Raw genomic sequence first — 66721 nt, forward strand, 5'->3', positions numbered from 1 at the left:
GCTGGCCAGTGTTGCCTCATCCTAATCCTTGTCCCCTCTCAGGGGCACGTGGCCATCTCCCCCTTGCAGGGAGAAATTATTACCTCCAAAGGCATCCAAAGGTTTCCCCAGAAAAATCTCAGCAAAAATGACTTCTCTGCTATGTAAACTTTCATTCAGTGATAATTGGACCCATCCCAAACCAGAACTCTGTGTTGGAAAATGTTTTGTTGGTCACTTCTCCCAGTTACGCAAAGATGGAGGAAGTTAGCTCAGGAAATAGCAGGGATTTGGCTGCATAACGAAGGATTGTTTCACTCTGCACAACATCTGAGACATGAGAAACTTGGCACTAAATGGTGCTATTTAAATGATTATTAATAACATTATCAGCTTAAATTAATCAGAGTCCATGGCTGAAAGAGTTACATGTGTAAATAAATATGTATTTTGGCTGGACCAGATTTTGGGCACCTGTAGCCCACCCTCCTGCTCAAAGCAAGACTGGCACTGGCACAAGATCAGTTTGGTCATGGCTTTCCCTGACCACATCCTGACATCTCCCCAGGGAAGGGTTTTGGACACCTCTCTGAGGGCCTGTTCCTGAACTCTATTACCCTCTGAGTGAAAAAGGTTATCCTAAACTCCATCATCAAGTTCCTAAAGGCAGTTGATGGCTGCGAATCATCCCAGGTGCATTATCTGGCACTGCCAGGACTTTTTGGCTCCCCTTTGCCAAAAAACCCAGCCCAGCATCCTCAACATCTCCCAGGTAGTGCTGGGCAGGACCCTGAGCACCTCTGTAGGAAGTGGAGAGGCAGGTGCTGATCTCTGCTCTCTGGGATGGATGGGACGTGTGGGAATGGCTCAAAGCTGCATCAGGGCAGGTTTAGACTCCACACAGGGAATCATTTCTTTACAGAGAGTGTGGTCAAACACTGGACCAGAATTCCTGGAGAGGAATGGCCTGGCCATGTTTAAGAGGCTTTTGGACAATGCCCTTAAGAATTTGCTTTAACATTTAGTCAGCCCTAAAGGGGTCTGGCAGTTGGACAAGATGATCCTTGTAGGTTTTTCCCAACTGAGATTATTCTATTCCATTCTATTCCATTCTATTCTATTCCATTCTTCTATTCCATCCCATTCCATTCCATTCCATTCCATCCCAGTCTCCTGATCCAAAAATGGACATTACATTCCCAACACAGTCTCACTCTCACCAAGTGCAGAGGTCTAACCATACCCCTTGGTTTTCTGGCCTCTCTTCTCCTGACTTTTAACAAGATAAAAAGAAACCACCTGGTTTTGTCATCAATTTGGTCCAATGAGGCCTGAGTCAAATCATTACCAAAAGCTGTACAACTCCTTCCACTGATTTCCTTGGATTTGGAACAAGCAGTCCCAATTTTACCAGCACTGCCAGCTGCTCACAGAGCACAAGTTGGAATTCCTCTTCCCCGGATTTCAGTGTTTCCCCCTCCCTGGGCGAGATGAGCAGTGTCACCCCGCTACAGTTCTGGTGCCTCTCACTGCATTCCTTTTGAGCACAAGTACTTGGGGAAAAAAAAAAAAGTTTATTTTCAATCCCTTTTTTTCCTCTGGCAGCTCCAGGTTTCCCCGGAGCTCTCCCACCCACATCATTCCTCGGTGCCTCGCTCGTCAAGGAGCTGCAGAGCAGTTTCTCTGCGTGGGGGTGGCCTTCTCAGCCAGCTCCAGAAGCAGTGGAGGAGAGGAAACACTTTGCAGAGGGTGTGTCGAGGCAAGCAGTGGATTTTTCAGCCCATGTGGTCACATGCGTGGGATTCCAGGATTTTACTTCTTTTTTTTTTTTTTCCATCTGCATCTTTATGTAAATCACATCCAGAGATGGAAGCAGGTACTTTTCACTGGAAATGTGAATAATAGTGCAAGAATATCAAGCTTTGTCCTATTTCTGGAACTCTCCTCTCACCCTTGGGAGTTTTTCCATCATGTCTGAAGACCTTCCTGAATTAAACAGGGCTGCTCTGCTCCACCAGCAAAGTAAGAAGAGTGAATCTTGCCTTTCAACCAAAACAAAAACTAAAATTGAAGTTTTTCCTAAACATTTTCCAACTTCATCAATCCTCTGATCTGCATTAATCATGGACCACACCCTCACCAGGGGCCGAGTCCTTGCACACTGTGCTCATCAGCCGTGTCCCCAGAACATTCCCCTCAGGAAATGTGCATGAATGGGTGGCTGTCACAAAGTGTCCTTCCTGTATCGTGTTCAAAGTGACCACAGGAAAGTTTGTGATGCACGAAAATTTCTGATTCACAATCACCCACCTCTCACATGGTGGTGGATGGTGGGGGAGGACAGTTGGTGGGAACTCGTGTGGAGGAGATGTGATGCTGCCATGAAGCACCACAACAAAGCCTCAAATGGTCTCCACGCTGGAGTAACCAGATGGGTCTTGTTTCAATACAAGACTGTGACCAAGTGATCTTGAAAATCCTGGGCTCCCTCAGGAGCTGCCAGCTGGGAAAGGAGGGAGACAACACCCCACAGGAGCAGAAAAGGACAGTTTGTTCTCTTAGTCAGAGTTATAGAATGGCTTGGATTGGAAAGGACCTTAAAGATCATCAAGTTCCACTGTCCCAGGTTGCTCCAAGCCCCCATCCAGCCTGGCCTTGGACACTGCCAGGGATCCAGGGGCAGCCCCAGCTGCTCTGGGCACCCTGTGCCAGGGCCTGCCCACCCTCCCAGGGAACAATTTCTTCCTAATCACCCATCTAAACCCACTCTATGGCAGTTTGAAGCCATTCTCGCTTGTCCTGTCACTCCAGGCCCTTGGAAATTGTCTCTCTCCATCTTTCCTGTCAGCTCCCTTCAGGCCCTGCAAGGGCACACTGAGGTCACCCCAAAGCTTCTCCTCTCCAGGCTGAACAATCCCAGCTCTCCCAGCCTTTCCTCCCAGCAGAGCTGCTCCATCCCTCTGATCCCCCTGGAGCCTCCTCTGGCCTCTCTCCAGCAGCTCCAGGTCCTTCCTGTGCTGGGCCCCGGGGCTGGGGCAGCTCTGCAGGTGGGGTCTCACTTGATGGAGCACTGGAGGACCAGTGACCAAACACCACCAGTTGGTCCCAGCAGACACGGGGACAGCTTTGTGTGGCTCTGAGGGCAGAGCTGGGCTCAGGAGCTTGTCCCAGCTCCTCTGGCTGCAGCTCGTGCTGGAGGAGCCTTCAAGCTCTTGTAGCTTGCCAAGGAGAGCTCGATGTGGTACAGGGGGAAGTATCCAAAGCTAAAACAATCCATCAACCCAGCTGTGGGAAATCCAATGTGTGTCAGGCCTAAGCCTGACCCCACACCTAAGCCTGACCTCCAATCCAAATTTTGATATTTCTGCATTTAGATACTCCCAGGCTTTTCCAAAAAAAAGTAAGGAAGGCCAGCTGAGAAGTGATGGAGGTCAGAGGTTTGGGTGTTTACTGGGGTGTAGTCCAGCTCCCTCTGGGAACTCCAAACAACATTTGAACAGGAGCTAAAAGTAGCAACTATGACAAACCCAGACTAAGACCCTTGGACTCGCATCACAGCAACGTACACATGACAGTGCCATCAGGTTCATCTCACAAACACTCTGCTGATTGCACCATTTTATCCTGAAACAGCTCAAAACTCTGCTTCTATTTTTTAGCACATCCTTTTTCTAAACGAATAAAGACTCTGCAGAAGGAAATATTGCAACAGTTGTTTCTGACCAGGGAAACCAGGACACAGGAGACAACTCTGGAAATGTGCTTGTGCACATTCTGTGAAAATACTGTTTGTATTTCTTAAAAATGGCTCTTTTCTCACTGGAGCTGTCTCACGGTGTGGCAGCCACAGGTTTTATCTTGCCTCTGCTAAGCAGAGATGATGCTTGAAATTTCCTTTCTGTGGGCCATGTTCAGAGGTTTCGCTTTGTTTTCTTCCAGCACGGAATGAAAAGCTGAAAATTATGCCCTGAATATAATTCCTTAATTTGTCTAATATTTAACTTCAGTAGAGTCAAAATGGGTTTTTTAATTTATTTTTACCAAAACAGAGAAAAACTGGATTATTTTGACATTAAGTCAAACTAAGTTGAAACAGGACAATCAAATATCATTGAAGTGAAAACTGTGGATGTTTATTCTTGGCAAAAACAGCATCATTCCTCCAAGTTTTCAGTTCACTCAAGCAAAATTTCTGTCCAGAGGGAAAATATTTTGATCAGAAAGATTCTGTTTAGATCTGACATGGCTCAATGTGAAGTGCCAAGGGTTGGATGCACCTCGGGATTGAGGTTTGGCATCTCACCCTCCTTGCACAGTAAGTTCTGCTGGTTCTCTTCTTCCCAGCCATAATTTTAAACAGCAGAACTTTTGTGTTATGCAGCCTGGGAAGATTTTAAAACTATTTTTGTACTAGATCTGCAATCCTAAACAGCAGAGATTAATCTAAACAACACTGATATTACACCTGAAAATATTATTAGCATTTAAAATGTTTGCCATTGAAGAAATTTACTTCATAACAAAACCAGTAGTAATATTCAGAGTAGTAATATTAGTAATAACAATTTCTGATTAAATCATCAAGTGCTTCACAAAGGTTGGGCTGAATGATCTCGGAGGTCTATTCCAACCTTAATGATTATGGGAAATAAGAAGCCCAGAATCCCAGCCTGTATTTTTCTATTATAAATTCAAAGCCCAGAGAAGAAGAGCAACTGGCCAGTTCAGAATACACAATTCTAAGCTTTTTTTTAGGCTTGTTTTTAAGCTGGGGATCAGATCTCTGTTCTTTTCCTCCTCTCAAGGACATTTTATGTAGTAGGTCTCAAAAAAGCCTTGTAATCATCTTTTAGCCACACACTCCAAGTGTTTGTGCCTTATGCTGCCTGCATTCTCCACACCTCAAGTAATCCTCTCTGGATTTTCCTGGATCTCCTTCAATTGGACATGCTGCTACAGAGGTAACCAGAGACAAACACGCTTTCAAACTGAAAAAGGGGAAAATTTAGGTTCAATATGTGGAAGGAATCCTTCCCTGTGAGGGTGGGCAGGCCCTGGCACAGGGTGCCCAGAGAAGCTGTGGCTGCCCCTGGATCCCTGGCAGTGCCCAAGGCCAGGTTTGGAGCAGCCTGGGATAGTGGGAGGTGTCCCTGCCCATGGCAGGGGTGGGATGGGGTGAGATTTAATGTCCCTTCCAACCCAAACCATTCTGTGATTCTGTGACAGCTCTTTATGTTATTCCTGTCTCTTCCATGGAATGACAATAAAAATCCTTGGACACCAAGCACTCCAAAGCCCTGGAACACACAGAGCTGTTCAGCCATGTGTGAAAGCCTTTCCCAAAGACGATGATCCTCTAAATGACCATGGCCCAGCGTGGAGGTGGACTGGACACCCTGAGAGCACAAGCTAGCGCTGGTCTGGCTGGGGACCCGGGGTCACCCCTGGGTGGGAGGGCTGTGCTGGGCTCCCAGAGTGGCTGCACAGCCTTCTCCTGACACCTGAGCCAGAGGTGGCTCGTCACTGCAGGCCATGCGTGCCAGGGATTGTGCAAGGGGTGCTGGTGATTTCCAGGAGCCAGGTGACTTCCCTGCCAGGAGAACAGCCCCACAATGAGAACTATTCACCTGGTTCGTGCTTGCTGCCTGCTGGCAGCAGGCAGGAACAGCTGAATCCGTGACTGAGGGGTGGCGTGGATTGCTTGGCACCCACAGGAAGGGTTCTGAAGAGTGGGGACGTTGCAGTGAGTGGAGGCAGAGCAGAGGTGCTGCAAGCCCAATTTGAGAAAGGCGTGGAGGAAAATAAAAAAAGAATCCAGATCTAGATAAAAGAGAAGCCTTTCTACCCGACTCCCTAGTTTTTCTTTTCCAAGGTCCATAATTTCCATTAAACACAATATTACTCTCCTTGCACTGATACCACAGGACCCCAAATGCCCTTCCATTACTCATTCCAAACACCAGTCCCAGATAATTCAGCGAGGGAGATTTTACCCTTGAATGCCCAAGACTTTAGGTAGCACATTCAAAATCCGGAGGGCTCAGTGTTGAGACATCCCACTGAGAATTTGGGATTGAAGGCTGGAAGAACATTCATCATTGTAAAAATGTTACTGGAATGACCCAGAGAACAAGGAGGGAGAGGAACTTGTGAAGATGAGGGAAATTGTGTCTCAACAAATCGATGGAAAAACAAAACAGAGGAGCCTCTGAATTAGGTAAGGAGGCAGGAACATCTTCAAGATTTGAGCTCCTTCTTTTCCTCCCATCAGGTGGGTAAGGCTGCTCTGCTCAGTGGAACAGGATAAAGGAAGCACAGGGCCATCTTAGATCCAGCATCTGCTCCAAACAAACACACACAGATGATTCATTCGTCTTTATTTATCAAGACTGTTCTGCCAAAAGCCGTAGAAGTCACTGTTGTGATCCTCCTGTGGTTTTCTACGGCTTCATTTTCTCAAGACCATTGCTTATTCAAGGAAAGGAGATTATTTAAGATGTTTTCCCCACTTGCTATTCTTCCCAATTTCAGATAATAGGCAAAATTTCTGGGAATGGCATGGCAGCCTGCATGACATTTCTGCAAATGGAAGAGTTTTATTATGCACTACAGACAGATGTTAAAGCTTTCCACAAAAACTCATCTTCCAGCAACAGGAGAGTTTAATCAATAATAATTACAAAGAAACAGGCATTAGTCCTTCAGCTACAGCTGATATCACCTTGTACCTGACAAAGAGATAAGAACACAGGGCAAAATTATTCTGCAGATTTAGAAATCATGTTATTCTTGCTTGATCCACCTATGACAGCAGAAAGGAGGGAGGCAGGGTGCAATTTGTGTCCCTTCCCTCGCTGTTTAGTGAGCCTTACACCACAGAGCTTTTCCCAGTACTCCAAATTGACCCCCTAATCTATGTTGCTCATATTCCCCAGGTATTTCTGAATGTCCTGGTCCTGATTCTTCACCTTAGCAGTAGTGAGACTGAAAGATATAAAAGAAGTGGATGAGGAAAAGAGGCTAAAACCCTTCTGCATTTTGTTTCGTTCACCATGGCAGCATTCCAGCACTGCCCTCCAACCTCCCCTGTCCCCGTTCCCTTCCCACCTGTGGAGCTGGGTGTAAGTGGGAATTGATTGTCATTGGGAAGTCACTCTGCTGTGAGGAGTGGGACAGGTTTGGGGCTGGAGTGGCTCTGTAAGGCCACACCACTGCTCTAATATGGCCAGAATTGAAAGTATTGGGGTGTGTTGAGCTTTTGACGGGATACCCTTCCTTCTCGGACCAGAGAAGAGAGCAGAGGAGGCTGCTGTTCTGCTAAGTTCTTTATTGCATAGTCTCACAGCTTTCTTGAAGGCAGAGTTCCAAGGGGGTTACATGATAAAGGCAAGCAGCAGCAGAAAACAGCTGCTTCTTCTTCTTCTATATGCTCTGTATGCTCCATATATTTTTTCTTACAGAAATGTAGATTATATATTTGTTAACTGACCAGTAAGATTAACACAGAATTCTAGTTTCCTTTTCTTAACCTATCCAGGTCTAATTCTAACAGTTGTAAGTCCTACACAAGTGTTACATAGGTATTACACAGATTTGTGTATACAGTTTCTATCAGCTCTTATTGTTTGTGTGAACACTCCATCTAAAAACTGTGAACAGTGTAATTCTATCTCTATTTTGTCTAAAGTAAAGAATTCTGTGAAAAGGTACCACTGCTGCAGTAAGAACTGTGTTTAAGGTCTCTGCTACAGCTTTTTAATGTTTAAGGCACTTAGCATATATTTCTACTAAAAGTTAAAAACTCTGTATTTCTATTTCACTTTGGTGTGGCTTCATGGATCTCAGCTTGTCCAAAGGTTTTAATTCATCCCCTGTGCTTTGGCTTCCCTCTGGGCCTGAGTCCAGAGGAGCTTTCACTCCAACAGGGGTTTGAGCTACAGGACAGTTTACAGGGGAAATTAGATAAGGAACATCAAGTATTTCTGTCGTGTTATTCTCCCAGGATATCCCCAGGATATTTGGTTTAACAGAATTATTATCTCCCCCAGCCTACATTCTCACCTTCCTTCCATTTTTAGATTACCAAGACCAGATTTTTACTGATCAGTGTAAAAGCAGTAAGTGATTTGCCTTAAATAATTGAATGCAGGAGAGTACCAGGGAACAACCTTTCTTCACAAGAGACCTGCAGTTATCCACGACATTCCTGCATTCTCTACACTAAAAGATTCAAAACCAAAAATTCTTCCAACTGTCAATGGCAGTGTGTTAATTTATAGGGTTCAAATCCCACCAGATCAGCTGATAGAACATTCCAGAGGCAGAACATTTTGCCAAGCGTTATGTCTTGACAGCTGTGTGTAAGTAACAATTAGTTCAGGTGGCAGCACAAAAACAAGCTGATGTTTGACCTGGGAAATGACAAGCACTTGCAGATAAAACCCGTAGGTATAATCAGGTATAGGATTCAGAATAATTCTGTGATAAAGCACAGATTGTGCCATTAAGGTGAGCATCTGTTTCTCATCATTTTCCCCATATAACACCTTTCACATCAAGCACTGTCCTTTTCTTTTGCCACACCAGAGAGGCTGCAAATGGGAAAAAATACGAAGCTTTTAGAGAATTCTGGTTTTCAAATAATTCTTTGATCCCAGTTTAAAAAAAAAAAAGAAGAAGAAGAAGAAAATAAGTTTTACTGCTTGATTTCTGTATAGGCTAACCTATAACTTCTCCTGCCTATTACAGCCCGGAGTTCGGCTCCACAAAAGTCATGAATTTTAATTAGCTGCAATCAGCCTTATCAGGTAGTTAAAAACTCATTTGGATGGAGGCAGAGTCACATCCTGTGTCAAGAGATCCTTCCACGAGCCACTGCTGTGCTCCAGCAAGTCCATTAGTTCACCCACCGGAAATCTCGGCTTTGATGCTTGGTGCAAAACACTTCTGCTCTTCCCCAGAGGTCCCTGACTCACTGGTTTTGCCCAAACAACAGGGCTGGGAGGTGAGGGCCATTACACCACTTTTCCAGGCTCATGGACACTGGAGAAGATGATGTCTCTGTTTCCTCCTTTGCATATCCACACCAGCACATCCCAGAGTGCTCAGGATGCAGCGATCCCTGCTCCTGCTCCTGTCGTGTCCTGCAGTGTGGTCATGGATTGAGTGAGGCTCACCCACAAAGCCACTGCCTAATGCACAGGGCTGGCTCCTCATCCCACAGGTGAGACTGTGCCAGGAGATCCCACGGAAGAGATGAGGGAGCTGGGAGCTGTAGAAAAGTTTCAGGAATTGACTAATTAACTTCCTCGGCATGCGAGAAAGGCCCAGTTAAGAAGCAGCAAACTCCTGACCTCAGAAGGCAGCCAGGAGGATAAGCCTGCACAGACTCCTACACAGATCCTGCATCCCAGGCTGGGCTGTCCCAACAAGTCTCCATCCTCCCCCACTCAGGATGTCAGTGCCCCGATGGAGCTGACAGAGCAGTAGTGCCTGTCAGCATTGCCTCACGAGCCACACCCACAGCACCCGCTCAGCACCTGCCAGCTCCTCTCTGCACCATCCCCAGGTGCCTTCAGAGCTGCAACTCCATCCTAATCCCACCACGACTTTTACCAAAACACGGTGGTCTCAGAGCAGGCTTCATCCAGGTGCATTTTAGCTGCTGCAAGCACCTTTTTTGGTGTCTCATTTTCCCACCTCAGCCCCTCCAAGTGTAAAACCAGTCACAAACCTCCACCAGGTCCTTCTGCACAGGCTGACCATGACATTTGCCATCGTTTCTTCCCCAGGTCTGCTCTTCCCACACTGCTCTCTCACCCACCCACAAAGCCAAATGTGTTCCTACTTCAAGCCTGTCTCCTGCCCACCTTGGCCACGTTCCCCCAGGGATGGGAGCCTCACTGAGCACCTCATGGCAGCAGCTGGATCATGCAGCCCCTCTACACAACGACCTGGGGGTCAGGCACTTCCCTGGAGAGATCCCATCTTATTGCTGCTTATTTTTGTGGTCTGCACTGATGTTTGATGCAGTTATTTTCTCCCTGGACAGTATCTGGGGGTTAAACCCTCTGCAAGTGCAGCTCTCTGTTGTCCCAGGTCAGTATCAGGCAGTGTAAGACGAAGGCACATTCTCATATATTCACTTAATTAACTCTTCCAACCAATCCCAGTTCTTCAAACAGTTCCAATTATGAGTCCCAAATCAAAATCTTACACCAAATGATGAATTTCAAAGCAATTCCTCTGGAAGACATGAATGCATACACATTTTGTCCTGCTAGGAGACAAAACTGTCCTTGTAGGAGACTTCCCTCCTCACAAATGTCACCTCAAATAACCAACAGGAGCTTCCCAGCTTTCCTCCTGTCCAAGTGGTGCATCTCAGGAATGTACTGCTTCTTCCTTTGGGGAAGCTACAGTTTTCTTCAACTTTTTTTGGGCATCAGCTGAAGAAAAGTAGGCCTGATCTGCCCAAGAAAAGCAGCTCTCAGGAACTGTTCCTATCATAGCTGCATTTCATAGAATCATAGACTGGTTTGGGTTGGAAGGGACCTTGAAAAGAATCCTGTTCCATTCCCCTGCCATGGGCAGTGACACCTTCCACTATCCCAGGGTGCTCCAAGTCCATCCAACCTGGCCTTGGCCACTTCAAGGGGCAGTCACAGCTCCTCGGGACAATAATTTCCCAGGTGTTGAGAGGCCTGGGGAGATAATTTTGACCCAGCACTTCACAGGGAGAAGCCACACAAACAAGATAAATGCTTCCTGGAGCTAACGTGATTCTTCTGTGCTTCTATAAAACTCAGAGGATTCTGCACTTCTGTGCAGTTTCCACAGGTGTTTTTATCACCCCTGAATCTGTTCAGCATTAAAAACCACAAAGCTTGAGGGAAGTGAAGGCTGGAGCCCGTCCCTCCGAGTTCACACTTGTGTCACTTCTGCATTCAAAGCCATGACAACACATTTTGTACAAGATGACAATAATTTCCTCTGCCCCTTTGTAATTTCTGTGCCCTCACCTCTCATCCCAGCAGGCTGTGGTTTTCACAACCCAGGAGGCTGTGGTTTTCTTTGCTCACCATGAGTAGAATTTGTCCACTCCCTGTGGAGACTCATGAAACCTCACAGAATGTACACAGTATCCCTTTTTTATTGCATGGGCTGTGCTCTGGCTGAATCACCCTCCCAAATCCCATAATCACACATTAACTGACACATGCACTGCAACTTCCAGGGACAAAAATCAACGGCAGCACTTTGTGGATGGATGGATGGATGGATGGATGGATGGATGGATGGATGGATGGATAGATGGATGGATGATGGATGGATAGATGGATGGATGATGGATGGATGGATGATGGGTGGATGGGATGGATGGATGGATGGATGGATGGATGATGGATGGGATGGATGGATGGATGATGGATGGATGGATGGATGGATGGGTGGATGATGGATGGATGGATGATGGATGGATGAGGGATGGATGGATGGATGGATGGATGGATGATGGATGGATGGATGGATGGATGGATGGATGGAGGGATGGATGGATGGATGGATGATGAGGGATGGATGGATGGATGGATGATGGATGGATGGATGATGAGGGACGGATGGATGATGGATGGATGGATGGATGGATGGATGGATGGATGGATGATGGATGGATGATGGATGGATAGATGGATGGATGATGGATGGATAGATGGATGGATGGATGGATGGATGGATGGATGGATGGATGGATGGATGATGGGTGGATGGGATGGATGGATGGATGGATGGATGGATGGATGGATGATGGATGGGATGGATGGATGGATGATGGATGGATGGATGGATGGGTGGATGATGGATGGATGGATGATGGATGGATGAGGGATGGATGGATGGATGGATGGATGGATGATGGATGGATGGATGGATGGATGGATGGATGGATGGAGGGATGGATGGATGGATGGATGATGAGGGATGGATGGATGGATGGATGGATGGATGGATGGATGGATGATGAGGGACGGATGGATGATGGATGGATGGATGGATGGATGGATGGATGGATGGATGATGGATGGATGATGGATGGATGGATGGATGGATGGATGAGGGATGGATGGATGATGGATGGATGGATGGATGGATGGATGGATGGATGGATGGATGGATGATGGATGGATGGATGATGAGGGATGGATGGATGATGGATGGATGGATGGATGGATGGATGGATGGATGGATGATGGATGGATGGAGGGATGGAGGGATGATGAGGGATGGATGGATGATGGATGGATGATGGATGGATGGATGGATGGATGGATGAGGCATGGATGGATGGATGAGGCATGGATGGATGGATGATGGACGGATGGATGGATGGATGGATGGATGGATGATGGAGGGATGGAGGGATGGATGGAGGGATGGATGGATGGATGGATGGATGGATGGATGGATGGATGATGAGGGATGGATGGATGGATGGATGGATGATGGATGGATGGATGGATGATGGATGGATGGATGGATGGATGATGGATGGATGGATGGATGGATTCATGGATGATGATGGATGGATGATGGATGGATGGATGAATGGATAGATGGAAAGAGCCTGACAACTGCTCTCAAGTCACACACCAGGTCATAGAGGCTCAGTTTAAAGCTGGTTTGGCTAAAGAGAAACATAATCCTTCCTAATCTTAATATATATTGACAACCCTGCAGATACATATGGACATACCTGGCAAGAGACTGACCCTGAGAGGTCACTGTCCCCCCAGAGCTGAGCATCTCCTGCAAGCCTGGTAACATTCCCAGTGGTTATCAACTGTTCTCCAGGAAAAAGAGGGAGAGAAAAAAAAGTCTTGAAGTACAAAGAAATTTATTGTGCTTCGTTGTCCGCCCAACAATCTGGTGTTTCTCATCGCTGCAAAGCAGTATTTGGGCTCCACTGCCATGAAAGATTTGCTTTCATTAAGAAATGAGGATATTTTTTACAGGAGGAGGATCAATAAACAATAAGCATTATCCCACTGCAAGGTAAACTGTGGGAGCTCTGCCCTGGCTGGGATTAGTGCCTGCTTCTTCTCAGGGTCAGAATAACAAAGTGCAGTTGTTTGTCTGTACTTCACATTCCACAAAAAAGTACCTATGGTGGGTTTGTAATCTCAGTGTCAATAGAAGTAAAATCCCCTTGAAATAATGACAAGACCTAAAATGACACAGTTTCATCCAGATACTCTGAGAGAGGGAGGCTGAAACAATAAGATCATCCTGCAAAAAATTTCATAGACAAACCATGTGCCTTTCCCAGCCTGCTTTGCTTCCGATACATAGATTTGTTTCAGAGATTAAGAAATTCCAAACTAGTCTTGGAGTACTTTCCCTTGGTATTTCCACCTGGAACACTGAAATTCTCGTGATACATCACATTTCTGAGAATGCCGGTTTGAAGCTCAGCTCCCAAAGAACAGCACATTCAGCCGGCTGACTCTCTGGCCTCTGCTAAGTGCATTTATTTCTTAATCCCTCATTTCAGTAAGAGTTTTGTGTGGGCAAGCAGCTTCTTCAGAACTGCAGCCAACAGAAAGGGTGTGTTGGAGGGAGGGGAAGGGCGATACAAGCGAGGAGTCTCCCACGCCGGGCGCACGAGACGACAGCCCGGGATACTCTGCCCCAGCCCACCAGGGAAACTCAAAAGATCAGGTTTCTGGAAAGGACATGAAGTGGGCTGAAAGGCTGCGAGCAGGAAATGTGTAATTATTACACAGGGAAGGGCCTGGAGGAGAAGCTTGTTCAGGCTGGAGAAGAGACTGAGGTCAGAGCTCCCCGGGGGCTGCAGCTCCTCCCGAGGGGCAGCTCCGATCTCTGCTCCTGGGCCAGGGACAGCACCCAGGGAGCGGCTGGAGCTGGGCCAGGGCAGGCTCAGGCTGAGAGCAGGGAAAGGTTCTTCCCCCAGAGGGTGCTGGGCACTGCCCAGGCTCCCCAGGGAATGGGCACGGCCCCGAGGCTGCCAGAGCTCCAGGAGCGTTTGGACAGCGCTGCCAGGGATGCCCAGGGTGGGGCTGTTGGGGGGGTCTGTGCAGGGCTGGGGCTGCACTGGATGATCCTTGGGGATCCCTTCCAGCTCAGGAAATTCCATGGCTGTGACCTAAAATACTGATCAAAAGGGCAGCAGGCTGAGCGTGGCCATCCCATCCTCAGCTGGGTACAGGCTGCCCCCACACCACTCTGCAGCTCCAGCCTTGACACCTGGCACAGAGATTCCATCTGTTTCCTCCCACTGGAGTCAGGACAAGCTGCCAATATCAGGGAGTCACAGTGGAGTCATTTCCAGAAATGTCCCAGCACTGCCTGTTGTCTGCTACCCACAGCTGACACCTCCAACAGGGGCTTTTCCACAGGTCCCAAATCTTCCCAGCCCCAGGGCAGATGTGGATACACTGAGAAAGCCTATACAATGCCTTCCCAAAACATTCCCTCAGCTTCCAGCAATCCCATGCACAGGAACTTTCCTGAGACACACAAATCCTGAGTATTTCGTCCCCACCACCAACTCCTTTTCTATAAACGTATCCAGTATGTGCCTGAAGTTGTGAAATCTTTCAGCATCCACAAAATCTTACAGAAAGAAGTTCTACAGTTTTAATGGGGAGGGGGAATATTGGGGGGTCTACCCTCTCTCTGGCTGGTTTAAATTTTTACTGAGTGCTAGAACCCATCCAAGCATTAATTTAATTAATCCTAGCTTTAATTCAATTTATTTAATTCATTATTTTAAGGAAGAAATTCTTCACTGTGAGGGTGATGAGGCACTGGAATGGGTTGCATAAAGAAGCTGTGGGTGTCTCATCTGTGGAAGTGTTGGATGGGGCTTGAAGCAATCTGGGATGGTTGAAAATCTCCCTGCCCATGGCAGGAGGTTGGAACTGGAGAATTTTTAAGGTCCCTTCCAACCCAAACCAGTCTGGGATTCTGGGATTATGTGAATTTAATTGGTTCAGGTGAAAGTGACCATAAAGACCTGCTCATAACATTTACGTGTGGGTTCCTCTGATGTTCACTCAGTGCAAACCAAGCTGTGGATGTTCCCAGCTGTAAAATCAGCTGTAAAATCCTGGTATGCTCAGCTCTGGGCATCCTGCAGGAGAGAGCAGGAGAGCACTGGCTTTCTTGCTGTACAGTTAATAATTACATTCAATTAATTGCAATTAACTGAATTATTAATTGCATTCTCCCCAGTCTTTCAAGGGCTTTCTTGGTATCACCATGCTCACGAACAACTTTTATAGACAAATGAGCACATCACAAGACTCACAAAAGGTCAGGTGCTTCTCCTGGGGAGCTGCTGGGAAGGAGAGCTCTGAAATAAAGCCAGTGGAGGCCGCTGGCCCTGTCTTTGTTTATTTACCTGATGGGAAATGATCCATGAACCTCTGCCAAAGAGAGCCATAAAGCCATTAGAAAATGGCACAAAAGGGAAAATTTTGTGATAACACAAATGTGGCAGGAGGTGGCTAAACAAGGAATAAATCAATGGCATTGTTCATTTCAAGGGAAAAACAGGGTCAGATCAGTGCCAGGAAATTGCTGGCACATGGGAAGTCATTAATTACTCCCAGATGTGAAAGCTAAAGTTTGCTTTCTTTGCACATGCAGAGAAGGACAGCAAGGTCCTGAGGAAAATTTGTGCTGATTTCTCTTTTCTGACTCTGCCCTCAGCCAGGGCCTGGCACCTGGAATGAGGCCAAGTGTGATCAGAGGGACTGGTGAGGTGTGAGCCCTCCTGTTCACCACAGACAATTATGTGCTCCCCAGAGCACCAGGATTAAGAGCCTGGATTTCACAGTCCGTGTTAGTCAGAGGGCTCTGCTTTAGCAGAGTCATTCCCTCTGTGCCTCCACAGCCATCTCTCTGCTTCCTGTGCCACTGAGCCAAGCCTGACATTTGAACCTTTTCCTTTCTCAGTGGGTTTTTCAGCACACTGGACAAAGGCTGCAGCTAAATCAGAAATAGAGTGGAAAAGGTTCGAATTTGACACAAACCTTCCATGATGAACTTAAGAAAATCCGTAAATCCCCGTTTCGTCATGCAAACAATCCTTTCTCGCTGAGCTTTCAGGAATCATCTGGGGTTTGCTTCTGAAATTTTCCCTCCTGTGAAAGGATTCCTACATGATTTGGTGATGCCCTGTGGGAGGGGGCTCCTGAGGGAGCAGGAGCACAGGGATGGCACCCTGGTTTGATGCCCTTTGGTTTGGGGGAGCAGGAACTCATGAATGGCACCCTGGCTGTGCTCAGCTCTGGCTCCTTTGCCCAGCTGGCACAAGGCTGTGCCACTTGGTACTCCAGCCATGCCTGGGGGTGTTTTGGCAGAGTCGGTGCCTGCGGGAGCAGCCGGCTTTGTCTGGGGAATCACGGGGCATCCCTTCAGGAAAACAACACAGTTCCCATACCCTGGGTTTGTACAGCTTTCACCTCACGTGGCAGCAGCAGCCTAGAACTTGAAGGCCTGTGTTAAAAGGGAAACAGAGACCACTCACAATCCTTCCTTGGCAGACTGAGCTCAAGAGTTTATTAGAGCCCTGCAGGCCGTGACCATGAGCTCAGACTACATCACCACTGCCCTGCTCAGGAAATTCGGGAGTCTGGAGCCAGAGAGCTGCAAGATCCCATGATCCCCTTGCTCATACTGGACAGCTCTGGGCTGCATCGCTCCCAAAAAAGGCGAAGGGAAAGGGAAGGTCCAACTGTGCACAGCTGTGACGTGCGAAAGGAAGGCAGTGACCAAGTCATTCTTCCATGCCATATAATCCTTTCTACGGAATCAGCAGGAACTGCTTTGTGTAACCAGATTTTCTCCCTCTGCTTGCATTCGTCACATAGAACCACGTCTCCCTGATGCTGTTCCATGTATCCTCAGCAACCCCTCGACCTCCACACAACAGCAGCCAGCTGTGGTTTGCTGCTGATGGACACCCTGGCACGCAGAGCAGGGAGGCTGGGGCAGAGTCAAGGCTCCGCCTCGCTGGAGCGTTTGCTGGGGACTGCCAACAGCACCGAGGGGAACAAAGCCCTGGACCACAGAGGGAGCACGTTACAGACCCAGCTTCCTGGTATGAGCCGCAATGGATGGGAAAATGTCCAGGTAAGCGGTGCCTGACAGTACAAAACTTCCTGGCGAAGCTCCAGCAAATGTGGTGTCCTGTGCAGCCACTCTAAATACAGGAATTCCAGGCTGTCCATGTCATTTTCCCTTCCCACAGGAAACAAACCAGTGTTTACCCTGCAAGGCTCTCCTGGAGTCCCTGGAATGGCTCAGCTGCCGTGCCACAGCCCCTGCCTCCTCCGCAGTCACGGCTGGAGCCAGGGACACGCGGGAGCAGCATCCCTTTGGGCCATGACATTCCTCCCAGCTCCCGACACCTCGGCAGCACCGCCCAGCCCAACATCTCACTCGTGTGCGTGGGAGGGAAGAGTGGTGGCAGGAGGAGCATTGCAGCAGCTCGGAGGTGGGAGGTCACATGAGGGACACGGCGGCTGAGGTGGGAACCATCCCGCACCCTCCCACTCCTTCCCGTCATGTGTCATCCCATGGCAAGGGGTGTTTGAGGGGCTGGTCCCCATCTCCTGCCTGCTGACAAACCCAGTCTAACTGAGTAATGTTTCCACGTAGCAGCTGGGTTTGCCCTACTTCTGCCTATTGGGGGTCGGGAGTTGCACAAGGGCAAGGAGTGACCTGAAAGCCCCTCTGGACACACCCCCTCGCCTGCCCAGGCCCATGAGAAACCCTTCCAGAGCATGGGTGACATCACTGCTCTTCCAGGAGCTGATCGTGCCAAGAGGAGCCCTCTCATCCCTCTGCCTTCCCTCCAGCCCTGCTGCTCCTCTGACACATGAAGCCTCTGGTGGGAGACTCCAGATGATCCAACCAAATGCCAAGCAGGAAGGAAATGATGAGACCAAGAGGAGGAAATTCCCACCAGATTCCCGCTCTCCTCCCAGCTGAGGGATGCTCTGTGCCTTGTCTCTCTGTGGGGAGTCTCTCAGGGTTCAGCAGATAAAACATTAAGAATTCCCCAGACAGTGGACAAAAAATCACTCTGAAAACCCTTAGAAAACCTGTGAGATGGGCTTTGAATGCTCAATTACTTTTTCTCCATGTCCACTGCAAGCTTCAAAACTTAAAACACAGACACAAAATCATTGAACTACATAATTGTTTAGCTTGGAGAAGACCTCCAAGATCATTGAGTCCAACCATTCCCCCAGCACTGCCAAGGCCACCACTGACCCATGTCCCCAGGTGCCACATCCACAGGGCTTTTAAATCCCTCCAGAGACGGTGACACCACCACTGCCCTGGGAAGTCTGCACCAGGGCTGGACAATCCTTTCAGTGAAGAAATTTTCCTCATATCCAGCCTGACCCTCCCCTGGCACAGCTTAGAGCCATTTCCTCCTCTCCTATCATTTATTACTGAGGGGCTGGAGCCCGACCCCCCCGGCTGCCCCCTCCTGTCAGGGACTTGTGCAGAGCCACAGGGTCCCCCCTGAGCCTCCTTTGCTCCAGCCTGAGCCCCTTTCCCAGCTCCCTCAGCCTCTCCTGGTGCTTCAGCCCCTTCCCAGCTCCGTTCCCTGCCCTGGACATGCTCCAGCCCCTCAATGTCTTTGTTGTCATGACGAGCCTAAAACCTGAGCACAACCAGGGCCAGATGTGCACAAGGAATGAGTAAAGATTCAATCCACTGAGCGTTTTCCGTGCTAAAGACCAGAACAGCTGCCAGACCACTCCTGTGCACTTCTCTCTCCTCGCTCTAGATGTGATCCAGCTTGTCCTGAGACAAAATGCCCCCAGACACATCAGGCACAAACACGCAGGGAGCACAAAAAGCACCTCAGACAGCAGAGAAAACTCAGCAGCACAGCAGTGACATGCCCCAGTGCCACGCTGTTTTCTTTGGATCCCTAATTCCTTTCATACTTTTTCAGCTCTTCAAAAACATCTCTGAGCCGCACAGCTGCTCCCCAGCAGAACATCTGCCCACTTTAAAGCTCGTGAAGCTGCGGCAGTGATTAGGAACTCCTGCAGATTTCTCTCATCAGTAGAAACTACTCAAGGATCACAGGCTGGGACATGTCTGACAAGAGCAGGAGAATTTGCACAACAGGCTGGGCTGAGAGCAGAGCTGGGGACAAATGGGGAGCAGCAGGAGACATGTGAGGGGTGGCATGATGTGACATGATGTGACATGACCGAGAGCCAAGAGGGACCATCTCTGCCCGTGCCCTGACTGCCATGATCCAGCTCTCTTCACAGGAAAGAAGAGACCACAGTGGTTCCCCAAGGTCCCCATTCCCTGTCCTGCAGCCAGGGATGGCTGGCGAACATCCCAGTGCATCCCAGTGCATCCCAGTGCTGGGTTTCTTCTGGCAGCTCCAGAGCTGCCTCACTGAGAGAGTCCCCTCCTGGCAAGTCCCGGGCTCCTGTGTGCCAGGCACGCTTGTCTGCACAGGAAAAAGGAAATTTCTCCTCCCTCTCTTGGGATCCTTAAGAGCAAATTCTCAGCTCGGCCTCAAAGCCAGGGGCAGAGCATGAGCCTGTTCCCACCTCATCTCAAGAGCTCAGGCCCTGCTCTCCAAGGCTCTGGCTGCTCATCCTCTTCAAGCCAAAGGTTTGTGGGTCACCACTGCCAATAAAAGCTCTTACAAGCTGTTGTCACTCAGAGCTGGCTCCCCCGGAAATCCCTGGCAAATGAAATAAAAATAAACTCCTGGGTGTTCCCTGGAGATAACTTTGTCCATCTGCTGGCAAGGCCCATGCCGTGAATATATTTTAAGCTTTTTGTAGCACTCACAGTGAAGAGAAAATTAACTTTGACACTCGTGGTCAAAATATTAGTATCAGGTTTTTTAGTATTTTGTCCTAGAGTATGCAACTGCGACACCAGAAATAAGAAAAAGTTTAAAAATCACATCTCTACACAGCACTTTGCAGAAATACGAGCTCTTTTATTCGAGGATAAATGGAGCCACATCTACCCTGAAATGAGATCTGGGCACTGTGAAAGCAGATAGCAGTCCTTGTTCCCAAGGTGTTACAGTCTAAATGCAAACAAACAGTGAATTAAGGAAGGAAACACAGTCACTTGTCAAAGGCCCCACAGGAGCGATGTGGTTTGGCTGGGATTGGAGCACGTGGCCTTTGGTGCTTTACAAAGATGTGCTGGGTGAGGGGCTGGGTAGGAGCCACCCCTGAACACCCTGCCCTGGGCTGAGCCCCAGTGTGGGCAGCAGGGGAGGGGGATTGTGCCCCTGTGCCCCTGTGCTCAGGTGAGACCCCACCTGCAGAGCTGCCCCAGCCCCGGGGCCCAGCACAGGAAGGACCTGGAGCTGCTGGAGAGAGGCCAGAGGAGGCTCCAGGGGGATCAGAGGGATGGAGCAGCTCTGCTGGGAGGAAAGGCTGGGAGAGCTGGGATTGTTCAGCCTGGAGAGGAGAAGCTTTGGGGTGACCTCACTGTGGCCTTGCAGGGCCTGAAGGAGCTGGCAGGAAAGATGGAGAGAGACAATTTCCAAGAGTTTGGAGTGACAGGACAAGGGGGAATGGTTTCAAACTGCCAGAGGGCAGGGATAGATGGGATATTGGGAAGGAATTGTTCCCTGGGAGGGTGGGCAGGCCCTGGCACAGGGTGCCCAGAGCAGCTGTGGCTGCCCCTGGATCCCTGGCAGTGCCCAAGGCCAGGCTGGACACTGGGGCTTGGAGCAGCCTGGGACAGTGGGAGGTGTCCCTGCCCATGGCAGGGGTGGCACTGGGGGACCTTTAAGGTCCCTTCCCACCCAACCATTCTGTGATTTACCATCTCTCTTTTCTCCCTAAATGGGAAATAAGAGAGATGGTAAATCACAGAATGGCTTTCACTATTTCTTGCTTACACTCTCATACTTTCTCTTTCCCTGGTCTATTCCCTCTCTGCCCTGCTGGCAGGAATCCCATCCTTGCTGCTGGCAGCCTCAGTCAGCCTCGCTGACCAAATCATGTGCTCTGCTCAGAGCATGACTTGTAGCTCTCCAGAGTACCAAGAGCTGCACTAAATTATCACAACAGGAAGATTTTTAGCAGTGTCATTGAAATAATAAGAGCTGGCTGTATTTTTGGGGGAAAAGGATGTTACAGATTACCTGGGGCCTGAGAAAATAGTTTTCTTTCTTTGGTCTTATTTTCTAAAAACCCAAATCTGAAATGCTTTTCCTGGAGAGGTGGGGGAAACCAAACCTCTCTGACTACACAAGCATTCAAATTTCCAGCCTGTTTCTCTACGCAGGGAAAAAGGAGAAGTTCCTGCACATCACTGTGCATGCAGATACACATCAAAGAAAGTTTCTGTTTTAATGAGAACTTTCCTGGGGACAAAAAAGTCCAATTTCAGCAGTCTGGGTAAGTCTAAATGGCAACATCTCCATGCCAAGCACTTCCTAAATGACTGGATTTCCTTGTGGAGAATGGGCTGCTGCAGAGCAGCAGGGAGAAAGGAAGGAACTTTCCTGGGATACAGGAGCCCCTTCCAGCTGGACATCAGCTGCCAGCAGAGCTTGTTCCTCCTGGTTGTGCTGCTGATCAGCTCCAGAGGATGAGGAGCCCCTCTCTATCGGGGATAGAAGCTGTCAGTCAAGTAAGATTGACATCATTATTCCAAAATCACACTTTTCCAAGTAGCAATAACAGACTTCTGTGACAGCACAATTTTTTTGTTAAGGTTTTTAATTAAGGTCATTTGGGAGAAGATGAGCCCCAGAGCAGACAAACTTCCGATTTGGGGCCTAAGCCCTGACGGTTTGGTGCAAAAGATGCAACGTTGAGCAACGGGCAGCCTCTTGTGAATTCTGCTAGAAAGGAGGGATGAAGCAACACTTCAGAGAACCGGACCCCTTCTTTGGGGTCACTTGCTTCATATCGTCTCACCTTCCCCAAAAGCCTCTTCCCCTTTCTCTGGGAAAGAAGAAACTGCCGGGCTCTGCTTGCCTCTGCCTCTCTCCCCTCTTGCTTCTCACTTTCACTCCCATTGGTTTCATGTTCCCCGTGCCACGCGGAAAAGCCTGCGAGCTTATCCAGCCCAGCAGCGGGGTTCATCCTGGTTCCACCCACTGGGACTTTCCTGGCTTCCTTCTGCACCGAGAGGGGGGAGGCAAAGCCGTCGGGAGGCAGGAGCCGGCCCCGGGCAGCGCGGGGAGCGCGGTGCTCCCGCTCTCCCTGCCGGGTTTCTATTGTAGGCGGTGCATTCCTCGGGAGGGAGGGAGGGTGCGTGTGTGTGGCGGTGCCTTCCCACACTCGGGGCAGCTCTTATTTAATGGGGGTCTCCATGCAGGCCAGGCACCACAAGAGGATTGGCAGTGCCCGGCTCTCTCGGAGAACGAGCCCGGCGCTGCTGCCATGGAGCCTGTGGTGGAGATCGGCCCGGAGGCTGCGGCTCCCGGCATCGGCCAAAGCGCCGGGATGCACCTCCGCAAGGATTTGAGGAGGATACGGTGCGCGCTGCTGCTGTGCCTGCTCGCGGTGCTGCTGCTCATGCTGCCCACCGCTTACCTGCTGATCGGGAACCTGCGAGCGCCCAGCTCCTGTGGCAGCCAGGTAAGGCACGGACGCACCTGAGTCCTGTCCCGCGCCTCCAAACGGAGCCTTTGTGGAGCTCTTTGAATCCTCGTGACGAACTTACCGTGTTTAAGAGACTCGCTGTTACATTCCTTCTTGCTTACGCCGAGGATAAACCTGATGGTTGCTCGTTCTTTTTAACTAACTGTTCCTTACTTTCACTGAGGTCACAAGTAGAGTACATGACTCGAAAACTTTTCTTGCTATGCTGCAGGGAATGCTTAAAAAAATCACTGGTTGGTAGGAATCAGTGTCTGTGCACTGATTTCTGCCAGATTTTTGGCATACTTTCCTCCCTTCTTTTGGCTTAAATCTGCAGTTTCCCCTCCCAGTGTCTGATTTCAGGAAGATCTGCTGATGCCAGTGGGTCAGTCACCCGTCCCTGGGCTGACAGCTACAGCTCTGGTGGATTATTAATTATCATTAATGCAAACTTCTGCAGAGATCTGATTTGAGACAATTAAGGGAGTCAGACCCTAAGTTTTCTATCTTGTTTTTCACTCCCCATTAAAACTTTCTCTAGACCTAGGGATCATCTCAGCTCTTCTCCTTTGCCAAACAGCTGCACTCACTTTGCTCCCAGCCCTACAAACTTGTGCTGTGCTGCTTGTAACCCCGTTCCACGATGCTCCATTCCTCCTGCAAGTGCCGATTCCCATGGGAGGCTGTGCATTCGGCAGGAATGCCCCATGCTCTAGGTCTGGAGAAATAAGCTTTGAATTTTAGCTTCAGGTCTGCAATTCCCGAGTTAATCAGCGAGGAAGGGCCTGAGAAAGGGGGCTTGGCTTTTCAGTGGCCTCGGAGGCAGGTTTGTCACCTGGCTCACGTTTAGCCCGGGGGTGTTTAGGGAGGTGCTGGCCCCTGGGTGATCCCGAGGCTGCGCTGCCCGAGTGATGCCGAGTTCAGGGTACAGCATCCTCTGTGGTACCTGGTTCTACCTCTGTGAAGCTTCTCAGGCTGTTAAATCTGGCCATTCCTTGCGTGTATGAGGGGTGATGCTGCCCTGACCCTGTCACTGCTGTCGAGCCCAGCTCTAGAAACCCAGGCTGTCCTACCTGCAGGTGCCAGAGCACAGCTTTCCTCAAGGGCTGGGCACGTTCTGAGAGGATTCAGGGACCCTCAGTTCCAGAAGTGTGGAATTACGGCAGAGCAGAGGCTGAAGGTGGAGGAGCTTGGAAAGCTGGGTGCTACTCGAGATTAGGGGTAAAAGACACTAAAAAAAGGTGTTTTGGGGATTCTCTGCTGCTGCTCTGGGTTTGTGTCCCATGAGAGTTCAGTCTTGAAACAATCTTGGAGTGAAAGAATAATCAAATGTTAACTTGTTTAATCCATCCAATGGCTCGTGATCCTATTGGCAGGGTTAGCAGAGAAAAGCATTTTTATGAGTGGGTTTGGCTTCTTACGAGGAAAAGCGCAACGTAATCCATCGGAATTGCAACACCAGTGTGCGTTGCTGTGCTCATGCTCCCAACCAGCAGCACGTAATGTTTCCACAGTGATGTAACGAGGTGATCAGAGGAGTTATACAACCTCTTCCGTGCTCCTGTTCCCTATTAGCAGCACGTAATGTTTCCACAGGGATGGAAGGAGGTGGTCAGAGGAGTTACAACCTCCGCGAGTCCCGGGGAGAAAGAGGAAAGTCATCGGGGCTGGCCAGGTGCCCGGGGTGCCGTGGGAGGGGCTGCACCTCGGCTGGGCCCTGCCTGTTCCCGATTTTCCATTCACCCTGCTGCTCTCTGTGCCGTCGGTGTTGTCCGGCGGGACAGCGCAGAGGGGTGGATGTGTCTGCCCGGGTGCCTTGCTGTGAGTTCCCCAGGGAGATGTGTGCCCAAGGAGCCTGCAGGTTCGGGGCGGTTCAGTCCCTGGGAATGCTTCTGGGCATGAAAGCTCGCAGGAAAATGTCTTTTGCATTTCCTTCTGCATTCGAAGTTTACTAAATGACTCCGTCCTCATGTGCCCCATTGACAGCTCAGAGGAGGACTTCTGGGACCAGACTTGTGTGGCAGAGCTCTTTGGGGCACTGGTTTTGGGGTGTGGGTACCCTGGGCATACTGGGATGAGTGGGCTGCCCCGAGCTTGCCCCAAATGAGTATTGGCCTCCTGACCCTTGCAGCCCACGGGCAGAGTCCTCTGGTTGCCCCACAGAGCTCAGCCCACACACAATTGTCACCTTCTCACGCTCTGGCGACAGTCCTGGGAGGAGGGAGGGGCTCAGCAGGTGAGGAGCAGATGGAGTAAATTCCTGAGCGCGTCCTTCCTGGAGGAAAGAGGAGAAGGGAAGCCCGGGAAGGTTTGTGCAACAGGGGTGTGACCCTGGGCACGCTGCCCACGGGGTGAGGCGCTTTGCTCATCCCTGCCTCGCTGTGGGTGCACGTGGTGTCACCTGGTGCCTCTGAAGGGATGCAGAGTCACCTCTTCCACTGGAAATGTCCCTTCAAGGGAAAAGCAGGACAAGTTATGTCATTACAGCAGCACGTGTGGGCCACCAGTTTTCTCTCTGTGTCATGGTACGATGCATCTTGAAGGAATAATTCCAGTCTGGTGGTGGTTTCTCCTGGACACCTTCCAGGCTCACTCCACTGCTCCTTTGGGAAAGAGAAATCGCTTTCTTTTGTGCTTCAGTCCAGAGCGAGGAGAGTTCTTCAAACCACGACACATGGCTTGTGTTATTAGCAAGAAATCTGTATAAAGGCCATAGTGGTGTCCTGCCAGAGGAAGGGCCATCCTTCCTCAAAGGCAAGCCAAGTTTCAGTCTGAGTTCCCAAAACCATCACTGGGATGGCACAGGACAGCAGCTCAGGCTGCCTCAGCATCCCACTCAGCAGAGCATCAAGTCCTGTGGCCTGGAGAAGTTGGTATTTGGGTTTCTCTTTCATGGCATTCTCGGCATGTCAGGGCCACAAGCAGCATGAAGAGGAGTTCCAGATGGGAATTCCAAAGGGTTGGACATGCCCCTGTGTGCCCTGGCTGTGCCTTGGCAGCCTGGCAATGGAGAAGGGACCTGGTGCAGAGCAGGAGGAACTTGAAAATCCCAGAGGCTCCACCTGGATCCTGCCCCAAAGGATGAAGCCAGAAAGCTGGCAACAAATCCCAGGAAAGAGCTGCCCTCATGGCCTGCTCATAAAGGAAGGAGAAGAACCTCAAAAGGCTTCCTGATCTTTGGGGACGGAGAAATCCCTGGGGAGGAGCAGCAAGCACAGCTGGATGGGCCCAGGTGTTGGGATTCTGCTTCCAAAGCCAGCACCAGTTAAATCCCTGCCTGGCCACTGCTGCTGGATGCAAATGTTCCTTGTGAGCACATGCCTTGGGTACAGGCTTCCACCAGGCAGCAAAATGTTCTTATTGAAGCCAGTTTTTAGTGGTACAGGCCACGTTCCTACCAAAAATTCCTGGCCCAGACCATGCAGCATCTCTGGAGTTAGAAAAATTTGGGTTTCTGTACTGGCCATGACCTGCAGAGACCCTCCCTGTGAAATGGCGCTGACAATGGAGTGGATGGAGGAGCTGGGGATATTTTGTTCATCAATCCCTCTGCCTGCAGTGCCAGCTGCTCTTCCCATGCCCATTGGATATCAGCCCTTCTTTTTGAGTGTAGCACTGTCTGGATATAAATGCACTGGGGCTTTTGGACGTTTTTGGTACCAGAACCATCCAGAAATGTCCTGCACACAGCAATCCCCAGGGCAATTAGAGCTGCCTGTCCAAATACCTGTGAGTCAGCTCAGGGTGGGATTTTCAGCATCACCCAGTGGTTGGGCTCTCCACAGTAGCCAAAGGGAAAACTGAAGCTGTGAACTTTTCAGAATCACAGCTGAGCAAGAAAGGGAAAAGAGAGAAAAGCACTAATTGTGTAAATGTTCTCTCTGCTGTCTCGTGCTGCTCAGTTCTCCCTCCCCATCCGTGCACAACATCTGTGCCTGTTCAGGACAAGCATTACTGACACCTGGTCATTATGCAGCATTGTCTGCCACTAAAACACTTTCTAGAGGAGATTTATATTTATACTCTTATCAAATAGCACAATTAGGGGGAAAAAAAGAACAGCAACACCTTTGCCAAGCAACAGAATGATTTCACACCTTGCTCTATCCCCCTGCTGTATCTGCTGCAGCACTCTGTCCTTCAGCATCTCTGCTGCATCACTCTGTCCTTCAGCATCTTGTTTCCATCTGGCTTTCTTAGGAAATAAGTACATTTAGGTTTAAAAAAAAACACCTTTTTTTTTTATCTTTTACAAAGAAGCAGAATTCTTCTTGCTCTCTTTCCCATTTTCCTGCCACCTCTTGTTTGGATTGCAACATCCAAGTTTAAACAAGGAACTTCAGCAGAAATTGGGCTTCAAGTATGTAAACAGTTCTGCAGAAGTTACATCCTTAAATGTAGGTTTGGGACTAATTTTTTAGCTGGCTGTAGAATCGTTAGAGAATGGGATCATTTGGGAAATAAGATAATTAATCACTTGGTAAATATGTAGGGAATGTCACACAAGCAGTGTGTAAATTTACTCCTAGGTGAATACGTGGGGTTGAAAGCAAGGGGAGTGTGAGGGAAATCCTTAATTCTGACCTCGTGCTTCCCACCGGGGCAGGGACAAAGTCTGACTGTGTCACTTCACCGGGCAGTCGTGGTTAGTCACTGCAGAAAGCAGGACTGCGAAAGTCCTTACACATAATGAAAGGCACGGAAATCTCCTGGACAGCACAGCACCAATTTTCCCTCAGCCCCACTCTGGAATTTCACACCAATCTCTTCCAGGAGGCTGCTGGGGCTGGGCAGTTGTGTACAGGTGGGCAAGGGGGGAGGGGGAAGGAGAATTTTCCCTACAGTTTTCCTTCTCCATTTTTTCCCAACGCACTGGAGCAGCTATTTTAGAAATGGCTGTGTTCTGCAGGAGCCCACGGATGTTTACTTCCAGTAAAACATTAAACTATCTTTGGGTTTACTGGAGCAGCCAGCAGTCCCCAAATCCAGGCAGGCAGACTCTCCTTCCGCAAACATTCTCCTTCCCCAGACAATATAAATGATCTATTTTCTCCTTCTCCTGCGGTGTTTGAAGCTGTGTGAGGCACAGCCGGCAGGAGACAGCTTCAGCATCTACATATTAATATTGTTTCAGCCTTTTATTGGACAAAGTGCCTCAAATCCTTCTCTAGGAGATGACCAGGGGCAGTTTATTCAGTTTATTCAGTATATTTTTGGTAACTCAGGAGGCACAGCCCTGGCAGGGCAGGAGTGTGACAGGCACAGTCCGTCTGAACCACTCGCCCTCAGGGCAGCAGCACTTGGCAGGGCCCAGGGCCATGTCCTGCCCGAGGGGAATGGGAGCGTTCAGCTCCAGAATGGAATTCCAGGGGAGAGGAAGGATGAGCCTTCCCCAGTGCAAGCTCAGAGCAGCAGTGCTCAGCCACTGCCAGCTGCTCTCTCAGACCTGCTCAGCTCCTGTCCCCCCAGGAAGTCACCCAAAATTCCAGGCAGACCTAAGGAACAGGCTTAGTCTGGAATGAGACAGGTGCAGGACAAAAAGCAGGTGGAGCTGATCCACCTCAGTCTCTGCTCTCTGATGGGATGCAGAGTCACCTCTTCCACTGGAAATGTCCCTTCAAGGGAAAAGCAGGACAAGTTATGTCATTACAGCAGCACGTGTGGGCCACCAGTTTTCTCTCTGTGTCATGGTACGATGCATCTTGAAGGAATAATTCCAGTCTGGTGGTGGTTTCTCCTGGACACTTCCAGGCTCCGAGCTGGTGGTGTGGGTGAACCTTTGCTCCTGTAAAGGCTCAGACCTGCCCTGCCTTGAGGAGAATCACTCCCTTTGCTCTGCTTGCTCTGCATAGATCGGGGGGCAGGAGAGGCTCCAGGCAGCAGAGGGGCTCTGGCAGTGCTGGATGGTGTGACCACCCCACGCATGGCTGATTCCCACTGGCCACTCTGCCACTGCCCTCCCGGTTATGCCAAGGGCTTGTCCAGCTGCAGAGTTTAACACAACCTCCCCCAGGGTCCTGGAATCCTTTCGGAGATGAAGGCAGTTCCAAACCAACAGCAGAAATGTCTTGCAGTTGTCAGGAAAATTAATCCACAAACACCAGAGGTTTATGTCCAAAATCGAGACAGAGGAGCCCTGTTACTTTATTCGAATAAAGGGAGAGGCCATGGGGCATTCCCGTGGGGTCTCTCAAGTTGTTGGAGGACACAGCCACCTATTTATCCTAACTTCCCAGCAGCATTTCCCTCTCTCTTTCCCCATTGGCTGAGGTATTGAGAGGTACAGACTTCCCAAATCGCCTAATACAGACCCCCTTCTAATGTGTACCTGCCCTCCTTTTCTTCTTCCTTGTGTCTCTGTTCTTTTCTCTAAATCCAGGGATTTAGCACGGCCTTAGGTGAGTAACAGTCTGTGCCAATCAGTGGAATTCCTACGGAATTTATGGTTCCTCCCATTGCTTCTTTCACCTCTCAGTATCTGGCTTTATCTCCCAGCAGGCCCACAGTCTGTTTGTAAAGACAAATCCCTCTCATTCCTTTCACAGTGAAGCAAAGACTTGTCAGGACTCACCTTTTTGCCGAAAAGCTCCAGCTGAGCTCACTGATGTCCCTGCCGCGTGTTCCATGTTCTGGGATAACTCACACAACCCCCTCTGCGGGGTACTGGGCACCCTGAGCTGACTGCCTGTAACTCTCCCCTGCAGGTCACAGAGGAGAGGGGCTCTCACTTTCTGAAGCAACGAGCAGTGGCTGCCGGTGAGTTTGCCACCCTTTCCCCCACGCTGGCCCCTGTGGGTGCTGCAGTCCCAGCACACACCTCCCCACCTCCCCTCTGCCCTCACCACCCCATCCCTGCCGAGACAAACCTGCCAGGGCGCACAGAGGCAAACCCGGCTCAGAAGATGCAGGGAGATAAGAGAGTGAAACGGGAGCATTTCTAACCGCAGAGCTGTGAAAGCTGTGCAAGCACCGGCTTCCCCCACAGCCCTGCAGGGTCACTGGGGCTCCCTGAACAAGCGAAAGCAGGGATTTGGGAGCCCCTGCTCCTCACACTTCCCCTCTGTTCACCCTCCAGCAGTTTAGGACGCAGCCACAATGCGCCCTGTTGGTGCTGCAGCAGCTCTGACTGATGCCTTTTCCTGGTCTTAAAATCAAGAGTCAGACACGGTTAGAAGGGGAAAAGGGATTTTACCTTGGTATTTATTGTAAGGATCCTTAAGTGCACACGCCCAGGTCATATGCATCGAAAAGCACCCCACCAAGTATATCCCAAAAGATCGGGTATGACACCATAGGTTCCACCAATTAGCACATCCATCAAAGATTCCCCAATGAGAGGCCCGAGCAAGCCCCCTCCCCAAGGAGCCCCCCCCGGATGGCTCCATCCTAGCACACAGAATGCGCTCCGGAGGGGACCCTGGGGTCCAGGGCACACCGATCCCCAGCCACAAAGCCTCTAAAATGTTCAGTCTCCTAGCCTGACAAACTTAAGTCCAAGAATGCAGGGAAAAAGCACCAGGAATACAGAAGTTGCAGAAAGGTACAACAGGGGTATAAAAGAAAAGGCAAAAAATCCTCATGGGATTCCAAAACTTCCTCGTTTGCAGTTTATTACTTCAGGGGTAACAAGGGATCCCAGCAAATAACTCCTGTCTCAGACCTCTGCAGAAATGGAGAGGGCGTGCACACATTTCCTCACAGGCATCAACCACCACTCACGTTTTGTTGACTTAGGAATAAGTTCTTCCCCCAGAGGGTGCTGGGCACTGCCCAGGCTGCCCAGGGAATGGGCACGGCCCCGAGGCTGCCAGAGCTCCAGGAGCGTTTGGACAGCGCTGCCAGGGATGCCCAGGGTGGGGCTGTTGGGGGGTCTGTGCAGGGCTGGGGCTGCACTGGATGATCCCTGTGGGTTCCTTCCAGCTCAGGACATTCTGTGATTTTATTATTGAACAGCAGCAAACATCCTCACACCATTTTTTTTCCCTTTTCCCTCAGTTACAGACACACTTTCCAGCGCAGAGAAGCCACGAGCTCACCTGACAGGTAATTCTTGTTCAAAACTGAAGCGTTTTTACAGCAGATGTTGTGGTTCAATAACCTTGGCCCACGTGGATCTGACAGGAGCAGAACATGGAGAACATAATACTCAGCTTTGCCTTGTTGGCCACGCCAGATTGAGGGCATTGTGTCTGTAGGAAAGGGCCCACTAAGGAGGCAGGACAGAAATGTCACCACTTTTCCAAGCTGTTTGCTTTATTGAGTGACCAGCTTTTGTAAGAGAACTGAAATAGATGCCTGCTGTCTCAGTGATCTGCTGAATCCTCCAGAAAAGGCAGGGGAAGGAGCTCAAGTGAGCCCTCGTGGAGAAGTGAATTTGCAAGAATTACAAGTTTTGGAGCAAAATCAGGTCAAATCAGGCCAGTTTTATTTTATTTTTCAACAAGGCCTGACTCAGGCCACACACAACATATTCCCATCCAACCCCCCATGTTTTCAGTGAGATCATCTCTGACACATTTCAGAGCAAGCAGGGGAAGGGTAATGCCAAGCTGAGCCCTCCAGGCCTTTATGTTGTGGTAGGAAGGTGCTGTCACAAAGTCCTGTCACAGGGTGGGCTGCCAGGCCTTTCCAAGAGGCTTCCAGGCCTTTCCAAGAGGCTCCCATGCCTTTCCAGGGGGTGCCAGCATCTCCAAGGTCCCTGTCTCACCACCTCAGCCTTGAAGCCGTCACTATACCAAGGACACTGCCCTGAGACATCCCCCACCCTCGCCAGCTCCACCCACGCAGAAAATTTGAGGTATTCCCAGAGAAAAGCTCCTGTGTGGCTCCAGTGTGGATGGAGTGAGTGCCAAAGCGTTTTCCAGCTGGCCTGATGCCATTTGTCCCTCCCCAAAGTACAGCTCACTGCAGAGGCTTCCCCAGGGCCTCGAGTGTTGCCCCAGGGTGCACTTTGTAACTTGAGAAATGCAGGAAGTGCTGGGGCGATTCTCTCAAATCCTCCTGCAGAGCTCAATCAAAATCCACCTCCAGGGTTCAATCAGTCTTCAGCTCAGGGCTAATGTATTTCCCAGCAGAGTTTCCTTCCCTGATGCACATCCTTGGTGCCTTTCCCTTGGGCACAGGGGTTTCTGGAGCTCCAAAACTGACCTGTCCTTGTCCAAAATCACATCTTTGCTTAAGTGCACGTTTTAAAGAGCAAGAGGACAGTGTCCGCTCCTGGAAGGTTTTGTTTTCCCAAGTGCCCCATGGCAGAGAGATCCAGAGGCTCCAGTAACTCAAAGGAGCAGCCAAAGCTCTGCTCTGCTGGTGGGAACTTCCCTGGGCTGCACAAAAGCCCAGTGGCCACAGGGAAACACCTAACAGTTTTCTCCGAATTTCCTCAGCCCCCATATTTACAAAAATTCCTTTGCCATCATTCCCAGGCCACTGTGCCCATCCTCTTTGGCATTCTGCTGGGGCCAGTCACTGTTGGCCATAGGAAGGGGCAAGAAAAGGGGAAAGTTAAGGGAATTTTTTCTCTCCTTGCTGTGCTGTGCTGTGCTGTGTAGTCATCAAGGAACCCAATATCTATGGATTATCTTTGACCCTTGTTTTAAGCCTGAACATATTCCTGGTGCTTCTCCCTGTGGCAGGGAGTTTCCAAGCACTTTGCAGGCAGAAAATATTTCCTGTTATTTTCAACTCCGTGCAAAATCATTTCTTGGGTTCCACCCTGGTTTTGTCTTCTCAGAAACCACGACTTGTGCATAGAAAGTGTAGAAGGAATAATTATTCTCCTGATCTTTGTTACATTCCCCCACCTCAGGTGCCTTTTTCAAAGTGAAGGTGGCAGACTACAAATCCTAAATTGTAGGAAATCTCTTCCACACCTTTGTTCTGTCTTCTTCTAGTTTTAGGCACATATATTGTGAAGGTGAGAGCAGAGAAGTGAGAGGAATGGGAATTAGCCAGAGTTCTTTGGGAATGCACTGATTAATTGGCAGCAGCAGAATAACTCCATGTTTTGGTGTCTGTTCCTTTATGATAAATCTCCCAGCTGCTCTTGGCCTTTTTAACTCATGCTGAGAATTTTTATTTATCCAAACTGGCATCAAGCTCTCCCCTCCCTGATGACTTTACCTATTGAGATGTGCCAATACCCAGCTCAGACTTTCCTCCATCCCCGTTTCCTCCTGTGCATTAGTGTTTATTTGGGGCTTCTCCTTGCCCTGCCATCATCCCCTCTCCACTTATTTGGTTGGATTTGGGGTCAGGCTGCAGAGCAGTGCCTGTTCCTTCTTTTCACCTGTGGCACAGTGGATGACCAGTGTTGCAGGACCTGGCTCGTGCTCCTTGTGCTGCAGTGGTCCCAAATCCACCTCTAAATTTGGGCAGAGCATCTTTTCTGCTTTCAAATTACCTTTATTAAATCCTCAGGGCACGAGCTTGAGCACCAGAGACCCTGCAGACACAGGACCTTGCACGCTACAGGCTCCAATCTCTTGCTGAGACTCAGAGTTCAGGATTAGGCTCTCCCACTGGTGCTAAGAATTGCAGAAACCCCACAAATTCAGCACAAAATGTACCCCAAACCTGACAAGCAACAGGGATTCTCCAGCAAGGGACTGAACCAAAAGGGCTTTGGGGACAGGAGAGTTAAGGGATGCCAGGAATTTGTAGCGTGTGGGAAAGTGGAAGGAACTGTGGCAATGAAGCCTTTATTAAAAGCAGATTTTAATTACTTCAGGAATTAACATCCTAGGTGTATTTGCAGGAAGTAGAGCTCCAGAATTTAGGAAATAAATAAATAAATGACAAGTACAAAGTACAGTTACTTCTAGAAAAGCAGCTGTGCTGCACTGAAAGGCACTTGAACGTTCTTTTTTTTTTTTCCTCCTGACTGTTATTGAAAGTACGGGGAAAATTAATTAACTTGAAAATAGAGAGCATCAATAGAGAGAGATTCGTCCTAAAAGGGAGGTTAAAGCTGTGAAACTTGACTAATTCTAGAAGTCAGGAAGTCATGTAGTTCATTGGAGATCTTATCATATTCTATAGCTAATAAAATATATTTTTTAACTAATATAAAAATTCATTGAGGAATTGTCATTGACATTTTAAGTGTGTCATTCTACAAGAAAAGAACATTTCACAGGCAGCTTCTCTTCAAGTTCCCCCCAAAATTCCAGAGATGGAAAAGAGCCCAGGACATTTTCTGGAAATACTTTGATCTTTCCTCATCCTTCCCATCTCAAACGAGATTTCCTCTGCTCTCTGAGACGTGTTGCTCCAAGCTCTTGCAAATCTTTGGAGTGATCCAAAGCTACCTGAGCTTTTCCCAGGATTCAGACCAGTCCCTAACCCGAGAGGTGGATGAGGGTGAAGGCAGCCCAGGAGCACTTTCACTTTCTTTTATTCCCCTCTCTGTATCAAGCTCCATTGTCTCAAACCTTATCATACTTCTGTAATTTAGCTTTCCTTGCTGCCACAATCCCTGTCTGGCTTCCCCTTCCCAGAAATACTCCCCTCATCCACTTTGCCTCCTGGGAAAACATCAGAAGGATTTGGTACTTCAGCAGCACTAACATGAAAAAGGCCATTATTTTGTTGTGCTGCTCAGAGAATGTTAAAGGAATTGCACTCCTAACACCTTCCTGCCTTCTCATGGATTATTTATTGCTGGAAAAGAGGGAAGCAGATGCCACTGGGAGACGAGCACATTCCTTTTTCTGAATCTCATTTCGCCCAGGATAAACCTGAAGGTTATTGCCAAGGGAATTTCAAAGCCTTCCCTCACCTTCATTCCGTTTGCCACCCTTCCCATGCACACACCCCCCTTCCCCAAATACTGAATCCAAATCAACTTTAAACATTAACACAAGCTCCTTGAAAAGGTCTCAGCTCCTAGAACTCCGTCCCCTCAGTCTTTTCTCAGCATTCATCATTCATTTTCCAGGTTCATATGAATACCTGACAGAATCCTCACGGGTTTTATTCTCTTCTTCCCACTGCTGCTGCTTGAGCACAACAATTTTATGTGGCAGTCAGTAAAGAGCGGAGACAACTCTCGCTTCCCTGCAGAAAAACGTGCAAGGGCTGGGGTTTATTCTCCTGTCTGTTGTGTGTGAGAAATCAAAGTGGTGGAGGAGATGAAAGGAATAGGGCAGAAATTCCCTGATTTTCCCTCTGCAGCCTGGGGAGCGTCCTCAGCTTAGATCAGACTGATGGAGGGAATGGAGCTCTGCTTGTAACCACAAGATTGGGGGGAAAAAAGTCTGGAGGAATGTTGAGGCTGACTCTAAGCTTAAGTATTTTGTTCCAGAAAAAGCATTAAAGAAAGAAACAAGGGAAAGAGAGAGATAAAAATGGTTTAAAATATAATGTGTTGCTTTGGAATTGGACCTCTTGAAGCACAGTGGGGTCTTTGGGGTTTTTGCTGAAATCCAATGACCCTGGTAAACCAAAAGCAATTCTGCAAAAGATGTCCTTGAGAGCACTCAGGAGGAGGAGCTCAAGACAAGTGCTGAGAAACCCCCACCCCCTTCAGAAGCAGCTTGGCAGGAAGTGAAGTTCAAGTGTCTCAGTGCTTGGTGACACATCATGGTGAGCAGTGTGGACACTTTGCAAGCACAGCAGTGTCTCTCTAAGAATTGCAATCCACCCCTACTGAAAAAAGGATGGTTTAGTGTTTCCTCTGGCTGTCCCAACCGTTAGGTACAAGCCTGGTACAACTGTCCCAGTGTTGGTGTCACTTAAGGACAGGGTTTTCACTCTGGAAATGGGTGAGATGGGAATCTCCATTGCTTCCCAGTGCCAGAGAGTGAGCCTTGAGGAAGGACAGCTCATCCTTTGGGGTCTGACCCACAACCAGGACCCCCAAGCCCAGCTCACACTGCCAAGGTCCTCCTAAAGCATCCTTGGTTTCAGTCCTGACAGCTCAGATCTGGACACCCTGTGGGCACCTAGGAAAATACCCCTGGGCAGTTGTCCTGCAGCCCATTGAGCTCAGTTTTCAAGCTCTGAAATAAGAACATTTCTGCCCCAGCATTTTGCTCACCTTACTGAAATTCCTCCCCCTTTGGAGCAGAGCTCTCGTGTTACCCCCACACCCCTGGCAGGACCAAACTCACGCACCCTCCTCTCTCTCTCCCTTCCTCCCGCAGTGAAGAAGCAGGACCTGGCCAGCACCGTGGGGAGCCACCTGCCCATCCTGCAGTGGGAAGACAAGCGAGGCCTGGCCTTCACCAAGAACAACCTGAGTTATTCCAGCAACGCTCTGGTGATTCCTGTGTCTGGGGACTACTACGTGTACGCTCAGGTCACCTTCCGAGGGCCCATTGAGAGTAGCACCAAGCCCAACTCTGTCACCGAGATCATCACCAAGGTCACCGACAGCTACCCCGAGCCCACCCAGCTGCTGACGGGCACCAAGACCCTCAGTGAGAACAGCAATGGTTGGTTCCAGCCCATTTATCTGGGCGCTGTTGTCTCCTTGGAGGTGGGAGACAAGCTGATGGTCAACGTGAGTGACATCAAGCTGGTGGATTACACCAAGGAGCACAAAACTTTCTTTGGGGCCTTTTTGCTGTAGGGCTCTGGCAGCAGCTGGTGGGGATCCCTCCAGGGTCGTTGGGGGGACCTCGTTGGACTCTGGCTTTGTGGGCGCGTGTTGGGGTGAGATCTCTGCTGTTTTCCTTCTTTTTCTTCTGTACCATCACTCCTCTGCAGCTCGCTAGAGCCTTAATTTAATGGGTAGGGAAAGGTGAAGCTGTAGGTTGAAGTGAAATAACCCCCTCAAAAAAAACCAACAAAAACCAACCAAAAAGTAAATTAAAAAAAAAAAAAAACCCCCAAAAAAAACCCAAAAAAAAAAACAACAAAAAAAAAACCAAAAAACAACAACAAAAAAAACTCAACCAAAAAAAGTCCAAAACAAACAAAAAAAGAAAAGCCAAAACAGAAAAATGGAAGTCCTATTGGAGGAAAAAAAACCCGTTATTTTTGAAAGTAAAAGTTGAAAGTTCTTCAAAACTTTGTAAGCTAAGGAGGAATGGCTGATACCTGTGGGTAGGAATGATGCTCTTGAATATTGAGCTAGGCTATGTCACTAATTCCACCTTCAATGTACAATTTCCTCAACTCCAAAACAACAGAAAAAAGGGGTTTTGAGCTTTCTCCAGCACTTCCAGTGTAGTTCTGCATGACCCTTCTTCAGATTCTCGTTCTAAAAGGCAATTACTTCTCATAACTTTATTATGAATAGATTTACTCAGTACTTTGCACTAACATAAAGTTCACGTTAATAATTAACTGCTTAATTAATCCCTTCCAACTTCCCTGTAAAGTAGATTAAAATTGTATCTTGTGCTTTGCAGAAGCTACTTGAGATTTTTGGTTTTTCCAGAAAATTGTTTACAGTTCTCTAAGTCCATATACAGCCTCAAAATGTTCTGGAAAAGATCTAGGGAACACGCAAAACACTTTCTGTTTCAGCATGAAAGTGGAATGTCCCCTCCAGGTCCTAACTTTAGGATAGCAGAAAAGAAAAAAACAAACAAGGCAGAGAGAGACACGGAGCAAAATTTTGCACACTTTTAAATCAGCCCCCAAAATTTTGGGAGAAAACCTCTGCAGTGTTTTGCTTTCCATTACATTTAGTGCAAAGCAAGTGCAACTAAAAAATCCCTGGCTTGGTGCTCCAACCATTGCTGATGGTGGCCTCCAACCCCAAGGGACTCCCCAGCCTCGCCCTGGGTGAAGGTTGGCCACCAGTTGTCCCCACACGAGGTGAAAAGATCCAAAGACACGACCCTGCTGGAGCTCAGGAGTGTTTAACTTCCCACCTTGCACTTACTCATATCTGCAGACCTTTCTGTCTCTCAGAGAAATTCCCTTTTTTCCCTCCCCTCCTTCAGGAAACACATCTCCAGCAATGGCTCAGGTCATGTCCCCATGGACTGGGACTTTACACCCTGAACAGCCCCGAGGTCTCACAGCTGAGCACCCACCACCCAAGCACCAGGCTCCCCTCTCTGCAGCTCTTCCCTGCCTCACCTCCTTGGATTTCCTCCATTTTTCCACTTCTTGCCCAGCAATAACAGCAAGGCTTTGTTGCCTGAGCTGATGTTTCCACCCAAAGCCGTGGTGGAGCCCAAAGTCCCCCCGTTGGCGTTGGGGAGACACCGAGGTGGGGAATTGCAGCTCTGGGGGTGAGGGGTTGTATCTGCAGAGCTCAGCTGGGCAGAGGCTTTGTAGTGGAGACAACCACATGTGTGATCCTGCAGCTTTGTCCATGGCAAACCTCTTCCCACCAGGAGATCATTTATTGCTCTGGGAAGATCTGTTTGAGCTGACAAGAACTCAGTGGAGCAGCTGGAGCAGGGAGAGAAACCAAGGAGGTTGGGAAGGGAGGAGAGGAGCAGAGCAGGAGGAAGGATGGTCCAGGCAGCAGCAGGATCTCTGTGTCTTCATGTCTTGGTGTAAGGACCTTCCTGCTGACATGAAAACTGGCCCATATTTGTGGTAAATCATCTCAAAAAGGCGGCTTTTTGCCCATTCTTGCCTATCCTGCAAATCCTGGGTCCCGCAGTCTCAGTCCTTCCCTGTTTTATCTACAGAGCCAGCATGAGGCACATCACAGCAGCCAGGAGTTTGCCACCCTGCCCTGCCCTCTTTTCCTCTGCTTCCAGATTTTCCTTGAGTGGCATCATTGAGTGTTGGCCCCTGGCACAACTCTGCCCATTTGGAGACCTTGACAAATTCCCTGCATCAAAACCTCATCCCAGTTCGGCTTCCCATCCTTTCTTTGACTTATTCTTTGCTTCCCCCACATCCACATCTCAGCTGTCCTCTTGATCCCTTGCTCCTTTCAGCCTTCCTGGCCCTGTCCAATAGGTGCCAGGACACTTCTTTATCCAAATGCCATTTTTTACACTCAATTTCTCCAGTGCACAAAGGAAACTGACATCTCAAAATAGGGTTGGAGAAAGTAAATTTAATGATCCTGCAGGCAGATGGAAACACTCTGAGTCAAGGGATCCTCTTACGTCTTTATTATCCAGATCAATTCCATCTTGGAGTCCTTATTCCTATTTTCTCCACCTGCTCAGCCTATTTTTTAAGCTGAGCCTGGAGCAGTTATTCCCAATTATCCATTCAGTGCTTGGCACACACGACCTCAGCCTTGTTACTCCTCAGAAAGCGGTTCTGGTGACCCAGCTCCTTTTCAGGGCTCTTCTTCCTGCTCAGAGACCCCCCCACCAGGGTAAAATCTGGTGAAATCCCCCCACTCTTGGCACTTCTGGACAAAATTATTCCCTGTGAAACCCTGAGACTTTCCATAGCTCAGATTCTCTGCTGCGTTCCCTCAACACCTCACGCTGAGTCTTTGATCACCCGGTCGTGTGCCCCGAACAGGATCTGAACTCATGAAAACACAAAATCCACAGCTTTTGGAACATGTGGAGCCCTTCAGGTGACCAGCACACGAAACAACGGGGTCAGTCTCATAAAGGAAGATTTGAAATCATCTTTCCCAGACAGGTGATTCCCAGCAATTAGGGCAGGAGAGCCTCTGCGAGGTGCAAAACAGGGTTAATTTGGTTTATCCTTGGTGGAAATTGGAGGGGAAATTCTCTTTTTTTCTGGGATAATTACAGTAATTCAGAAAGCTTCTCTTTACTGTGAAAGAGCTGATTGTTCTGAGGGCACAAGGCAATCCTGATAGGCTGCGACAGCAGATTTCCAGGAAAACTGTATCCCAAGGCAGCATCACTCAATCCTGGTGTGTGAATGATGGGAATTGTGAGGGCTGTGGGAGAGGAGTGGGGAATGCAACATCTGGCATTCAGTCAAAGAGCCTTCTGTGGGATATTTACACACAGACAGAAATATATTTTTGTGGATATTCCATAGACATTCCAGGAACCCCACTGGCAATAATGAGCCTTTTTTAGCACATAATTTGTGTCCACTGCACACTAAAGATGAATTCCACCAGCAGAAAGTTGCCTGCTGCAGCTCCATTCCAGGTGTGATTCTCTTGATCCATTATCCATAAAAAACATTTCTTTTAGTCCAGTTAGAGCTTTTGCACCCCATGACCCACACCAGCTTTGAGCACACTTAGTACACATTTTATAGGACAGAAACCAATATATGTGGCATTACTTGTTTTAAAGTGGTGCAGGCATATTGATCCCCACATGTATCCTCATGGAAATTCTCTTTATTCCCTTTTTCCCCCCTTTTCAGTGCTAATAATGTTACTGTACCAGTGACCAGCACATAAAATAAGTGTTCGGGGGCTGATTCTGAGCCTGTTTTCTATCAGATATTCCTCCACAGAAGTCAAAGGCACAAAGTCAGAGTAAAGCCACTTAAGTCAAACAAAAATCGAGCTTAAAGGGAAATATCTCCAACAGACTGAACCTGAACTGTGGATTCTCAGATTGGTTTGGTTTTTTTTTAAAGCTAAATAAGGGCACGAGTGTTCCCCGAAATTTGTGTTTGTTGATTTAGAAAATGTAAAGCATTTCTGGAGATGTGAAAACGCACAGGAATCAGCATTTTTGATTAAATGAGAAGCTGATGAAATCTGGTCATGGGAAGCACTGACCTTAAAGTCTGTGGTCAAGCTGAACACGTGCTTTGGTTTGGGTGGCCATGAAACCAAAACCATTATCAGGAAAAATAAATGGAATCTGGAGGAAAAAAAGAGTGAAATAGGCAGCTTGGGCTAAATAAGGTAAAATGATGATTTCAGGTTCTGACCCTTCCATTTCTTAGGAAAAAGAACCCGAAAGCACTTTCCAGGACAAAACCACTGAAAGAAGCATCATCAAATTATGATTATTATTTTTTAACAACTGCTCAAAATATTCTAGATCTTAGGAGTTGTCTTCTTCCCTAATCTCTTTCATCCCCCAAAAAACTAACACTAAGCACAACCCAAATTCATAACAGAGTTCATTACCTACCGCTTCCTTTCCCCTTAAAAACTGAATGTTGATAAATAAGCATTAACTTTCTCTCCATGTACATGCAGAAGTAAATTTTAATCAAGTTATAAAGAAAGCAGCTCCAAATCCTACCAACATTTCTTTGTGCTGAACGTAGCCCTGAGCACGTGGCCAAAGGGGACTGTGGTAAAAACCAGCTCCTCTTTGGTGAATGGGAGGAGTAAAATCTGCATTCCTCAAATTAAACATGGACAGAAAGTCTTAGTTGTGTTTCTCCTCAGCTCCATCGTGGTTTGGAGCAATCTTCCAAATCGAAGAGTGACTGCAGGGACTGTCCAGCACAGGGGTGTTGGCAGGATTGGTGTCCAAGGGTGTAAAACATCACCCAAAAAGATGCTGCTGAGATGATTTTGGATGTGGCAGGGCAGGGGATGTGACGTGCAAACCCCTCTACAAAAGGGGTCCCAGACCAAGCCCAACAGATTGAGGAATTCACTCGAAAATTTCAACACAATATTGCAGAAGTTTGAAGGAATCTTGGTTTTTTCACCCCTCTATGGCACAACTGACCACCCTGTCCTTTGTGTTATTTACCTTCTGAGTGGCCCATCATTTCAGGTGAGAAATGAGGAGAGAATTCATTCTTTAGAAGAATCAGAAAATGTCAAGGATCTTTGCCCACATCTGGGTGTTACACACCAGTAATAGCATTTTGCTATTGTAAGGGATTTCCTAGAAGGGATTGTCTTTTATCTTGTGCCTCAGCACTGAGATGTATCTTTACCACAAGAACTGACTTAGCTTCTTTATTTTTTTCCCAAGTTTTATGATAATAAAAATGCAACTTAACAAATGTGACCACTTTTGATGCCGGTCCCCTTCCCAAAACACTAATCACAATTAAGAGTGACCAGCTAAAGCAGCCAGGTAGGGCTGATGTATAAAAAAACCAGTTTGATTGTGTGTAAACGTGTGAATAATCATTATTTTATGCAGTTAGAGGTCCCTCAGCAGAGTGAAGTTGGGTCCAGACTTTCCCCTGGGAATTTGGAGACACTTGCACTTCATAAGGCAAAAACCATACACTAAAACACTTCAGCATTTTGGGAATTCCGTGTTCCCAATTGCTCAGCTCCTGGCTGACAGGCACTACCCAAGCAGGAAATTTTGGGCAAATGAGAGTCAAAGTGAAGGCAGCAGAGCTCTGGGCACCCCTAACTCTGTTCTAGCTCCAGCTTTGCTGTCCTCACCCTTCCAGCAGAGCAGCAGCATCCCCTGGATGTTTATTCCTCATCCTGGCTGCTGTTATCTCCAGTTCCTCTGCTGCCAAGAATGCAAATTCTTTTCTTTCCCCCACCAGAACTGAGAAACATTCTCCCATTTGCCGTATTATTTCTTATTCCCCAAATTTCTTTTGCTTTCCTGGCTTGAACTCGGAGTATCACATTTAAATTGCTTCAGAAGAGGTTTCTGGTGAAGGGCTCTGTGCCCTGGCTCCAGGAAGGTTTTCACTGGAATGCTCTGGTGGAGGACATTTGTTTCCCCTGTTTTTCATCCACTTGCAAATCCCTGAGAGGTTTTGTTAACAGCCTCTGTAGATCAGCCAGGAGTTCATTAGACAGTGGGAATCAGGCTGCTTTCCTCTGTGACACCAAAAAGATGTCATTTGCTGTTACGTTGGTTTTTGCTCTTTTTAATCCAATATCTACCTCACATTTAGCAAAAGCAAAACAGATTTTTATTATTATTATTATTATTATTATTTCCTATTTTAACTTGAGCAGAGCAGAATTCAATTTCACTGCCATTTTACTCCATGCTTTGCACATTTAGGGTAATAACTTGAGATTTTCTGTGGTCTAAACACACTGAGTGTGAGCACTGGGCTGCATTTTGGCTTCCTTTAATCAGATAAAAGGTGTCTGCTCTCAATAAATCTCCAGGCTCCCTCTCGAGAGTGGAGGGGGAGAGAGGCACATCCCTGAGAGGTCCTAGGGAAGGTGGGGATAATGGAGGTGCTTCTCTCCCCGGCTGCAGAGGGGGTTTTGTGGTGTTTTTCCTGGGTAAAGATGACCCAAGCACCCGGTGAAAGGGAGAGCCCCCCTGCTCTCACTCTGGGGTGGGTGGATAAACCTTTGTGGGGAGGATTCCCACGGGGTTTAGTGTTGAATACACACGTGGACATGAATCCTGAGGGGAGGCAGAACCTCCCTCTCACCCTAGAAAATTACTCCATGAAATCCATCCTCCAGAGCAGGACGCTCCCCGCGGGAGCTGAACATTCCCAGCTCTCACCTGTTGGCTGTGATGCCCAACCACAGCTGGATTGAGCCCTCTCAGCTTTGTCCTCGCACAAAGCCTCCTTTTCCCAGCTGGGGACAAGATCCCAGTGGGATCCATGCAGCTTTGGGGTTTACCATGGCAGGGCTTTTGTCCATGTGGAGGATGCAGCATCAGCTGCCATGAACTGGAAGTGATTTTCCCTCCCAGGAAGGTCCAACGCTATAAAAATCCCAGCTGATGGACAGGGATGTGTTTCCCACCCCCTGTCAGCATCCAGACAGGTTCCCAAAGGAAATGAGAGCTCCACTTCCATTTCTTTGTGAGCCCTGGTGCTGCAATTCTCTCCCCGAGTGTGAACTTTGCCATGACACTTCCAAATCCCTGCTTCTTGGTTGTTAAATCCCTTGGAACAACATGAAAGGCATCGCCTGGGAGATCATAGCCCAGTTTATTAAGGAACATAAGTCAGCAGCATTAGGGGTTTTTGGCTGAATTATGAACTAAAATAGCTTTCCAGCTGCTCTCATTCTTGCACAAACCTCCTTAAGTTCTGCCATTGATTGTAGAGTTTTATATTAAAACGTCCAAAAAAGGCACTGAAAATGTTTGCTGCATATTTATTGGTACTGTACATAGAGATGTCTTGATTTTATGGGAGAGAAATTGTGAAATTCATGGTATAAAGTTTAGATCTATTATACTTGATGCTAGTTTTTTGGGAAATTAAGTTTATAGATAGTTCTTTAAAATGTACTTTGTGTCTTAAAGCGAAAAAATAAAATTAATTGGATTCATATTTATTCCTGAGTGGTTTTTTATTCCAATAAGCACCCACCAAGTGCTCTATTCACAGCTGGGAAGGCCAGGCATTTCCCCCTGTCAAAGTTTATTGTGTGTTATAAATGCATAGGGTTGAGGGGTTTTTTATATAAACTATTAATTCCATTCAGAATACACACAGAAAATTATTAATCCTGGCATTTCCAGAGCAGTGAAATTAAACCCTATTCACGTGAGGACAAGGCTCAGACATTTCCAGGAGCCTTTAAGGGCTTTGGAGGATTTTGTTCATCTGTCTCATCTGATTGAGTCATTTTCAATTCCACAGGTTTCATTTTTAGTCTCTGGACACAACTGAATCTCACCTGCATTTTTAAGGTGGTGACAACATCCCCTCCAAAAAAAACCCAAAAAATTAAACAGTGCACTCCAAAGATAAGTGCCCTGCTTTTGAATTAAAAACTCCCATTTAGCTGCTTTTTACTCAACAATAAGGAGATTACTTGGTAAAACCTTGCCATGTTTTGGGATTTCTTTAGAATTTCAGAACACTAGAACAGAACAGGATTTATAATTCAGAAAATAGGCCTTTATGGGGATTAAACAAATTGCTAATTCTCACAATTGGCTCGGTTGGACCGACACCATAAATTGCTATTTCTGTAAACAGAAGCCAAATAACAAAGGGAAAAATTAATTCTGTTTTCTACGGTAACAGATTTGGCTGCTGGGTGTCAGCTGAAGGAACAGGCGTGGCTCCAACCTGCAGCCTGGAATTTGGGTGTTAGTCTGGATCCTTCCAGACTCCAACAGTGATGGGTTGACTCTGTCAGGGATCTTCTCCCTCCCTCAGTTAATTCCAGAGATCCTAGAAGTAGGAATTGCTCCCTGACCCTCATTTCTGAGCTGAACCAGTGGGTGGGAAGATGTTTAAAGCAGAGCCTGAAGTTGGCTCCTGCACCAGCCCTCAGGTCTGTCCCCTCTCAACAACTGGCACATACCACCCTCCCTTCCTGCCTAATTTGATGAGAATAAACTCATTAATTCAATGTGAGACCACTGCCAGGAGGGGAAGGTATTAAAATGCCCTAGGGTATATCACCGTGTCCTGTGGCCATAGGGAGGAGGAGGAGAAAAGATCCAGCAGGCAGGAATTGTGCAGCAAGATTTATTCATTTAATTATTTTACAAACTCTTTTATAGACTTTTTCTTCATAGTCTAATTGGACAAAGGACCAGCCACCCCTTGGGGGTGATTGGCTAAAATCCTAAAACATCCATTGTCAAAATATTTTCCTACTGTACTCTAAACAAGGTATTTGCAAGGTCACAGGTGTTCATTGTTTACAGAGCTCTGCTACATCTTCTGTGAGGGAGAAAAGTCTCTCAGGGGCTTAGAAAATAGCCAGAAAATCCTTACTAGCAGCACTTTTGTATCCACAGGGAAGGGGCTCAGCATTCCCTGCTGGTGGCCCAGGCTCCCAAGGCACACGAGCATCTCCCCAGGACTGAGCTCATCCCTGCAGACAGGATGTGAAGGCACGATCCTGCCCACAGGGGAACAGATGCATCACCGGGCAAAGCTGTGCCCCGTGGGGAATCACACAGAGCAGGGCTGTGCTCACTGCCTGTCCCTGCTCCCAGCCCTGAAACCCTTCCAAAGGGGCACTGCTCGTGGCCTTCAGCAAGATGACTTCACTGGGCCAAGAAAAGGAAGTGGGGCATCTGAATGGAAATCAGGGGAATCTCTAGAGCAAAACCAAGGAGATATGAAACAGCTTTTTGTTCTAGAAGTTGGGCTGTTCCTCCCTGCTGCCAGATTATCTGGTGAGAAATGTGTTACAGCATGGGTAAAATTCCAGTGTCAGTGTGCAAATCTGGAACCACACAGTCCCTAAAACTCTCCCTACCTCACACATGGTGACATCTCAGTGGTTTACCTCCAGAACTTTTCCCTTTATAATTCTTTAATAGAGGAGATGGGGTAAGGAGGATGGAAAAGGATCTTCAGCCATCAGCTGTAGCCAATTCTCACATTAGTTAAAAGCATTGGAGCCATCACTGTGTCACACTGTTGGCCAATCCTGTCCTGTATCAGGAATAGAGTGGCCAGAGTGACCAGGAAAGTCATTGCCCCCCTTCCTGGGCACTGCTGGGGCACCTCGGGTGCTGTGTCCAGTTCTGACCCCTCATGGCAAGGGGGAGGCCATTGAGGGGCTGGAGCATGTCCAGGGCAGGGAACGGAGCTGGGAAGGGGCTGGCGCCCCAGGAGAGGCTGAGGGAGCCGGGAAAGGGGCTCAGGCTGGAGCAAAGGAGGCTCAGGGGGGACCTTGTGGCTCTGCACAAGTCCCTGACAGGAGGGGGCAGCCGGGGGGGTCGGGCTCTGCTGGCAGGGAACAGGGACAGGAGGAGAGGGAACGGCCTCAGGCTGGGCCAGGGCAGGCTCAGGGTGGACACCAGCAGGAATTTCTGCATGGAAAGGGTGGTCAAGCCTTGTCAGGGGCTGCTCAGGGAGGTTTGGAGTGCCCATCCCTGAAAGTGTCCAAGGAGAGTCAAGGTGGCACTCAGGGCTCTGGGCTGGGGACAAGGTGGGGATCAGGCACAGGTTAGATTTGTCGGCCTTGGAGGGCTTTTTCAACTTTAATAATTCTGTGCCTATTGACTCTCTCTGCTCATAAACCAGAGTTCAATGTTTATTCACTGGGCAGGTTCTGTTGAGCAGATCTGTTATCCCTTACCCCAGCTTCTAATTTACAATCCCAATTTCCAGAAGACATTTACCCATCCCTCCAAAGCCGTGTGTGCAACCACAGACCATTTTTTTTGGCAAGCACAGCTCACTCTGGCAGGATTTTCTTGCCTCTCTGGGGTTCAATGGGGTCAAGCTTTCGGGCTGTAATTGTAGCAATGACACCACAGTTATTCAGAGAGGTCTGACTTTATTCCTGTGGCAGCTTCCCAAGACATAGCTGAGCAAAGCCCCACTATTTTTAGGAAAACTGTTGGGTAAAGAAGAGTCACTCTCACACTTGCAACAGGGAATTTCCATATCCTTCCTTCCTTCCTTCCCAGAGAGGTCTGACAGCATCACTGGGTGGATCTCCCAAGGCATGAGGCAAACTGTCCTGCTCCACCAGCTCCTGCCCTGCTCATCCTGGAAAATCCCAGAGAAGACACGTGGGCTGAGCATGGCAGCAGGACAGCAGTGCCACCAGGGGCTGCTCCCACCTGCACCCCCTTTTCCTCCATTTCCATAACCCAGGGCAGATCCCCACTCACCCAGAGCGAAGGGAAGGAGACACCAGGAAGGTTCCAGGGCCTCCCTCAGCCCAGGTTCTGAGCTGTGCCACTTCTCCCCCTCCCCTCTAAGCAAAGCTCCAAGTGCTAAAGCTCAGTGTCTTGATTTCATAATTAACGGGTTTATGCCCATCCTCTGCTAGGATAAGATCAATAATTCCTGTGTTGGGACTGTGGCCCCTCAAGACCATCTCTGCTCAGTTCTCCCTCTGCTCTCCCTGCAGAAGGAACTGCATCCCCAGCTTCCCAAGGTCCCTCTGCTCCCACCCAGGACACCTTTCCTTTGCAGTAGATGATAAAAATTAGATTATTTTACCTTCATTTTTGCATCAGGGCCTGTCCGATGTCAGAGCTGGCGGAAACTAATCAAGGCTCATTCCTTTAGGTTAAATTTTACACAGCTTGGATATCAGCAGAACACAAAGAACTTCAGCTCAAGCTTCACCAAACACACCCAGTCCTCTCTGAGGGGCTCTGAGAGCCTTTACCAGCCTCAGTAATCACTACCCAGCACCCAGGAATATTCCACCTCCAGTGGCTCTTCCCAATTTGTGAGCAAGCAACTGTGGATACAAAAATGGTGCCAGCAAGGATTTTCTTGCTATTTTCTAAGCCCGTGAGAGACTTTTCTCTCTCACAGAAGAGGCAGCAGAGAATGTAAACAACCAAGCCACCTGTAGCCTTGAAAAGTCTTGTTTAGACTACAGTAGAAAAATATTTTGATAATGGATGTTTTAGGATTTTAGCCAGTCACCCCCAAGGGGTGGCTGGTCCTTTGTCCAATTAGACTATGAAGAAAAAAGTCTATAAAAGAGTTTGTAAAATAATTAAATAAATCAATCTTGCTGCACAATTCCTGCCTGCTGGATCGTCTCTCCTCCTCCTCCCTATGGCTGCGGGACACAGTGATATAACCTAGGGCATTTTTTTTAATAAGCAACTTTCTGCCACTCAGAGCCAAAAAAACCTCCAAGAATATTTTAGTCTACTACAAGTGCAGTCCTGGAAGTGGGCAGCACGTTCAGCTCCAAAGACACCACCTGGGCCACATCAGAGGCTGGTGTGAGGAGAGAGCAGATTTAATGGAAAAAGTCTTTCCTGGGACATATTTTTCTGCTCAAAAACAAGGTTTGTGTTCGACATGCCTTCGACAGGGATCTCACAGAGCTGGTTGCTCTGCACAAGGGGCCCTGGGTGCACCAAAGGGGGCACTGGGTGCCCTTTGCCAGGCAGTCCTGGTGGCACAATCAGCCTGCTGGGACTGACACAAGCCACGCTGCCAGCCTGACCATTCGTTCCCCCAGCAAATCAAAGACTGAACACCCTTAAAGACATAGGGAACATCCTCTAATATCAGGCCAGGGGAACATCGAGGCCAGGACTGGAACAGCAATGGCAGGAGATGCTGTTTAAGGAGAACAGGAGGGTCTGAGGGCCGTTTGCTTCATTTCCCTCCTGTCCTGTTGCCTCCACGCTCACATCTGGCACAGCAATGATTCCAGAGGGTACATCCATACCTGGCATTAAACCCCCAGCTACCAGCCTCACCACTTCCTAAACAACCTGGTGTTATTTGTTTCTCCTGCTTCCTGGAACGGATTCCTCAGATTCTTTGCCCCCTGCATGAGAACACTCTCATCTGTTTGAGCCTGAAGATGGGAAGAGCCCTGGAGCCTGGGGCTGCAGCCCTCACCTGGAGCACAGGAGGCTTGGGATCAGTCTGGGACGGGTTCTCCCTCTTGCCTGCAGCTCTGGAACATGACAGCTGTTGTTCCCCGTTGTTCATCACTCAGCAGCCTGTACCACATGAAAGAAACCTCAGCAGAGCCACAACGAACCTTCTCTCCCTCCCATATGGTTACAGAGACCAACCTGTTTGTGCTCTTGGCTACCAGGTCCATCCTGGAGCCACAGGAATCAGCAGGGATGCCAATACCCCACAGACCTCCCTCCCTGCACTGCCTGAGGCCATCCCCCCGTGAGCAGCTCTGGGTCAAAGGGGGATCTTGGAACACCCTTAGACTTAGGGATGAGTAAGGGACAGCAGCAGCCAGTCCCAGTCTCTGATAAATGACACTGCACAAGACATTTCCTCTTACCCTGCCATCACCCCATCGCTGGCATTAATCTCTGCTCTGTGAGACAGAGAGAAAAGAGAGAGCAGCCAGGACATCGCTACCCTGTCACTCTTTTCCCCTTTGGTGGCTTCCCCAGCTGGCTCTGCAGCAGAAATAAATATTTCTTACTTGCTTTCCCTTTTTCCCTGCTCACAGAGCCAGGGAGAGCTGGGAGCCCACCCAGTTCTTGGAGAGCCACCTCCAAGGATTAGGGAGGAGCGTGGCAGGAGGCTGCTCCCAGCACAGCTTCCCACAGCACAGATTTACAAGGAACTCCAGAAATGCCAGCAGCTGGCTCAAAGAATAGAGCCACAACTCCTGACCCTATTGCTATTTAACTGGAAAGGGACATGGGGAAGTCTTCGGCTGCAGCAGCAAAGCCCTCGCTACAGTCAGAGGCACAGGAGACGGGAAATATCAGAGTCATGAGCCTGAACTGTTGTTGTTGGCCTGAATGGGTTTTATCTGGGTACTTGAAGGAGCCAGAATTGACTTAACAGCTAAAAAAAATATAAAAATTGATGACCATAAGGAGTCAGGGTCCCTCAGCTTCCCTCACAACCACCCCAAACAGGGCATTAACAAACACTGGTTTGGGTTGGAAGGGACCTTAAAGCCCATCCAGTGCCACCCCTGCCATGGGCAGGGACACCTCCCACTGTCCCAGGCTGCTCCAAGCCCCAATGTCCAGCCTGGCCTTGGGCACTGCCAGGGATCCAGGGGCAGCTCTGGGCACCCTGTGCCAGGGCCTACCCACCCTCCCAGGGAGCAATTCCTTCTCAGTATCCCATCCAGCCCTGCCCTCTGGCAGTAGGAAGCCATTCCCTGTGTCCTGTCCCTCCATCCCTTATCCCCAGTCCCTCTCCAGCTCTCCTGGAGCCCCTTTAGGCCCTGCAAGGGGCTCTGAGCTCTCCCTGGAGCCTTCTCTTCTGCAGATGAACACTCCCAAGTCTCCCAGTCTGGCTCTAGAGCAGAGGTGTTCTGCCTCAGTTTCCCTCTGTACCTTCAGGGATCAGCACATCCAGAGCCCCTCTGCACCCCAAAACACCTCCTGGGCTGCAACACCCCACCCCCAGCACTCCATTCATATTCCCTCCATTGCACCTGCAGGGGCAGAGCAAAGCTAATGGGGTCAATTAGCTCTCATTAATGGGGTCAATTAGCTCTCATTAACACCTTCTTGACCAGAGCAGCTGTCACCCCCTGTTAGCCCCCTGGGATGTGTCCCTGCCCTGGCAGGATTTCCCCAACTCAGCTCATCTCTGCTCTGCACCCTCCTTGTCAGGAAAACACGAGGATGACAAAACCCCACTGAAATGCCCAAACACAGCCTTGGCCTTTCCGTGCTCTCCTGAGGATCCAGGATGACTCTCTCCCCCTGCACGAGCTCATTCCAAGCCACATTAGTCAGGCTCCCATTCCCTTCGTTGCTTTTCTGCCTCCACGTTGGCTCTGATTTGGGTGAGGTGAAGAAGGAGCTGCCTGGAGACCTCTGCACCCTCCTTGGGAACGATGCCCTGATCCCATGCACGGATGGCAAAAGGCTCTCCCTGATCCCCGCACAAGGGCCCTCACCAGGAATATTTACTGCTTGCACTGAAGAACGTGTTGGGATTTACTCCTTGTTTCCTCTGCCTTTCCAGCCTTCCCTTTGAGTATCCAAGGCCTCTAATACTGCCAGATTCCAATGTCTTCTCTGTGACAAATGGAGTTAGTTATCAGGAACAACTTCCAAACATCCCTGTGTGCTCGGATGCAGCCACACAAAATACTCCTGGTTTTCTCAGAGATAATAGATGTGTTCCCAGAAAATCAGGATCTTTCCTGTCTGTTTGCTTAGGGGAGGTCCCAGCTGAACCAGCCTCGTCCGGGCTACATCAAGAGTGCTCAAGGCTCGCTGGTGTATTTATCCCTGTAACATTCCTGGGAGATTGGGAAAGTCCGTTTTTGCAAATGGGGAACCGTGGAGACATTAAATGACTCGGTGGAGTCACACAGGAAACTTGTGGTGGGGAAAGAAAAGGGAACCAGAGAGGTCTTCCGAGGTTCCCCCACTTGTCCCCTGACCTGTCGCCCATCCCCTGCCGTGGGTTGTTGGTCAGGGCACAGCGAGAGCCCCCAGCTTCCCAGAGCCTCTGTGGAATTCCCCCTCCTCCAGAGCCTGAGTCAGGTGGACACTGCTGTCACCCTGCCTCGGCTGCCCATCCACCTCCTCTGGCCACCAACAGCATCCCTCGAGCAGGACACAGGAGCAGGAGGTGAAGGAGCCCAGGAAAAGCAGCCCCAGTCTCCTCTGGAGCCAGCACAGAGCCTGGGCTGTGCCTCGGGTTCCCTCACAGCCAGCCAGTGAGATATGGAATATGTCCCTGGGACAGGGAAATCTCCAGCCCAGCTCCCAGGCACCAGGATGGGGCTGGGACCAGCAATGTCCACGGTCTTAAGGCCAAATACACTGGAACTGTGTGTTGTCCCTGGAAAAGGCTCTGCTAGGGGAATGCTCTGTGCTCAGGAAAGCTGTCCTGCCTCTCCCCACGCTCCTGCCCACTCTGTTGGCTCTCTCCAGAGAGAAATGTTGGCAATGTTCCTTCTTGGAGGAAGAAATCCACCCCCTGCTGCATCTCCTCAATTAGTGAAGGGGAGGGAAAAAAGAAAACAAACGAGTTTTCAAAACCAATTTGTTTCTAACCACTAAATTCTCAGTCTGGAGGGTTTTACTTTGAATTAATAGGGGCTGTCTGTGCTCTAGGATTAAAGTTATTGATCCAGCCCTTGATTACTGTTATCTGTCTTTGTTCCTGCACTTATTATCATCCATACAGGGTGAAAGTCTCTAATTTATGGTCTCACTCCAGAGAACCATCAGGAAGATGCCAGGGAGCAGCAGCACTTGGGAGCCTGCAGGTGGAGGGACGTGTGGAGCTCCCGAAGCCTGCAGGGAGGGTGAGCCTTCCCAGGGTCAGGGCTTCCCCAGAATTTCCCCAGAGGTTCCTGCAAAACCACTGGAGTTGGTGGTTGGTGGTTCTTCAGTCAATAAATCCCACTTGCAGTTTCTTAGTAATAAATATCCGCCCCGGTGGTGACTCTGCTTGCGAGGGGAGGGAATTTTAGGGAGCGTTTATTGTCTAGCCAAGCAGCTTGGTTTGATTTTAGGAATCCACGTCCTCTCCTGGTTATCCATGTTGGCCATGGGAGCAGCACAGAGCCAGGAGACAGAGCCTGCTGTGCCATGGCAGGGCCTCCAAGGAGAAACCACTGGTGGGAACCACCTTCAACCCGTTGTAACAAGTACGAGAGATGGGTGCCAGTGCATAAACACCAGGGGCTGTTCCAGAAAGCCGAGTGAAGTCCCCTAAATGTCATTCCTATGAGTATTCCGAGTTCCTGCAGGTCCCCCACCCTCACCCAGAGAGCTGCCAGAGCCCACAGGCGGTGCAGAGAAACCCAAATCCCTTCCCAGACCTCACACAATCCCCTGGCATCCCCATGGGTTTGGTGGGACACCTCATGACATCCCATTTTTCCCCATTTGTCCGCATCCCCATCCGAGGGAAGCACGGTGGTTTTGGTTAGACACAAGGAGTGTTTATTCCAGGCTGGACTCAACCCGGGATGATCTCAAGACGGGACTGGGTTACACCCTTGGACTCATTAATGAGATGAAGCTGATAGACAAGAAATGCAGTCATGTGGCAAAAGGTCAGCTCCTATCAGGCTTTAGGGACAGGGGAAGGTCTGGCAACGCGCGCGCTCCAGGAGAGGAGCTGACTCAGCACCCCAGATCCTGCAGTTTGCCCAACTGAGCTGGAAAATCCAGTGTTTGGCTGTTCTTGCTCATAAAGAGGGGTCGGAATGAGGTCATTTTAGAGTCTCTTCCAACCCGAACCATCCCATGATTGTGTCATAAACTCTCCCAGGAGAGCAGCCCCTGCAGCCGCTCTGCTGCTGGTTCACTGTGGCCAGGAGGAGAATCTGCCTTGTCCAGGCACCACCAGGGAGATGAGAGGGAAAATCACTCCAGAGAGCCTGACTTCAGGGCTGAGCGTGTGTCAGGACAGACTCATCTTCTGTCTCCTGGGAGTTTTATACAGACTGTACTCTGAATTTTCCAAGTGATTTATTTTTTTTTAGGAAGCTTCAGGATTAAGCATCCAAAGTATTTTTCTGTTGATCTTCTTTTATTTGCCCAACCTCCCTTAAAACAGAAACTACCTGAACATTATTTGTCAAAGCCATAAATCTTGCACATGTTCAGCACGATGTTAAGGTTGTTGTCCTTTTGGGAGTTTGGGATGTTGGGCCGAAGCTCTGTTTTCAGCAGGATTTGCATCAGGCCAGACCGTGGAGTGCAGGGAGTAAAGCCTGGATGACTGCAGAAGGGCTGGGGGGGTGTCACAGCACAGCTGGTGGCCCTGGGCCATCCAAAGAACCCCTGCACTTCAGCATCTGCCCTGATGCTGGGGGAGATGCAAAATGGACCCACAGAGAAGGTCCATCCAGCGAATATTGCTCTGAAGAGAGCATTGCTGAGCCTCCAGGGCAAAAATGGTGTGCAAAAGCTGCCAGGTGATGGACTGGCTCAGCAGGGCACAGCTGATGCTGTAACAGAGGTGAGGATGTGGGCGGGATTCCTGTTTTCCTCCTGGATTTAGCCTAAACTCTCCAGGAGTTCACTCACAGAGGGTCATAGAACATAAAATGGTTTGGGTTGGAAGGGGTCTTTTAAGGCATCCTCATTCCAGCCCCTGCCATGGGGAGGGACACCTCCCACTGTCCCAGGGTGATCCAAGCCCTGCCCAGCCTGGCCTTGGGCACTGCCAGGGATCCAGGGGCAGCCCCAGCTGCTCTGGGCACCCTGTGCCAGGGCCTGCCCACCCTCAGTATAAAAAACTCCATAGATCTAAATTGTTCCTATTTTAGTTTAAAAGCTAAAACCCACCACCCCTTGTCCTCTCACAGCTGGCCCTGCTCAAAAGTCTGTCCCTCTCTTTCTTACAAATCCTCTTTAAAGCCACAGAAAGATCTTCTTGGAGCCTTCTCCTGTTATAGAAATCTCTCCTTGAGCAGCTCCTTCCTCAGTTCTGTCCTCAAATGTGTTTTTCTTAAAGGATAAAACATCTCCAGGCATTCATCCCCAGGATGTCTGAGTTTTAACTCAGCCACTAAACAAACAAAGAGTGTTGAGGACACGCAAAAACCCAAGGACATGAAAACTCTGGGGCTGTGTCTGTCCAGACAGACAGACAGACATTCCCTGCAGTTATTCCAAGGATTGAACACTCCAGACGTCACCAGAACCTCTCCCCCAGGACCCCAATGTGTCCTTTTGAACACTGCCCCTTCCCTGAAGCAAAATTAAGGAGTTTTTAGTGAAATTTGGAGTCAAGAGAAGCAAAGGAGGAGGAGAGACAGGTTGAGCCCAGCACAGAAGCACTGGAATGGGTGGAAAAGGACTGGAGCACCCAGCGGGAAGGACCTGGGAGCTGGAGGTTGAAGCTGCTTCTGCTCCACAAAACAAACACAAAGCAGAACCAAAAGTTGAGTCTGAGTTCAGGCTTCTCCCTCCAGAGCAGCGTCCCTGAGCAAGCTGTGATTTTCATGTTTGTTTTGGGGTTTGCTGGGGATTTTCTTTCGGTTCTTCGAGATGGGCAACTTTATCCAGCTCCAAACGCGTGGTGAACAATTGCATCAGACTTTCCAAAGGCAGCAGCCCCCTGTGACGCTCCTCAGGTCACCGAGCTGGTGAAAAGGCCAAATCCTGAGGTTTCTTATCAACTAAAGCCTCTGGAAACCCGTGTGAGGGCAGATTTTGGGATGCTGCTGTGGCTGGAGCACCTCACCCCCACCGGAGCAGGGCAGGGACCAGGCAGCTGTGGCTGGATCCTGGATTCCCCATCCCTGGAGGCAGGAACAGCTGGATCACAGTGAATTCTGTAGCCAGAGTTCCAGAACAGCTTTTTCTCCCAGGAAGTCACCTCTGAATATCCCTGCCATGCTCAGGGCTGGTTCTGGGGTGATTTTAGTCCAAACCTGACATTTCAGATGTCAAGGCTTGGGAAAATATGCTGTTCATGGAAATCTCACTGTGCTGAGCTCAGGAATGCCACGTCTTTGCCCTCTAAAAATCCTGCGCAGTCTCCACCTGGAGCTCCCAGAGTTTGCTGGGCATCTTCCAAAGCCAACTCTGAGCAATACAGGAGAAAAAAATCAAATTAACCCAATCTTCCTGTATTTACTCCTCAGGTAAAAATCCTTTGGAACCTTTAACCTTGGAACACACGATGCTCTTTTAGCAGGGAGGGGATGAAAGGTTGATTTCTCATAAAGTTTAAGGTTTTTCCCTGAGCAAGTTTGACAATGGCAACACGGAGAGATTTGTGGCTTTACAGTCCTGGTCTACCACAGTGGAAAACAGAACTTGCACCCCAGGGCAATTTGTGACATTTGGGCTGGGTTTTCTTTGCTTTAAAGTGAGATGAAAACCAGAAATATGGAAATTCGCTGGATGAAGATGCCCAAGATTTTTTAATTTTTTTCTTGGGGAAAAAGGTGAAACAAAAACTTTTGTAATTTCTAAAGAAATGTATTTCCTCTCCAATAGCTGAAAATGCCTCCCCTGTTGATATTTCCCTATCTCCAAATGAGGTTTTCCTCTAAAACATAAAGCTCCCATTAAAAACACCCAATTCCTATTAAAAACACCCAATTCCATCTCTCATAGATTTATTGTTTTAAGTGAACACTCATAACACTCATAGAATTATTGTTTTAAGTGAAAAGGTTTTGCCCAACCTCCAGTTCAACAGCAGATCCTGAACCCTAATTAGCGACTTTCTTTTAATAAACATTTTCAAACCACTGCCCAGAAGCAGAAAACCTGTAATTATCATTATTTTGATTCCCTCAAAATGTGTTTTTATTTTGGTATCACAGTGAAAGGAAGAGGAATGAGCACTACAACCCTCGAAGGCAAAGGCATTGCATCGTGCAGGAAATATTTGTGAGCTTTGCACATACTTTTGCCACTGACAAGAAGCCAAAAAATGACTCAGACGATTTGTCAGAGGAGAAAATTTGCAGCTGAGAGCCTTGAACACATGAACTATGAAATGAGAGAACGAGAGAGAATTGGGAAACGTAGCAGCAAGCAAAGAAATAAATTTAAAAATCAGAAAAACCCTCCAAATTTCACAAGGTGGTTTCCCCCAGAATAGCTTTTAGGTCATCAAAAAGGCAAACAAAAGATAGAAGAAGCTTTGGGAAGGTGAATGGGCAGAGGAAAAGTCACCCACAAAATTCCTCGGTTTGTCTTTCTGCTTGATTTGCATAAAGCAACATCACAACTCCCAGCTGTAAAGGGACCACAGGGTGAAATTGTGGTTAAAAAAAAATGAGGCAGACCAAGCCAAGACTCACAAAAACTGGACTCATTCCAAGCACAGCAAATCATTGACACTGGCTGTAAAGTCGGGAGCTTTTCCTCCCACTTTTTGAACAGCCAAATTAATGTTTGCCTTGACCTTTAGCAGAAAACATCTCCAGCAGCCTCCCAATCTTCAGGGACCACGCAGCAATGTCACCACACTTACTTTCTTCCCTTTTTTGGGGTTCTTCTGAAGCCTGTAAGCCAGAGCTGCTCCCTGGATTGAAGCCTCGACAGGACCATAAATAATTCCCTTGTCTCGTGTTGCATTTCCCATCCCTAATTGCCTTTGGCTTGCAAAGGACACGATGCTCTTTCCATTACTCCTGGCTGAGGGGTTTTTTTTTGCTCAGTGAGATGTTTCTGCAGAAAGATTGCTGGAGGTAACGGGGCCTTGGGGAAAAGCTGGGAAATTTGGGGGTTTCCTGCTATTTACTCTTCTCCTCCTCTATCTCACCGATGAGATGGAGCAGGGGTGGATTTATAGCGCCTGGAGATAAGAGCACATCCCTCAGATGGTTTCCATCAGGGATGCAGGAGTTTGGCAGAGCCCTCCAGGCACTGACAGTGTCACACCCCCTGCCAGGACACACCAGGGAAGTCCTGCAGCAGCAGGAGCCAAATTTCGAGGCATGCTGGAATGCAGAAGTGGGGTGTGCCAGCCAGCAGGGCCAGGAGACAGAGGCACCACAGACCAGGGCTTCAACAGAGGAGTTTCACTGACCAAAAACTCCTGAGGTTACAAATTTGGCTCATGATGTTAAGCAGAGGGGAGGCGTGGAGCTTTTTTGTTATTATTATTTTCTATTTTTCTCCTGTGTCAGTGAAAGCAAAGATGGAAGCACTCAGGGTGTGACCTGAGTCCTGCCAAGGACAAGTGTCCCCTGCCCTGCTGTCCCCTCACCGGGCAGGATGGAGTCCAAAGAGCCCTGGACACACTCTCAGCTTGGCTTTGTCACCTTCAGCCAGGGACACAGAGCTCCGGTGACACCAGAACCAGGGCCTGAGGCATGGGCAGCACCAGCACAGTCCCCAGGGGCACTCAGAGGGAAGGTGACAGGACAGTTGCAGGCAGAGCAGCTCTCAGGAGGCACAGCCAGAGGAATTCAGAGCTGGGAGATGATTTGGGGGCTGCTCAGCCTGGAGAAGAGAAGGTTGCACGGCGACCTCACAGCAGCTGCAGTGTCTGTAGGGGCTGCAAGGAAAGCAGAGAGGGATTCTCCATCAGGAACTGCAGGGACAGGACAAGGGGGAATGGGAACAAAGTGAAAGAGGGGAAATTTATGTTATATATTGGGAAGGAATTCCTGGCTCAGAAGGTGGGCAGGCCCTGGCACAGGGTGCCCAGAGAAGCTGGGGCTGCCCCTGGATCCCTGGCAGTGCCCAAGGCCAGGCTGGACATTGGGGCTTGGAGCAGCCTGGGACAGTGGGAGGTGTCCCTGCCCATGGCAGGGGTGGCACTGGGTGATTTTTAAGGTCCATTCCAACTCCAAAAATCCCATTCTATGATTACCTTTAAGACCTTGGAAAACAAATCCTCAAGATTCTGCCAGTGCTGCACATCGGATCTGTGGTACCTCTGGAGACATCTGGCTTTAAGAAATAAACACCCAACCCTTGCTCACCCTCAGCCATGTTTTCAGGGCCTGGTGAGCTCCCTCCCTAATTGCCAGTGACTTGTTCACAGCCCCAGAAATCAAAAAGGTCAGAAACAACCAATTCATGGAGCTCATTCATGCCAAACCTGGGCTGGCAGCAAGAGCTCGTGATTTGCAGGTTCAATTTCCAGCACCCCTTTCCACTTCTTCAGCTTTTAAAATATCCCTTTTTTCTGCCTCTCTGCAGCTGGTCCTGAACCCCCATCCCCAGCAGGGAGGAGGAACTTGCTAAAGCTGATGCCATGATAAAACAGGAGTGCAAAAGGCTCCCAAGAGCACCTGAAAGAGACAAGGGAGGGGGAGAAGTTTTGAGCAGCTTCAGGAACATTGCAAAATATGAGTAACTTTGGCCTGGAGCGTGGAGAGAGGGACTAAGGAAACCCCACATGGAAACATGAGAACACATAAAAGCACCGGCTCTCCCTCAGGAGGATAGGAAACAAACACGAATGCTTTCTTTGCTAGGACAAGCCAAAGCAGCTCTCCACCAGCCCTTCCAGAAGAGTTTGTAACTCTATTCAGTGAGTGATGCAAACCTGCCTGGGAGTTGACAGTGCTTAGAAGGAAAGCAGGAGGATGCTGGCGGTGGTTTAAAGGGAACAAAGAGAGGGTTCCCTCCCCGCTGCCTCTTTTGGCTGTCAATTTCTAGTGAAAAATCTTCCCAGAACAAAGCTGAGTCACGAAATAACATCACTGTGAGCAGGGCTGCTGCACGACACCAGAGCCAGAACTTCCCACTGTCCCATCCCCCAGCAGAGCCCCTGGATTCTCAGGGATGTGATAACCCCAATTCTCTCCCCCAGCACAGCCCCTGGATGCTCAGGGATGTGACAGCCCCAATTCTCTCCCCCAGCACAGCCCCTGGATGCTCAAGGATGTGATAACCCCAATTCTGTCCCCCAGCAGAGCCCCTGGATGCTCAGGGATGTGACAGCCCCAATTCTCTCCCCCAGCAGAGCCCCTGGATGCTCAGGGATGTAACAGCCCCAATTCTCTCCCCCAGCAGAGCCCCTGGATGCTCAGGGATGTAACAGCCCCAATTCTGTCCCCCAGCAGAGCCCCTGGATGCTCAGGGATGTAACAGCCCCAATTCTGTCCCCCAGCAGAGCCCCTGGATGCTCAGGGATGTAACAGCCCCAATTCTGTCCCCCAGCAGAGCCCCTGGATGCTCAGGGATGTGATAACCCCAATTCTCTCCCCCAGCAGAGCCCCTCGATGCTCAGGGATGTGACAAGCCCAAATTTTTTTGTCATTCCATGTCTGCTGAGAGGAAAAAAGCACAGAACAAGGTTTGCAAAGAACTGAGTATTTGCTCAGTGCAACCTGACTTAAAGATTGAGTTGGATCTTCCGCCTGGAGAGTTCAGTTTGTGAGAGAACAACCCCAGAAGAGCCGTGATTGCCTGTGACACAAGGAGAAAACCCTTCCTGGATAACAAATGGCCTTTGATGTCTCTCAGATGTTATCAAGTGATGGGCAGAGGATGTTCTTATCTTGGCTGGATCATGCCCAGCGTTCCTCCACCAGTCCCAGGACCAGACTGGGTTTCCCCTCAAGTGTTTCTGTTCAGGCTGGGTGGGAGCAGGAGACCCCATGCTGTAATGGTTAAGAAACCTAATTCCATTTCCAATTTAAATGCTAGGAAAATCAGCTGATTTTCCTTTTGGTTCCAAGGTCTCACCCAACTCCAAAGTGCCCAGCTTGCACTGCCAGGGGTTGAGTTTACAGGAGGAGAGGGAACGGCCTCAGGCTGGGCCAGGGGAGGCTCAGGTTGGACATCAGCAGGAATTTCTCCATGGAAAGGGTGGTGAGGCCTTGGAAAGAGCTGCCTGGGGAGGTTTGGAGTCCCCACCCCTGGAGGTGTCCAAGAAAGGCCTGGATGTGACACTCGGTGCTCTGGGCTGGTGACAAGATGGGGATTGGGCACAGCTTGGACTCTGATCCTGGAGGGCTTTTCCACCCCCAGTGATTCCATGACTCTATTCCTCTGGAGAACCAGCCTCCCTGACTTCACAAACAGGGAGTTCATCATCCTTTATGAATTGTTTCCGTGTCCCCTCACTAAATCCTGCTGTGTGGGGAGCCCCAAGCACACTTTGCCCCAGGGGCCCTCCCATTTCCTCAACAGTACAAACAATTCCAGAGCAATTACACACAGAAACCTTGAAATGAAACATTTCCCCATCCAAGGGCACAACATCTGCACTCAAAGAGCTCCACAGCCTCTCCCTTCCTGCACAAACAGCATCCCACATAGGGATTAATCATTCCTCAGGAATAGCACAACCAATTTTAGGGTTGTTGGCACCTCTCCCACCTCCTCCAGAGCAGGGAACTCAACACAGCTTGAGTCATCTTCCCAGGAGCTCTCTTCAAGCCCGTACTCATCACCTCCCAGGTGAGCAGACTTTTGGTTTTTCAGCTCACAGCACTTTCACTTTTCCAGCCTGGGCCAAATCAAACTTAAAGAGGAGGAGAAGAGCTGGCACTGATTGAGTGTAAATCTCACCCCACCCCGAGCAGCACAGCTGATCAGGGCACAGCAGAACAAATTGATTTGCTCCCTTTTGCTGTAACAGCAAATTTGATTTGTTCTCCCATTCTCGGGAGTTAAGCGACGTTCTTCAGCATTTAAGAGTAAGAATACCAAAAATAAAACCAGGAAAAAAAGCAAAACACAACAAAATCAGATCACTGGTTGAACTCACATTCCTTTTTTAGCACAGAATCTCCTTTCTGAGAACTCCCCTGTTAAATAAAACAATTTTCTGGCTTCTCTGTCTGTTTTGGATATGAACTTGTAAGGAGAGAAGTGGCAAAACACCCCTGAAGCAGCAGCACTGCCCTGGCGCTTGCCCAGGAGCTGCACTCAGAGCTTCTCAGGTGCAGAGCAGGTCAGGCCAAAAAGTGTTTAAAAAATACCACATTTACAATGAAAAGGGCATAAATTCACCACCTATTTTCTTTCCTTCTGCTGCAGAATTGGGGTTTTACTTGCATCCTAGCAAGGTGCAAAAAAAGAAGGAAACACAATCCAACAAAAAGGAGGAAAAATTAAGTGAGGCTTCAGCAGCGTGTGGAGCCACCTGACATTAAACACAATTTTAACCAAAAAAACCCCACTTTTCTGTGCAGAATCAAACCAGGAACTGAGATCTAGACCAAGTCTGAACCCAGATACATGTTCTGTTAAAGACACCAGGGTGGTTGGGCAGATGAACATATCTTTGCTCACTGATTTGTCCCTCAGCCTTACACGAGCTGGGTGTTCCCATGAAATTCCCACAAGTCTCCAGATCAATGGCACTGGAGCAAAACACGTGGGGCTTGTCCTTCAGGGTTGGGTGACAACAACTGCACAGCTGAAATCAGATCCACAGCAGCTGTGAGCATGAACTAAAGGTGAGAAATAAATCTGAGTGTTGTCCTCAGTGAAGCTCCATCAATGATTCACCCACGAAAGAGAACCAAAGGCACCGAGACAGAAACAGGGATTCAGCTCAATCCCAAAGTTCTGCTCACATCCATAACCTAAATCAGGATCTACCACAAAGAAAACTCCTTCTGGTGGCACTTCTAGTTTCCAAGAGTGGTGGGAAGTTTTCAAGCTGCCTTGTACAAGCAAGAATTTCTCAAAGTAAGTTTGTGTCTGCTCATCCCCAGCATTAACTGAATGAAATGAGCATTTTCCCTTGGCTTGGCCTGGCTCTGGCATTGCTGCAATTATTCATGAGGCAACAGCTTGAATTGCTTCCAGCTGAAATTATATAAAGCTGTGGATAATGAAACCTCTATCAGCTCTAAAGCAAAGGATTTAGTCTTTATTATACCTGCAGGGACTTGAAGTTCTTTACTGAAACTTAGAGAGGGAGATGGGCTAAAGAAACTCTTGATGAACTTGAAAATGTTTCCGAGGAGTGCGGAAAATTCCTTGTGTCCTTCCCTAGAACACCCCAAACTAAGCTCTTTTGGAAGTAATAAAGACTTCTCTTTAAGAGTATCAGGCTCTGAAAGAAATCTCAGCAGCATTGATGGTCTCATCAGGATTTCCATGAATTCCTGACTGCACAAGGTGCTGCCATGTGCTCAGCTCAGGGATTCCAGCAGAGCCCTGCAGCGTGGCCCGAGTCAACTTCAGGGGAGGGATGTCTCAGAACATCACTAAATGCAGCTTTCCACTCCCAAGCTGAGAGGTTTTGTGGTTCCTGTAACACCATCACCAAACCCAGGCTTTTTTCACACGTGTAATAACCCAAAAAGCAACGTCAGGTATGGGAGCAGAGCATTTCTAGCTGTGGTCTCCCGTCTGATACTCTGTGGGACACATTTCGTTTTCCATTCAGTGCCAAAGGCACATTTTATTTTCATAAAGCTGTTCAGCCCAATTGCATAGATTTAAAATATCCTACAATGATGATAGACCTCAACAAATGAGCAACTAAAATACACATCCTTAATTTTCCCACCTCACTGAAGACCTGCACTGGGCTTTTAAAGCAGGAAAGATTTCCAATGGCAGATGCAAGAACTGAAACAATTCTATCCTCTCCTCAAATGTTATTCAGCTTTGAAAATCCCATGGATTAAGTGCTGATTTAATGTTGTTTTCTTTGTTCAATGTTGATTACTCATTGGGAACTGCAGTGATAAGACAAGGGGGAATGGGTTCAAGCTGAAACAAAAGGCAGGGTTAGATGGGATCTGGGGAAGGAATTGTTCCCTGGGAGGGTGGGCAGGCCCTGGCACAGGGTGCCCAGAGCAGCTGGGGCTGCCCCTGGATCCCTGGCAGTGCCCAAGGCCAGGCTGGACATTGGGGCTTGGAGCAGCCTGGGACAGTGGGAGGTGTCCCTGCCCATGGCAGGGGGTGGGATGATATAAACTTTGAGGTCCCTTCCAACCCAAACCATTCCATGATTCTGTGATTCCATAAATCCTGCAACTGCACACTCCATCCTGCTGGAGAATCTCAAATAAATTGGCTTTTCCTGTTCTTATCTGCATGTAGCCAGTGGGGTTTCCTTAACGAGGAAAATTCAGTGCACAGTAAATGAAATTCACTCCAGAAGGCTCCAACACCCACCCCAGGATGGAGCAGGCACAGAACTCCTGGCTCATGGACTCCATTCCTTGTGGATGTCCCACCCTGTGCTGGATAAGGGCTCGAGCTCAGTTCTGCTTTAGCATAAGGGTGAAAAATCACATTTCTCACCCTCCTCAGGGGACTTTTCCATAATTAAACGAAAAGCAGCACTAAATAACCAAACACATGTCTTGTATCTGTTCCTTTGGCATTGACAGATGTTCCTGTTTCAGTCCTGGAGTGAAAAGGAAGCCAAGCTCCACTCAGATTTTGTTCTCTAAATGCCTCACAAACGCCAACAGATGCCAATGCAAAACTTCCCAGACCTTTCCTGCGGGTTCCCTTTGTAAACAGCTCCTTCTGGCAGGAATGTGGGCATGAGATCAGCAGTGCTGGGAATCCCCACATCAGAAGGAGCTCAGTGGCTGTTCCCCAGCAGAGAAACGTAGGAAGGGAGGAGGGATATGTGAGTTTGGGCTGATAGGAAGCCGATTCCTCTTCCCAGAACCCACAGAGGGAAGAGAAGACAGGTCCAGGGAAGAGGGAAAGGCTCAAAGGGAGCCCAGAGAAGCTGCAACAGCAGCAGAGCAGCCGATGCTGTAATCCAAAAGCTGCCTTGCCTTTTACCTTGCCCTGGTGACATCCACATCCCGTGGTGTAATTTCCACACTCCTCGCAGACCAAGCTGAGATTTATATCCCCAGGGTTGAGTCTGCAGGAGAAAGCTCATGGAAAATGTGAGTTTCTTGCCCACAAGGAAGAAAGCAGACTCATTTAGAGGAGCGGGGTGGGAAGCAGATAAGGCTGCCCTAAGCAGTGAGTGATAAAGAGGATGTGCAGAGGCAAATATTTGGAGCTTCTCAAACAGGAAAAGCAGGGGAAGGTTGGAAAGAAAATGATACATTTGAAATGAGGTGGCTTTCTGCTGTGCTATTTGAATAATTTTCACATGATGTAAGGCAGAAATGATGTGTTTTGCTCTTTCTGGGATGAAGAAATTGTGTTTTTCAGGGTGACACCCCCTGTTTGTTGCCATGTGGAGTCAGAGCCCGTCATTGAAGGTGAGGCAGAGATATGAAGGCACTGAGAGGACGCAAAATTGCCGTGTTCTAAAGCACAGTGATCACAGACAGGGTGGTGCAGGGCCAGAGCCACAGCCCCTCTCTCTGGAATAAGCCCTTTCCACCCAGATTTCTGTGCAGGATGCGAAGAGCTGGCTGGGGGTGACCCCCCTCAGCCACAGCCAGCCCCTCCTGCCCCAGCTGCACAAGTACCACAGAGGTGCTTCGGTCCAAACAGTGAATAAACCATGGAAAATGGGGGAGATCAAGGACCTCTCCCAGGCTGTGAGTGCCCAAGTGACTCCTGCAGACCTTTCAGCAAGGTTGAGCTGTTCAGCCCCACCTCATCCCTGAATCCTCCAAACCATTTCCCTCTGCTCTGGGGCTGGCTGTGTGACACCAGCTTCCATCAGCAGTGTGGTCACTGCCACACAGATCCCGGGATGCTGGGATTTCCAGGCACTGCCCAGGAGCTGGTCCTATCCCAAGGGTGTATTCCCAAACCTCAGATGTGCCCTGAGCAGCCAGCAAAGCCCAGGCTCCTGAGCTGCCCACCATGAAGTACCAGGTCATGCTTGAAAGAAATACCACCAAGGAGCTTCCAGTAAATGCTGGGAATCAGCACTTCCCAAAAAAAGTCACATTTTCCTTCCCTTGCCCCCCAAATAACTGAGTGGTCCCATGCCTTTGGAGTCAGCAATTGGTGGCAGAGGAACAGAAGGGTGAACCATTGATCAGAGACCTCTCAGGTGTCCCAGGAAAAACAGTCCTGGGAGATAGAGCTGTGCTCCTGGCTCAGGGATTTTGGGCAGCTGGGAACCTGGGATGCAGATCCAGGCCGTGGCCTGTTCTTATCTGCTCTCCCATTAATCCTTCTGGCCAGGGGCTGCCTTTGGAGCCAAGGTGGGAAAGCTTTAATGGGGATCCAGCTGCTGTAGTGGCTCTGAGTAATAAAGGTCTAATTTTGTGTGTTCCAGACAGAGCATCCAGACACAACAGAGCTGTTCCTGCAGGACCTCAGGAAAGGAGGAAGCACAGAACGATGGGAGTGATAAATCTTGTGAAGGAGTCATTACTGTAATGAGATTACAAAACAACCCAGCTGGTCCTTAACCTTTAATCCCAGCTGAGGGAGGAACACAGACAGTGGGCTTTGCCAGGAGCTGTGCATGCTCTGGGCTTGTGCCCTGACATCTGGGAAGAGGCATGACATGTGATGCAGGACTGGCCACAGCCTGTTCTCCCTCAGAACGAGGGATCCCAGCCTGGAATCCACCTCACAGCACACCCTAGAGTGAAGAAGAGGATGAGCTGCTCCTGTCTGACACAGCTGCCAGTGGGACGTGGCTCTCACTTTCATCCTCATGGGGAAGGAAAGAGGAGACTGGAAAGGTCCCCAGCCTTTGGTGTGATTCATTCCCAGCGTGGTGACATCACCTTGCCTTGGAAGGGTCAGATCAGGTGAAACAGAAGCATCCCAAAGTTGGGATGTGTGGCAAACCCAGGCAGCCACAGGCATGCCAGGAAATCATCTCCAACTGGGGAAGCTTGAGTTTTAAAATAACTGATATTGCACCAGGCCCACAGACTGCCATGGGCAGGAATTTCACAAACCGGCTCAGGCAGCACACAAGTGAGGGGGTGACAGATGGACTGCCTTGTCACAGGCACCATCAGGACACCGAAGAGATGCTTTGTTCTCCTTGTTCTCCATTTCAATCAGTTCTCTTCGGGCCCACCCACAGACACTATTCAGCCATGGCTCTCCCTCATGTGCCACCATCATCCCACTGGATTTAACTCTCTGCAGCATCGGCTTGTCCCACCATTATGTACACGCTGCCACAGGGATTCCCTGCAGCCTGAGGCCTGTGAGGAGGAAGTAGATGAGATTAGGATAGGTTCCAGACCAAATAATACCATGCTTATATGATACGAGGGAAAATATCTGGTGCAGACTAGCAGTAGCTAAACCTAAACCAAACCCTAACCCTAACACTAATCCAAACCCCAACCCTAACCCTAATCCCAACCCTAACCCTAAACCTAAACCTAACCCCAACCCTAACCTCAAAACAAACCCTAACCCCAACTGTAATCCTAAACCTAATCCTAAACCCAGCCCTAACCCCAAAACAAACCCTAACCCCAACTGTAACCCTAAACCTAATCTTAAACCCAACCCTAACCCTAACACTAATCCAAACCCCAACCCTAAGGACGAGAGCTGCAATGTGAATAAAGGCTCCCAGACGAGGACGGGTGCCAGCCACGCTCGTGGCCAGCGCTGTCACAGCAGCTGCACCTTGTCCCTGCCTGCAGGAAGGAACAGCTGTGAGGAGCAGGGTTGCAAAAGCCCTGAAGGGGAACTGCTCTTTCCCGAGCGCATCCGCCAGGCAGCGAGCACAGAAAGGGGAACCTGGAGAGAGCAGGAGCCTGGCAAACGCAGAAATGCCACAGAGAGGGG

At 49.0% G+C, this 66721-nt stretch overlaps 1 protein-coding gene across 1 annotated transcript; it reads left to right on the forward strand.

Annotated features, from left to right (window-relative positions):
• The first annotated feature begins 21998 nt into the window (after nucleotides 1-21998).
• TNFSF15 (TNF superfamily member 15) lies at nucleotides 21999-43641 on the forward strand. The gene is made up of 4 exons (XM_032130947.1): nucleotides 21999-22616; nucleotides 29324-29375; nucleotides 30615-30662; nucleotides 35762-43641. The coding sequence occupies exons 1-4, from the start codon at nucleotides 22059-22061 to the stop codon at nucleotides 36187-36189; spliced, it is 1086 nt and encodes a 361-aa protein (XP_031986838.1). The 5' UTR covers nucleotides 21999-22058; the 3' UTR covers nucleotides 36190-43641.
• Nucleotides 43642-66721: the final 23080 nt, after the last annotated feature.

Source organism: Corvus moneduloides, chromosome 21, assembly GCF_009650955.1.
Source record: "Corvus moneduloides isolate bCorMon1 chromosome 21, bCorMon1.pri, whole genome shotgun sequence".
NCBI classification, from domain to species: domain Eukaryota; kingdom Metazoa; phylum Chordata; class Aves; order Passeriformes; family Corvidae; genus Corvus; species Corvus moneduloides.

Coding starts and splice junctions, on each gene's coding strand:
- TNFSF15 (XM_032130947.1), top strand. CDS start 22,059: ATGTTCCCCGTGCCACGCGGAAAAGCCTGCGAGCTTATCCAGCCCAGC. Junction 22,617..29,323: donor CCAGCTCCTGTGGCAGCCAG/GTAAGGCACGGA, acceptor TCTCCCCTGCAG/GTCACAGAGGAGAGGGGCTC. Junction 29,376..30,614: donor GCAACGAGCAGTGGCTGCCG/GTGAGTTTGCCA, acceptor CTTTTCCCTCAG/TTACAGACACACTTTCCAGC.